At 39.9% G+C, this 71694-nt stretch overlaps 4 protein-coding genes across 7 annotated transcripts; 1 reads left to right on the top strand and 3 right to left on the bottom strand.

Annotated features, from left to right (window-relative positions):
* Positions 1-19005: 19005 nt before the first annotated feature.
* Positions 19006-28312, bottom strand: apbb1 (amyloid beta (A4) precursor protein-binding, family B, member 1 (Fe65)). 2 transcript variants are annotated; one of them, XM_038692993.1, is made up of 15 exons: positions 28156-28312; positions 26845-27503; positions 25550-25755; positions 25406-25465; positions 25043-25122; positions 24879-24945; positions 24459-24605; positions 23990-24117; positions 23446-23451; positions 23136-23250; positions 22931-23015; positions 22753-22833; positions 22485-22600; positions 22056-22232; positions 19006-21831 (listed from the first exon to the last, which is right to left on the bottom strand). In XM_038692993.1, the coding sequence occupies exons 2-15, from the start codon at positions 27476-27478 to the stop codon at positions 21676-21678; spliced, it is 2058 nt and encodes a 685-aa protein (XP_038548921.1). In that variant the 5' UTR covers positions 27479-27503; positions 28156-28312; the 3' UTR covers positions 19006-21675. The 2 variants fall into 2 exon arrangements, with proteins under 2 accessions (XP_038548921.1, XP_038548922.1); XM_038692994.1 differs by lacking the exon at positions 23446-23451 and having other exon boundaries at positions 21676-21831.
* A 1294-nt stretch (positions 28313-29606) lies between these two features.
* Positions 29607-43709, bottom strand: LOC119882724 (integrin-linked protein kinase). The gene is made up of 13 exons (XM_038692926.1): positions 43578-43709; positions 42213-42444; positions 35660-35825; positions 34369-34464; positions 34161-34257; positions 33973-34056; positions 33647-33732; positions 33426-33535; positions 33063-33190; positions 32737-32858; positions 32465-32564; positions 31313-31443; positions 29607-31170 (listed from the first exon to the last, which is right to left on the bottom strand). The coding sequence occupies exons 2-13, from the start codon at positions 42299-42301 to the stop codon at positions 31021-31023; spliced, it is 1359 nt and encodes a 452-aa protein (XP_038548854.1). The 5' UTR covers positions 42302-42444; positions 43578-43709; the 3' UTR covers positions 29607-31020.
* A 1897-nt stretch (positions 43710-45606) lies between these two features.
* Positions 45607-50359, top strand: rrp8 (ribosomal RNA processing 8). Its single transcript, XM_038692921.1, has 8 exons — positions 45607-45798; positions 45908-46030; positions 46664-46922; positions 47072-47960; positions 48946-49075; positions 49158-49264; positions 49348-49444; positions 49902-50359. The coding sequence occupies exons 2-8, from the start codon at positions 45929-45931 to the stop codon at positions 50013-50015; spliced, it is 1698 nt and encodes a 565-aa protein (XP_038548849.1). The 5' UTR covers positions 45607-45798; positions 45908-45928; the 3' UTR covers positions 50016-50359.
* Positions 50360-50903: 544 nt separating this feature from the next.
* si:ch211-149e23.4 lies at positions 50904-66578 on the bottom strand. Of its 3 annotated transcripts, XM_038692923.1 has the most exons (9): positions 55235-55374; positions 54833-55114; positions 54400-54693; positions 54007-54288; positions 53739-53901; positions 52943-53103; positions 52720-52795; positions 51503-51530; positions 50904-51359 (listed from the first exon to the last, which is right to left on the bottom strand). In XM_038692923.1, the coding sequence occupies exons 2-9, from the start codon at positions 55023-55025 to the stop codon at positions 51210-51212; spliced, it is 1347 nt and encodes a 448-aa protein (XP_038548851.1). In that variant the 5' UTR covers positions 55026-55114; positions 55235-55374; the 3' UTR covers positions 50904-51209. The 3 variants fall into 3 exon arrangements, with proteins under 3 accessions (XP_038548851.1, XP_038548850.1, XP_038548853.1); XM_038692922.1 differs by having other exon boundaries at positions 54007-54693; XM_038692925.1 differs by lacking the exons at positions 50904-51359; positions 51503-51530; positions 52720-52795; ... (2 more) ...; positions 54007-54288; positions 54400-54693 and adding exons at positions 56336-56495; positions 56583-56864; positions 63181-63489; positions 63715-64041; positions 66444-66578 and having other exon boundaries at positions 54936-55114; positions 55235-55403.
* Positions 66579-71694: the final 5116 nt, after the last annotated feature.

Raw genomic sequence — 71694 nt, 5'->3', positions numbered from 1 at the left:
CCGTCTGCCAAGTAAACAAAGACTTTTGCAAGCAGGATATTTGAAGCTGCAGCAAGTACCATTCCACCAGTATCTCATTTTGCACCAGAGAATTGTAATTACAGATTCACTGCCATCTGGTATCCATGCTTGTCTCTGCCCATTCTTCCACGGTGCCAAAGCAGGCTCCAGTTTCTTCCATGGTGAATTGCTTTAACCTCATGTCTGCTGTCCCGGTGGACGTGTCACTACACTACACACTCAGAGGCAAAGCACAGTAGGTTTAAGATATGCAAGTGAGGGGAAGGTTGAGGTAGCACGGATCCACTTCCAAAGACGGGCCATAAATCACGTAGATGAATGGTCGGTAATCTCAGTAGATGATGAGACAAAATTCATTTGGGGTGATGCATGGAACGCTTCTTTGAGCAGTATTATTTGAACATACATACAGTATATGTCAGCACCTGACATTTCCATTGTTTGGCATTTCCTTTGTTTCCTTTATAGAGAAAAGCAGAGATCAAGGGATCAACATAATATTGAAACTACATTATTACTATGATATACTTGACATTTTGGGAAATATCCTTACCTGCTTTCTTGCCGAGAGTTATATGAGAAGATCAATACCACTCTCTATTCGTTATATATGAACCTACAGTCAGCAGCTTGTTAGATTAGCCTACCATAAGGACTGGACAGCTAGTCTGGCTCTGTCCAAAGGTAAAAAATACACCTACAGTACAGGCACCTGTAAAACTCACTATTAATAGCAACACAGTCTAAATGCTAAGCCAAGCAGCTGGCTGTAGCCTTATATTAACCAGACAGAGATCGATATCAATCTCATCTAACTCTCAAAAATTAGCATATTTCCAAAAATGTTGTTCCTTTGAAAGGGATACCAGTGTTTCCACAGGGTTTTGTGGGACTATGGTGGGTGGCCCTTGGCATGCCCTCCGGGAAGAAAAATTTGTACATTTTAATCAGGTGCATTTTGACATCAAAATTAAAAGGCTAAATCTAAGAACTTTGAACAATTTTGTGGTCTAGTAAATAATTTGATCAAAACAACACATTACAACATGAGAGGTCTTTAATGTTGTTAAGAGAAGTGTAAAAATATTTTCAGTTCATTTTGAAACTATGGTGGAACAAATTAAGACTATGGTGGGCCACTATAGTCTTTGTAATTAATGGGGAACACACAATGATGACAATCACAGAAAGCTCTTTGGAGCCATAGTGGAAATCTGCTACATCTTTATAAATTTACTTCTGTGCACAGTCTTGGAAAATCACAGCTGCAGCTTCCCAGTTGACCATAAATCATCATCAGCCTCCAATCTTTCCACGCACATATTCACATGCAATTCAGAAAATGAGTGACATCTCCCAGGGAAATAGTCACCCAGCAGAGAGCCTGACTGTACATAATTTCTCACTGCTACCAGTGTAGTTAGATAATAACAGACAGAGGAAGAGAAAACACTGTCCCACACAATATCCCAGCATGAAAAACATCCATTCTGTGTTGACTGGAAGCTGCTATATGAGACAATTAACGTCATCACTGCTGGTTCACCCCTAGTTTGGGCTCAAGACTGATGATAATGTACAATCTCCATGGCCTATCTGTAAGTGAGTACCTACAGGCTGTGTGGATGTGCTTGGGTTAAAACATACTGTAGGGAATCTGCTCCATGTGCCAGAGCTCGGGCCAGCTGCCACAAAAGGCACATATTTAAATAGACACAGTGTGGAGGTGGTATGTATCATTTAGCTGCAGCATTAGGGTGGCACTAGATGGGAAAAGATCATTGCACCCATTCAGCTGCTTTAATAAATAGTCACAGAAGTAAGAATGAAGATATTAAGAAGCATGAAACCAGGTGGTGTTTCATCCTGTTTACCCAAACAGGATAAGCTTGGTCAGCTCATTAAGAGTCCAGAGAGAAGAGGTTTTTAATGTTCCACTTAACCTCCAACTGATTTGAAAACTGTAGCCAACTAGCAGGTATGTCAGTCTATCTGGCTGTCTTCTTCATCTTTGTCTTCGTCTTCTTCAGTTCCTTTGGATGAGGGACGAAACGTCTTCCAGTATCTTCAACCAAGTCCAGTTGCCCTTGACTTTAACCTTCGTTGGATAACTATGACCTGGATGACTGAGAATCTTCATAGACATATGTCACAAAATATTTCATTATGATGTCCTCTTTTCTTTCTTTCATTTATGTGTCCTACTGGATGCTCAGGTCTGTGTGTTTTCTGTGTTTCATCTGACTTTTTCTATTCTCTTGGGAACAATAAAGTTAAGTTGAGAAGTTGAGAGTTTGAAATAGCATTTTTTAAGCAAATATTTGGTGTATTATAATTGCTTGTCTCGATACAATTAACACTTAACATTGGCAGAACATTCGCACTAATGACTTGAGTGATGCATGTTCCAGCATCGCACTTCATTCTGTTATTAAAATGAAATAGTCAGTCTGCACAATTAGAAAATTCTATTTGTCTTTGACATACTTTTTAATAATGCACAATTCAAGCTGCTATATTATGTGAAACCTGGTATTTTGACTAGAATTTAAAATGGAGTTCTGTGGGTGTTTACTGTCAGCCCGTGTAAAGTTATACCTGCCAAAGGCTCAGTGGGGGATTGAAAATGTTTGGATGCACCTTAAAGCAGCTTTTGCTAAATTTCACATATTAGTGAAGGACCGTTTAATATATGCACAGTATAAACACAGTTCAAGTAGTACTAAAAAACTACAAAGTGGCTGAAATTGTACAAAAAAAACCACAACAGAAGGCAACTCTTTTCCAAGGTTGGTATTAATGTCCATCCAACAGGACCAGTTCCAAATAAAGAGTCCAGCTGGAATCACATGTATTTTTAAAGCAGTCCATCAGTTTCCTCTTAGACAGTTCAGTGTTGTTATTCCACTCACGTATGATTCAAAGATTCATGTCCCACAGGCTTTGTGTTGGATACTTTGTGTAGTTTTTAGTTTTGGAGTATTATTCTCAGTATTTATATGAGCCACATACACGCTCACACGCGCGTGCACGCATACTCTCTCTCACACACACACACACCAAAGCTACATGGTAAAACTAGAGATCATGGATATCATGTGCTCAAATGAATCACGGATGTGCACAGACAGACACACGAGCACTTACCCACTGGATTGTTAATATAGTAATTATTAATCAAAATTTCAATGTTTAAAATTGAACCAAACCTTTACTTGCAAATGAAATACTGCATTCATGAATATCAATTAAGGACAGAGCTGATAAAAACACTAATTTGTTTATCTCTCAGTGCACTGCAATATCCTGGGCTTTCACAATAATTCACGAGGGGCTCTGTCTAATCCATTTCGAGCAAAACACCATATGCTGATGAGTGCACACACACACACGGGGCACCAAGGCCTGCAAACCCATGTCCAGACTCGATGGATTTGTGTTGATTTTCTTCTCTGCTCACGGCTCAAGGTCACGGTTCTCTGTGACTCTGCGTGGCCTCGCGATTCCTGCTGCATACTGTGTTCTCACTGAAGGCCGTGCTGTCTCAGCTTTCTGTCCCACAATCTGCAAATGCTGCCCTTGCCCTCTCGACCTCCCAGAGCTCAACCTGTCAACCCGCACACCCCCAGAACCCTGCTGCAGTGCAGCATGGGGGAATGGAGTAGAGGTGGAGAAGATATAAAAATGGAAGAACAGGGAAAGAAAGATTAAGGGGAAAAAATGAGGGAGGCAGGAATGGGCTGTAGAGCAAAAGACAGAAAACAATTTAGAACAGTAAGAATGGAAAAAGCTGAAGCGCTGGAGATTGAAAGGCCTCTTCCTCTAATTTGCACCGTATTCATCACCTCAGAGGGCAGACACTCTCATATCGCTTTCCATTCACTTCCTCACCCTTGGCTGCAGGTCAAAAGAAAAGGCAATTTCCCCTCAGCCCATGTACAAGCAGCTCCATTCCTCATGGATAAACTGTACTTTTGAAACGCGTAGAAGTGAGGGCATTCATCACCAAGCCAGGTCTCTCTCCTCCTCCTCCTCCTCCTGCTCTGCAGGAAAAGCTGGAAGAAGCAAACACATCTGATTAATAACTTTCTCCTTGTGCAGTTAAAGACCGCTCGGCAGGGCCTCTGTCAGTCGAGAGGGGCAGTATTGGGCGTACTGCCCACCTAATTCGCTTACTGAGCACTGGGCAGCGTGCCCACCTACTGAAGACGCAGAGCAGACTGTCTCAGGCTGTCAGACTTTCATCTTGGAGATCCACCATGCTGGGCCTGCCAATGAAGTTACCAGGAGTCTGTTACAAATCCACTCTTAACATTCTCCCACACATCTTCAGCTGTGAAAAGAGAAGAAATAACGGCAAATGAAAGTCAACAGAACCAAGCAAAATACTAGAATTTAAACAGATGTCAGTACAGAAGGATATACTTAGCCAAACAGGAAGACAGCATGTGCCTTTGCTATAGTTAGCTATTAATGCAAAGAAAACTAAAATAAAAATAACTCAATAACATCCCCGTCATGGTGGTGGCCAGTATGCCACAAAAGCAAAAATAAACACTCATGTGCGAACACGGATACAGCCATTCTTCTCTCCTATCGCACCACATTTCCATCTCCTGCTCACACCCTGAATTCCTCTCTATAACATCACTTCTACTTCAGAGGGATGGAGAGTAGAGAGAGAGGATGTAGATGGATGATGATTATTCAGGCACACTCTCTCTTCTCTTTCTCCTCTCTCCATTGATCCTGTCCCATCAGAGAGGTTATAAATATTAATAAGAAGGCTTTGTTTTAGCAACCTGTGTGAAGATCAGAGCCCAGAACAATAGAAGTATCTGGACATGTTTTTTTTTTTTCTGCAAGCAGACAGGCAGGCAACCTGCAGAGTGTCCTTGGGGGAGGGGAGCCTCCTGGGGGAGCCCAGCCCTCAGCCCAGCGCCTCGGGCTCAGTGCGTTCAAGTCAAGGGCAGCTCAAGGGGAACTGTTAGTAGAGGAGACCTGCGTCTAGTTCAGAATTAGTCTTTCACAGGATAACTCGTGGTAGACGAAATCGCAGACAAACATACATTTTAGTGTGTAGAAAACACAAAACATTTATGTATTTGTGTTCGATTTCCCCACAATTACAAATGAAAGAGAAATTAAATTGTTTCTCTCATTCTTCTTCCCAAATATATCTCTAAAGCTTTTGAAAGACAATTTTGAAAAATTTCAGTTAATCAAAATCACAATAAAATTCTCTCTCTTACTTCTAATGATATCAAGCCATGTAGATAGTTTTGATTTAAAGGAATAACTCAGTATATTGGGAAATGTGCCTTTTGACTTTCTGTTGGAGAGATGGATGAGAAGATTGATTCTGTCTGTACTGTATAACGTTCCAGCCAGCAACCTCATAGCTTAGCTTTAAAAAAAAAAATTGAAATGAAAATCAAATGATTTGTTTTCTTGATCTTTAGTTCTTAGTTTCTAATGTCAGACACTGAATATCTGTCTCCATCACAATAAGGTTAGTGGACTGTGTAAACACCAGACATTAATGAAAATATGTTCAGCACTTCACAAGTCTGAATTTATGTGATTTTATAAATGTATTAGAATGTTGTCAATAAACCAAACCAAAAGAAAAGGTTTCAGGGCTGCATAAATCTCAGAGAGCGATACCACAAAACCTCAGCAAATAAAACCAAAACTCTTCATGGCTAGATACCACAAGGGGTAAGTGACAAAAAATGTTTTTATTTGGTTTGTTGAACTGACCTTTTAACTCAATTAAAGGAAAAACACACAGAGATGAAACAGGTCAAATACGATCCAATCCTCTCAGTTTCATTTAGTGTCTTATATGTGTAGAATAATATGTGTTTCTGTGTTATGTGACCTCCATTTTCTCATCCTGACCTGACTGACAGTGTGAGTGTGTGGGGTCATAGTGACCCTCCACTTGGTTAAACGTCTTAATGTTGCACCCGACATCATTGTGTTCTCAAAGCAGAGTCCTCCCTCTGATGGTGGGGACAGTGATGGAGGGTCTGTCCCGCAAAGGTTTGCGAAATAAATTAAAATATGAAACCAAGACCATGCTTTGACTTGAGACAAAGAGAGAGAGAGCTGGTGTCAGAATGGATCCCTCTGGTTAATGGGAGTATATGATTTACAGCAGATGTTGGCCAACTCCTTTTCAATCTAGAAACAATACGTGTGTCATGGGGCCCATTTCTAGAAGGGAACGAATCGATGTTACAGAATGGTGTGGATTTTATGAGAAGTTGGGCTGGCTGGCTTGGCTGTGGGGGTATGACTGATGCAAGCCATCCAAGCTGATCCACAGAGCACAGGGGCTGCCTTTGTGATGTGTCGAGGCTGGGTTAGACACAGTTTGTGCCTCTTATGTATTACCATTACATGGGAGGGTTTTTTTCTTATTGAGAAAACCTTAATAAAAAGATTTGACATAGACAGAGCTGCTAAATACTCTGCAATCCTTTTAACAATCCTTTTGGGATTTTTAACTCGATTCTCAAGTTGTGACTGAAATGATTATGCCCTTGCTCTTTAAAACACAGTCATAATGTTTATTTATCTTTCATTATTTTGTATGAAAATATAAAATATTGGAAAGTAACATCAGAATATACCAATATAAATTATTACAGATTCAGCAAGAAGATGTCATTTCCAGCAACCATCTCTTTTCGATTATGAAAAAAGGTGGTAAGGGGGTTGGAAGAGTGTTTGAGGATTCTGATAAGAAGCCCGTCCCATCAGAACACTGCTAAGTTTTGTTAAAAGGCCCTCTGGGTTTTTCAAAGATTAAATTTTTTTGAAAATCACATGCTTAGCGTGGTTACTCAAATGTTAATGAGAGGCACAAACTGGGGCTTGATTTTGCTGTTAAAAGGGGAGTGTGTGTATGTGTGTGTGTGTGTGTGTGTGTGTGTGTCTGTGTTTGGAGAGGGTTATTCTAATGTTTCTTAATTTTTGTCATAAAAAAGCAGATTATCATCCAGTTGAGGAATGATTGCATTTAGTCATTTTCTTGTTGAAAAGAGAGCTCCAGTAACTCCCCTATCACTTGGAACACATATACAGTAACTTGACGTTTTCTCATCTTGTTCAACTGCAGATTGCATCCAATTAAATGCTGCATTACCACCCTCTACTGTTCATCTATTTTCTTGATTTATTTGTCAAATGTTAAGGGTAGCCCTTGACACATTGCACATGAAGTGGGGTGGTAGAAATTTTGAGTTTGAAAGGAAAGTGTAGGGTATAACTGTCACTTGACAGAGTAAATTAGCAATTTACGATGCAGCTAACTCTCATTTAAATGTGCAATCAGAAGGGTAAGTGCTGACTACAAGTTCAGAAATAAAAAGAAGCGAAGCAACAAGAGTCCTGTGGTGTATTCGAAGAATTCTGGCTCTTATATTCAAAACAAAGTTTGTTTGTAATGTTCATCAGCATGACTTGTTTGATGAAAGACAATTTATTCACACTGTTGAAATGAAATGCACCGCCTTGATTTTAAACCCAGAGTTTGAAAAAACCCAAAGATGTGACAATAGCAGTGGGAGGAAATAATCAGGGCTGATTATAGAGTCCACGTGTTATGATAGAGAAGGAAACTCAAGCCTTAAATCAACAGCTAAAATTAATCGCAGTGGCGTGTGCTGTGGATGGTGAACCTGTCCAATAGTTGAACAAGTAGTTGTGACATAACATGAATCCTGCAGGGGGAGCAACAACAAATGACATCTTGGTAACAAAAATGTAAATTGTAAGAGCTAAACAGAAGAGGAGGAAGGAAAGTATAGCTCGTATTCAAAAGGCAAGAATTAGCTGAGAGCAGAAGATAAAGAAAGAAATAAGGAGCACATGTCCTATTTGTGTAGACTGTCAGGTCACAATAGGAGCCAGCCAACAGGAGACTGACAGTGCATCAAAGTACCATGTATAGGCCTGCACAGTGTTTGAATTACACCATGGCTTCCAAGGAGCCCTATTTGTCAGGGGTGGGGTGGGTCGGTACACATGCATAAGTAAATGCACCCGCCTATGTGCAAAAATATACTATTATTACATGTTACTGCTTACAGAGAATATTTAGCCTGGGATAACAAAGAAACAGAAACAGTTTTTAAATCACTCTCTGCCACGAATCAATAAAGCCGAGCCGAGCACCACGTATTTTGAACCCTGTATATAGGCTTACACTTGACTATGCCTGGTTACGAAGGAACCAGCAAGGTGTGTGCTTGCATTTCATTTTCTGTGAGCCACTTGAGTGTCGCCAGTTTGACCTGTAAACAGTTTCTCTGCATCCCAGCCAGTGTCACCTGTCTGCAACAGTGCCGAGCCAAGCGTTCGCCCATGTCACGCTCCGATAGCTCAATTTAAATGGAAATTGGATGAACTGCTTGGAAGTGATCCAGCCATCCAGAACAATTAACCCATATTACTGGCAGGCCTTGAAGGAGTAATTTGACTTTGAATGAGAATGGGGAGGAAAGCCTGTGGTATTTAATACTACTGGAAACAAAATATCCTCAAGTTTAGAAAAGAGCCTGTTTGCTACTATGGGTACCAGAGATTTAATGTCAAACACTGTCTCTAAATCCTTTTCACATATTTAAAATGATGCTAACAGTAATCTATTGTTAAAGTGAACGTGCTTCACCAAGTAGGATTTATGTGATAATGATTATTTTAACTCCATTTTTTTATTTGAGCAATAATAAAACTTGGATTCAAGTGGATTCTATTTCTGCTACACTGGATAAATGGGAGCTTATTTACAGAAGTCACTAATACGTTGCTGTCTTTAGTAGAAATTTACAACCAGTATTAGAAGCAAACGGTGGCCAAAGGGTAAAGCTCGGCTATATATAGTGAGGCTATATATAGCGATGGTCATATAATCAGTCCAATTCTCATTACTTTCTTTATCTCTACCCTTTCTGTGGCACCCCAAGCACAAACGTTCCTATACTGAAGATGTAATTGTGAAAAACAGGTCACAAATATATATACTTTAATTTTTGAAAGTCGTTTGCTAAAATAGCTGGCCACAGTAGTTTTTAGCAAACATTACTCAAACAGGAGTAAAAAGGAGCATATAGGGTAGTATTTTCAGCCATGGGTAAATACACATTTGGTGATCTAGTGAATTACAGAAGCAGGACGGTGAATGTGGGATTCACTAAAAATAAACTACCGTGCCTGTGTTCATTGTAACAAAATAACATGTGACTAAGTGCAACAGTGTGGCTCATTGTTGTCAAGTCGTGGAGCCGGTGCTCAAGGGTGACTCTCTATTTTTTGTGATTTTAAAAAATAGACACACAAGTATGTGTATTCAAAGAGTCAACCATGACCCGTCATGACCAATCTAGAGATTAAGAGAGTGTCACGACGTTAACCTAGTGTATGTTGAGATGTTTTATAAATGGCAGGAGTGGAACGTAGTATGATTTCCCTATTAAAGAACAATTAAAGGGGTAAGAAAATATGCTTTTTGTAGTTTGGGTGAAGTGATCCTTCAGCTCTACTATGAAGAGAAAATAGAGTTGGTGTTTGGGACAGAAATTGTTCAAGCATTAGATTGTTTTCAGTCCAAATACTGTTGAATTTTACTAAATCCACTGAAGCACTAAAAGCACAACTCGTGCTTTTTAGGTAGCAGTAAATAATTTAAAGTGATTTTTGAGAACTGGTTTACATCATCTCTGTTTGTACTTGAAAACAAATCATTTTGGATCTGATACATTTGTGTGTGAATGACCTTTCACTACTCATCCATCTATCTCTTTACACTGCTTTGTAAAATGTGGCCAGATTGCTTCCAGATTACATACAATTTGACTCAAAATGTAAGCATGACCATCTGCAATCTCGCTTTGAAGACTGGAAAGTACTATAACATAAAAAAATTTAATGTTTGTAACCTTCAGACCCTTTGTCATTGATTGGATAATCAAAGTCACACAAATACTGTAATTACAGTAAGTATAGCCTTGACATCCTGTGATTTAAGATTAAACACACAGTCACAGCAAACAGAAGACTTGGCCAGAATGAGAAACACAATAAGTGAAGCACATACTCATTTTTACACATCACTGTCATACTCAAGAAGAAAAAAAAGTATTCACAGATTTCCGTTGTCCCCCGGGTGTTGACAAGAAAGAGTTAGATGAAAGTCAAAGGAGGGGGAGAAGAATGGCAAAAGCAGTTGAAATCACGGCACTCTGTATGCAGGGGACCCAAGCAGGGTGGACTTTTGAGTCAGTCAGGTAATGGGTGAAATTGTGTCTGCTGTACAGCTTATAAATAGCAGTGCTGGCAGTATTTATCTATGTCTCAGACAATCCTTCTGGGAGATGGGAACGGTGAAATGAGAATCAACAGCCTGCTTCTCCTCCCCTCAACTCCCGTCAGGTCATTTCATCCCCCAACCCTCCGCTCGAAAGGCAGCATGTGAGGAGAAACTGATAAATATAAAGCAAGTTGAGAGCGGCCTGCTTCTGCCCTCGCCACAATTCCTGGGGTCATTTTAATGTTTTTTGCCGAAACCGAAAGGGAACTTGACTAAGCCTCGTCTCTTCCCAAAATTCCTGCAAAGATATGCTCTGATGAAGTATTCATTCCTATTTTAAAGCACTCCCTGTCCTCCACTACTACATTAAAGGCCATCAAGGCTAATCCTCCATCACATTTCCACTCAAACTTTGAATATTTCATCTCCAAAATCAGGGATTTTTACACTCTGGTGATGGCAGGTGTGCTTTGTAATAAAAGATGGGACAGAAGCTATTTCTAGCCTCCCATCCAAGACAATTGGCCTTTGGCTTTGTCTCTAACAGTCACACCTTGTTACCACATCTCCAAAGGATAGAATAGAGGGGACAGATGTGGGCATGAAGAAAAGGGTGGATGGAGAAAGAGGACAGGAACACAGGGAGGTAACAATAGCATGCAATTTCAGGCTTCATTGTAATTCCACTCTCATCTCGGTCCCAAGTGACAAGCGGCGAGCCGCCTTGGATTCTAATCATTCCTGTTGTCAGATTGGTACCCCAAGTGAGATTGAGTTGATTGCTTGAACAAATTTGCAAAGTAACGATGCAATTTGCCGCAGTATGCCTTGGGAGGGTTTGGGCCATCAGATTGGTGGGGTCTGTGTAGAGACTTGCAAGAGACCAGGCTGGGAAGTTGTTGACTTCATAAAGAGACTTGTCTGCAAGTAAATTAATCTCACTGTTACACCATTACATCTGTAAGACTTTAAACTGTTTTATACATGTGTGGGCTCGGCAACACTGCAGCAATGCAGAGTTACAGATAGTTAAAGGAGTTTTTTGACATTTTGGAAAATACACTTATTATTATTAGCTTAGCACAAAGACTGGACACCAGTGTAAATAGCTAGCCCAGCTCTGTACCATGGGGAAAAAAATCTACCTACTAGCACTGCCAAAGCTTCATTTATACTACAGTTAGTTACACCATAACTACAACAGCTACGTGCGTCGGCTCTATAGCTATGACATAGCAAATGTGTGCCTCTCCAAAACTGTAACTACACATCTGCACTAAAGCGGCAAAGACACCACATGAGGACTACAAGAACTGAGATAGCTTAGCTTGGAATGCTCAAGGTTCATCTCTTCCTTTTCAGTAGCACACATCTAGCGAAGCCATTTCCTGTGCAAACCTTCTGCTCACAAAAATCATCACAGCAAATGCAAGAACCTATTGAATTGAAATCTTTATTTCGAACATGCAAGAGAAAGTATAAAAAAATAAAACAATGTATAAAAACATAGGAGAAAAAAACAACAGATGAGCAGCAAACACAGTACCCTTCTTTCCTGTGTTAACATATTTCTATCACATGTGCAAAAAGGAGTAGGAAGAAAGAAGTAAAACTTATGTACTCCTACCCCTTTAATTCTTACATTCCTTAAATTAACCATTTTTACATTATTAATCTTATTATTATGTTTTTATATATATTCATATATATTTTTTCTTTTTTTTATGTACACAATATTAAAGTGACCACTGACAAGTATTTATTTATCTAACCTCAATTATGTACTTATTCAAACAGAAACAAAAAAAACCCATAAATAAAGGAGCACTCCTACTTTTACTACAGTACTTCTCGATACCTCTTGAAAATAATTTCTTTGTACATTTTTTTGAAAAGCATTATGTAATAATAATAATAATAATAACCTAAATATCATGTACCTAAGATACCATGTATCCGTCAAGGCTAATAAGGCTAACCGTTTCTCTGTTTCCAGTCTTTTTGCAAAGATAAAGGAATAAATAGTCTGCTGCTGGGTGTAGCTTCATATTTAGTGTACAGATATGAGACTGGTATCAATCCTCTCATATAACGCTCGGCAAGATAGCAACTGAGCGTATTTCCCAAAACGTGGAAATGCTCCTTTAAGGCTTAGCACATTCATGTGAAATGGTTCATCATTTGCCTATCTGGAAATGAGGAGACATTCAAAAAGTTGTCTGTAACAACCTCAGTAACATTGTTGAGTGTTTCATCCTCATATATAATGAGACATGTCATTTTCCACTAACTCCAATCATTGAACATTACAGCCTGACAAACCCCAATCAACACAGTATGAATATGAATTGTGTGCTGCCTGTCATCTCAAGTTTAATGATCAGAGATTCCAGTGACACGGCAGCGCACCAAATATAAAGACCATCCATTTGCAGTTTGACAATTGCTATTCTTTACAGCAATTAATCTATTATGGATTTTGACAAATTTGAATAGAAATGACTGATTGGAGGTGGGAGAGAGCAGGCCAAGGTGCGCCAGAGAAGTATATTTGTCTTGGAACAAAAGGACTTGTCAGTGAGTCATATCGAGGTGGTGGCGGCAGACTCAAGAGGCATTTCCATCCATGCATGTCTTGGAAACAGGTCCATGACAACCTCTAAAAAGATTAATTAAAAAGGTAGCCAGTGGGAATATCAATGGAACATTTGTCAAACTGGAAATTTTATTCCCACAACGCATCCCTCTTTTCTCTCTCAAGTGGAGTGTTGCAGTGATGGTTGTCCTCCTTCCCATCTCCACACAGGATCTCTGGAGTGGCCATCAGGTTCTTGGACACCTCCATTACCAAGCCCTTATCCCATCAGTTGGGCCGAATGGCCAGCTCGAGGAAGAGTCCTGGTTGTTCCAAACGTCTTCCAGCTAAGAATTATGGGGGCCACTGCACTCTTGGGAACCTTCTACGCAGCAGAAATCTTTTTGTGAAGACTTCCTCTGGAGTGTGCCTCCAGGCTGTGAGCCTTTCTATAGACAGGCCTGTGTGCCTTTCTAAATCACGTCAGAGCAATTGAATTTACCACAAGTGGACTCCAATCATCATCAAGGTGTAGAAACATCTCAAAAAAGTTCAAATTTCAAGTCATAGCAGCAGGGTCTGAATATTTATGTCAATTTGATATTTCAGTTTTTTTTCCTCTTCAATACGTTTGCAAACATTTTTAAAATCGTGTTTTCGCTTTGTCATTATTGGGAACAGAGTGTAGATTTATGAGGGGAAACATTCATTTACACGATTTTAGGCTGAAACATATACACATTATATTTCAATTTAAAATAGACCAGTCATAAAATAAGAGCATGATGTGTTTAGGGGCATATGGGTTAGTTGTATTATGTATGGTTTAGGTTATGGTCTAGTTTAACATTGTTGTGCATCATCACATACTGCAGTATAGCAGTCAGTAAAGACAGTGCTTCCTCGTAGCACTACTACTTAACTGCTGCTGAGATGCTGGAATCGCTGGAGGACCACTGGAGAAACGATTACTCGGATACGAGTGGGCTGCTGGCTGCTCCCACTGGCAAAGCAATCATGGTTATTTGGGAGAGAATGAATTACATTTTGAGATTAGAACGCTTAATCCCCAAATGAATGCCTCAGGGTGTTAATAGAGACTATAACAACATTTGTATCTTGCCTCTGTATTATTTGTATTGTCTGTTTATTCTCATGATATGTTATTTTGGATTTTATTGGACTGTGAAAGCGGGAATTATTTTCTGATAACACTCCCTGCTTATTTTTCTTTGTTGTTGATCCAACTGCCTTCACACACCTCCTGTGGTTGTGTTTACTGAGGTCCTGACCAAAACTCAGCACTCAGTGGTGTCGCCCCCGATTATCAAGAATCTATGCAGTACCCAGAAGTGGGCAAAACAAAACAAAAAGAGCAGCAGAAATCATAATAGGTAAGCACTGTTGAAATAAAGGCTGCAGAGGATATGAGAATCCTTATACAAAGAGGTGTATTCTTTCAATATGAATGAGTCAGAAAAGGGCCTACGGGGATTTCCATCATCTCTCTCAGACCTTGATACCAGTTTGAAGACGGAGCTTGCATCGGCTCCTTTTATCTAGCCTAAGATTGGTGATTAGATTGAAGAGCACAGCAGAGGCGCAAGTCCTCTCCTCCACACCTAGAGGGAAAGCAATGTTCCACAAGACTACACATTCATTATTCCAAATAAATCTCCATTAAACAAATGCCATATGCATAATTAGGCTATAGGAATAATTATAGTTGAGATTAGTTTCTCCATGGGCCGACCTATGTAAATTGTGATTGACACCCGGCAAAAATGGAGGGCATAAATCTGTCTTGAGAGATACACACTGCAGCACAATAGCAAGCATCAGAATACAGAGGCGACAAAGGGATTTAGGTCAAGGGTGGCTGTAAACATGCCACCACCAAGCTATGTACACAAGGCTTTACGCAACTACTGTATGTTTCCTGAATAAGGAATAGACCGTCAAAAAGCACATTACACAGAAAAGAAAGTACACTCAGTTACAGGTTATTAGGTATACCTACTAATAGTGTAATACAACAATTCTGCAATAAATCATACCTTCATGTTGGTTATAATCATTTTTCTGAAGCTGTTTGTCTCCTTCTACTGATATACATTAAATGAGGTGGGAAAAATATCAGAAACAAATCCCGAATATAAAAACACTACAGTTCAATAGCACTATAAACACTAAAGCCCTCAAAATGACCAAAACGTTTAATAAACACCTCTCTGAAACAGTGCACAATACATCAACTGATAGTAAAAACAGATTGTACTGTTAGGATTCAAACAAAACTCAAGCTGTTTCCACTACATACTAAACTAGTGGCTCTCTGAGGCTGTACTTAGGCACAGCAGTGTTCTAAATTAAATGTTACTTTAACATGCTAATGAGTTTTAGCCTCCTCATTACCGCATCTGCCTCCCGTACATGAGGTTACAACCTCACACTAACATGCTCACAATGACAAAACTTACTGTTGTTTAGCATGTAAAATGTCACATTATTACAATTCATTATGCAGGGGACGTGAATGTCTTTTCCAAATTTTATGCCAATCTATCTCATAGCTGTTCATACATTTCAATAAAAAACAGAAATGTCCACTACAGGGATCACCAACGTCAGTAGGCTTCATCCTCTGGGGACCATAAATGTATAATAAAAAAATTCATGGCAGTCCATCTAATAGTTGTTGAGATATTCAAGTCTGGACCAACATTTCCAACCCTAGCATGGCTGACAAAAATAGGCTTATAAATGGATCTTTATTAAAAAATTAATAAAACAGACTAAAATTAGTATAATAATACATACAATAATAATATTGTATACAATACCAACTTGTATACAATACCAATTATTGTATTGTATACCATAATACAATAATATACACAAAAGTGGACAAAGAACACACACACATAAATGGATTGCTACCAAATGCTAGAAAAGACAAGAAAATAGAAAGCAACAAATGACAAAAATGAAGTAGTTTGGCTCCTCAAATAGGCTTTAAAGTAGAAAAATAATTTGCAGATTTGTAGATAGACCGTGTTGCATGATTGGATCCTCTCCGATCCTAAAGAGAATTGACAGAGTTGCTCCAAACCTTGGAATATGCAAATTATATTTAGCGCCCGGTGGCTGGAAGAATGTATCAAAATGTTAAGTAACAAATGAGTTTCAACTAAAACTAAACATTACAACCTTCATAAAGGTAGGATTACTCGCAGAGCTGTTGTATTACATACATTAGTTTTAGCTAGGTGTACCTAATAAACTAGCAACAGAGTGTAAATATGAGGTATAAGATGTGCTATAGATATGTTTGATTTACACAAACTGAAGTCAGTAAGGCACCTAGCACAGAGAAGCGATCATAGCCAGAGCACACTGCTCCGGGATCCCGCTGGCAGGGCAGTCCTGATATTTGTGTGGAGATGGTGAAGCCAGTTATTACCAGTATGCAGCTGCTGCAGATTCCACTTAATGTGCACCTTTCATCTCCAAAAGCCATCTCTTAGGGAAACAATACCCAGCCCTACCCATCGTTTTGAACTCACCAGGTGGGGGGCTGCAGACCTGATATGAACTGAACAGGTGCCTTGACATGGGTGGGGGTGCAATTTTTTTATGCACTGTGAGGCTATCTTTCAATACATATGGTAAAACCAATGTCAGCAGGTTTCAAGCATATGCACAAGGGCCAGACAGGTTGTATGTGTGGCTTCTTTTACATTTTAATGGAAAAGCTGTGAAAGACAGATAAAGCCAATAATAGAAAATGGGAAACGTGGCCAACGTGCAGGAGGCACAGCACACGCTGGCCGATCAGATACTGTGGGCAGAGCGGACATTCCCAGACTCCTTAGTTATTGTTCTTGGTGACTTTAACAAAGGAAACCTCAGCTATGAACTCCCCAAATACAGACAGTTCATAAAGTGACCAACCAGGGAGGGGAACATTTTGGATCACTGCTACACCACAGTAAGCAGTGCCTATCACGCCATCCCTCAAGCTCCGCAGGGACACTCTGACCACGCCATGGTTCACTTGATTCCTGCATACAGACTGAGGACATCAAAGCAGTGGACCAGTGAAGCTGTAGAGAACCTCCAGGCGTGCTTGGACTGCACTGACTGGGATGTTTTCAGGACTGCTACCAACAGTCTGGATAAGTACACAGAGGCTGTGACGTCCTACATCAGCTTCTGTGAAGTCAGCTGCATTCCAACACGGACCAGGGTGAGTTATAACAATGACAAAACCTGATTCACAGCTAAGCTCAGACAGCTGAGGTTGGAAAAGGAAGAGGCGTTTAGGAGTGGGGACCGGGCCAGGTTTAAGGAGTCAAAAGTACAGGTTTAGCAAGGCGGTGCGAGATGCTAAACAGCTTTATGCAGCGAGACTACAATACCAGCTCTCAAATAATGACTCTGCTTCTGTCTGGAGAGGCTTCAGACCACAGTAGTACACAGTAGTTGTTTAGTCCAGTGGTCCTTGGATTTTTGGGGACAGGGATGATGGTGGAGACTTTGAAGCAGGCTGGCACATGGCATGTCTCCAGTGAGGTGTTAAAAATGTCTGAACACCGGAGACAGCTGATTGGTGCAGTGCTTCAGGGTAGATGTACTTCTCCACATCTACCCTTGGTCCTTCACTACATCCTCCAGCACCTGGACTCACCAGGAACCTATACCAGATCCTGTTTGTGGACTTCAGCTCTGCTTTCAACACCATCATACCGGCCCTGCTTCAGGACAAGCTCTCTCAGCTGAACGTGCCTGACTCCACCTGCAGGTGGATCACTGACTTCCTGACGGACAGGAAGCAGCAGGTTAAGCTGGGAAAACATCTCTCTGACTCCGGGACCATCAGCACCGGTTCCCCTCAGGGTTCTTCTTCTTTCCCCCCCTTCTCTTCTCCCTGTACACCAACAGCTGCACCTCCAGTCAACAGTCTGTCAAGCTCCTGAAGTTTGCGGATGACACCACCCTCATTGGGCTCATCTCTGGTGGAAATGAGTCCGCCTACAGGTGGGAGATCGACCATTTGGTGACCTGGTACAGCCAGAACAGTCTGGAGCTCAATGCTCTGAAGACAGTGGAGATGATCGCAGACCTCAGAAAGAGCCCAGCAGCACCCTCCCCCCATCATCCTGTGTGACTCCTTCCACTTCCTGGGCACCATCATCTCCCAGGACCTCAAGTGGGAACTGAACATCACCTCCATCATCAAAAAGGCCCAGCAGAAGATGTACTTCCTGCAGCAGCTAAAGAAGTTCAGCCTGCCAAAGACAATGATGGTGCACTTCTACACCACCATCGTTGAGTCCATCCTCACCCGGTACGCTGCTGCCACCGCCAGGGACAAGGGCAGGCTGCAGTGTATCATTCGCTCTGCAGAGAAGGTGAGTGGCTGCAATCTTCCTTCTCTACAGGACCTGTACGCGGACTCTGAGGCGTGCAGGAAAGATTGCAGCGGACACAAACTGTTTCAGACTCTCCCTTCTGGCAGGAAGCTGTGGTCCATGAGGACCAAAACCTCTTACCACAACAACAGTTTCTTTCCGATGGCAGTGGGCTTCCTCAACAAGGCCCAAGTCCCCACTGTCAGTGTGTCTCATGCCCCCCTCCCCAAACTTGCACACACTCATACACTCTCCTGACCCCACACTTTACAACAATGCTCAACTGTGCTTTATGCTCATGTTGCCAACTTTTGCACATACTTGTCAGCATTGTATTATTGTATCCTTTTATATTTGTATACCTGTAATTTATTTTTTTTATCTCCTTACATTTTATATATTTATATTACTATTTATGTTATGTGTACTGTAAGCACCAATTCATACCAAGGCAAATTCCTCGTATGTGAAAATGTACCTGGCAATAAACCCGATTTGGATTCTGAAAACTGTCTATGCTCCCACAACCAGAAACCAAAAGAGACATTTTTCAGGCTATAATATCTGGACCTGCCCTTTGGAAGACAATCTCTTCAGACCCACATGGCTTCACACAACCCCCCTCAAAAACTGATATTAAAGATAAAGATATTAAAAGACCACAAGATAAACAGTTATGATATGTTCACATTTATTGTGCAGTGACTTTTATATACATACATTTTATACACCTAATTTACATGGACAGAAATAAATTAATCTGCTAATGTTCTTTAACCCATCTGGGCTTTAGTGTTGCCGCTGACTGGACACAGCACACATTCGAGGAAGAAAAGCAAAATAGTTCCATGTGACACATGAGTGACAAGGCAGTACTACGCGTTAATGTTGTCTACTTTTCATTAGTGTTATATCTTACACATACAAAGAAGCAGTTGGTAAGAGTTTTAAATGTTTGATAACTTCTTAAAACATTAAAAACCATCTATAGGAATCTATGAACGAAAGTTTGAGAAAGGCCAGTCATCACAAAGCACTGCTTTTGCTTTCAAAATCGGGTGACAAGGTTGTTCAATAAGGTAAGACAACAGAACAGACTCCATGACAGCTTTAAAGTTGGACAGTCTGTTTAAAAAAAAACGTGTCACCCTTCTCAATACTCACTTTGGACTCATTCCCAATCCATATGTTTCAGACATGGATTATATATTTTGTTGCTATACATTTTACAAGCACCAAATTTCTTTTAGCATTTTTTTGAGGACACTTCTGATTTCTACTTTTTGCAATGTAGAAACAATATCAAGTATACATTTTTTGGTAAAACAAAACAAATAGAAAGTTAAAATTTGTGAACAATTCAATGCTGACAGCAGGTAAAGGAGACTTAAAGTTATTAATCATTTAAAACCACTTTATTTTAGACGGATCATTATGCACCAGTTAGACTCAACATTTAACACAAAGCCTCACTTTTTTATACCAGCATGATATAGAGGGCATAATGTTATCCATTAAGGAATAACTGTTTCATTGATGTATTTTTTTATTTTAAATACAAAGTTCTATTTGTTATGCAATACATTATCAATATATTGCTTTTCATAATATTTTGTTGTAATTTAATGTCTAAAATAATGTTTGTAAGATGACATATTCTGATGTGGTTTGGTCTTTATTTGTAGTCTTATTTTTATACCTATGTAGCTGAGTCAATTAGCCTGAGGATACTTAGTAAGTAGCTACCAATGTCTCAGACAACGTGGCCAAACAAATGCCCTGCAGAGGTTAAAATTACCAAAGGATCTTACAAACTGCATCTTTAATATTAGAGATGACTATTACTATTGTGCTACATACAGTATTGATCACTGACAGACACATAAAAGATAAAATACAACTTGGCTAATTAGTGTGTTCTTTATAAAAAAGTAAATCGCACGAGCTAATGTGAAAACCATCTTAACCAGTGTAAATTGTAGTGTGTGTTAACGATACAAAATACATTAACTTGAGCGGCTGGAGCCCACACGTCAAAAATGTGGGCAAGAAAAAAATAAAAATGTAAACCACTGGAGAAATCATCTCTAGGTTTCCCATATACACAAACATTAACCTGCTCTCATATTTTCAGTCTGAAGGAACTGACAGGTAGTCTAATGCTCTACTGCTAGCGTATGATACACTGACACTAACTAGAGTGACATGCCAATGAAACACGAAACAACACATCAACTCCAGCCTCCTCTTACCATACAGAAACACAGAGAAGGAATTTACAGGATACATTGATGGGTCTTAAGCACTAAACTGCTGCAAGCAGCAAGAACTCTAAGCTATCAAAACATGCAGCTTGTGGCAAGTTTCTACAGTACTATTCAGTAGTTGTTGGTGGTAAATGGCTGTGTGAAAACCCAGAGTTTCTATTTTTTATTACTATTTTTTCTATTACAAGATAATGATTTTCAACATGGCTCTGTTGTTCCATTAGCCTCGCACGCAATCTGGACAGACGCTCTCATTAAAAGGTGAACAAATAGTCACATTGCAGCCATCTTATCACCACACCACACAGGAACATCTGATTATTGCACACTAGCACTGAACTTGCAAACGTTCATGCAGGATGTATGAGAAACACACTACACTCAAATCAGTGGTTGCTCACTATGTGACAGACGACCATACAGTTCTTTGGAAGACTAAAATACATTTTTTTCAGAGGGTCGGAGACATAACTACATGGCACACTACTGAGACGCTTGTATTACAACCTACGGTGGCAGAAGGAGAGGTGCAATGATGTTTTAGGAAATTAATATTAACACGAACCCAACTGACGACGATTGCGTTACAGTACTTTCTTTAAAAGTAGAAAAAGAGGAGCGTTTAAGATGATAATTGCACCAAGGGGGAAAAGAGGAACGAGACCATTTCTGTGAGGGAATTTAGCAATCTCTTGTTCAAGCAAATTCTAGCGTCTGCATGTAAAATATATTACATCCATATCCAACATTCATAGCATTGTTTCTGTTAAAACACAAAAATAGTTAAGACTCACAGAAAGAATCCCAGCAAACAAAAAAAATAGATGCCAGGGGTTCATCTGCTTAGAGATAAGAGTTTAAAATTATTGTATAAAGTAACGGCCAAACAAGGACATAAATGCAATCTTTCAGACACGCTTTTCCTCACAAACTATTCCACACATTAGACTAGTGACAAGTGAAACGGTCGTAAGGCGAAACTGTGGTAGAAGGATAAGAGGAGGAGAAGTGAGATTTAGAAGGTGGTGTGGTGATGGACCTTGTGTTTAATGGACTGTGGATCATCTTCACTGCAGCTCAAGGGGATTGAGAGCCAGACCTGTAGCTCTTAAAGCTGCCCAGCAGACTCTGCACCCCCTTCTTGACCCGTCGAGCCACAGAGTCAGCGGGAGGAGTAGGCAGGCAAGAGCCTAGGCTGGGCGGACGTGCATCCAAACATTTCTGATAGCGAAGCTATAATAAGAAAACACACACAGCATAAATTATGTATTACAGACAGTAGACTAAACTCAAAGACTGGCTTGTGCATGTAAACAACATTTGCGCCAAATAAGTTCCCAACTTTGGGACCCAATAAAGTTAAGTCTTCAAAAAACAATTAAAATACAAATAACGCACTTCTCAAGTGTCTTCCAATGAATCATTTATATATCCTGTATGGTTTTCCTCTGACTCACCATGCAAGCAGCCTGTACAGCCTCGCTCAGACTGGCAGCGTTGGGTTCACACCAAAACATGTGACAGGTGAAATCTCGGGGACCCTCCGCCATGATATAAGCAAAGGTGTGGACGTCCTTTCCCACACCCATGAAAGACAGGAAGCGCACCCTGCACTCTGACAGCACCTCCTCGTTCTGGGGTTAAACATAGAAAATTACAGCAAAATTAATCATAATGTTATTTAAATACTTTGTTAAATAAAGTCACGACATGATATGTTATTTAAATCTTCCTCAACTGGTGCATGCTGAAAGTAATGCATTAACATTTTACACTTAAATATATTGCCAACATCACTGTAAAGGCACATCCTGATGAAATTTAGCCCCTTAATTAAAATCACCATATCAACCTCTCTGAGTCCATGCCATCAGTTTGATGTTTACCTGCTTTGAAAGTATTGTGAGGGTGGCTGGTGCGACATTCACAGAGACGGGAGTCCAATCACTTTTATCTTTACTATTCACTGCTACCTCGAGCGCATCATTGATAATGTCCATACCTGAGAAATGCGTACAAGAGCACACAATACATTACATTAACTTAACATAGAAAACCATAATCCTGATCAGGACACAGAAAGTATAGTTAACATTTCAAGGCACAAACAGCTGAAGCGTATAACTCATTGTATATTTGATGGTGTTTTCTTACCAACTGGCTTAGCCACAGCTTCACAACCAAGGTAATAAACATGGAAGTGCTGGAAGTGTTCATTTTTCGGAGCAGGAAATTCTGTTAAGAAAAGAGAAAACATTAAGTGATCTGTTTCCACACTTTGAATTGTGAGAATATTCAATTTGTGTAAGGCCTTGAAGGTACTTTTCTTTACCTTCAACGGGGATGACCACAGGGTTACTCGGGTCAGAGCTGAGCCTGCTCACCCCTGGCTTGGTCGCCTTCCTCTCCATCATTATCTAAAGTCAAATTACAGGGAGGAAATATGTCAAAAACATCAACTAAGAAATCCATAGTTTATCATGAACAAAGAAATGGCATTGAATTCATAATGAAAGTTAAATCCAACTGTGGCTGACCTTTGAACACATTTCGTGTAAGCTGGTGGCTATGTTCTTAGCAGGTGAATCACAGCGGAAAACATGACACTTCAGAACTTGGGTCAAATTGTCTCGAGCCACATAAGCAAAATCCCTACAGGTGAAATCAAACGGAAAAGGTCACATTAACATACTGAATCATTAATATAGCATAATAATGTGTGAACCAGTTTGAACAAATATATGCACTTAAAGCAAGCACACACACATACACACACACGCTATTGCCAGTAACAAGATCACAAAACAATTTAATTAAACTTTTAAGCTAGTAAACATTGATGTATACCTTTCCCTGCTCATGATGGAAAATGCAGCATGAAAGAAAAAAAAAATACAATTGTCAAAATATAGTAGACAAAGCAGGCAAAAACAGTCAGGGTTATCTTTGTTTGCAATGTTCTTAGCAATCCAGCAGAGGGCAGCAGCATGCAATAAAAAAAGTACACACAAGAGTACATTGTGCCCACCATGACCAGTTTCTTCAAGAATGCCCATGATTCATGAATGACTCATGGCTACAGGAAGCTGTACATTATCTTAAAGGGGAATCACCCACTTAATGCAGACTCAATCGGATAATGGCACAACATTCAAACAAGTTAGAAAAGGCCGTCTCTCCTCACAAGTCGTAAATTTACCATAATGCACCTACTGTAAATTCAGTTAAGTGTAAGCAAAAGTTAGAAATTTTTTTCAAATGGAATACAATTGGCCAATGATCAAGCTAAGTCTTTTGGAAGCATGGTTTATTTAAAGCAAATTTTAAATAGTTTGATAAATCATGTGTAGTTCTGCCATCTTGATTTTGGACTTGTACTGTGGCCACTGACCTGCCGTTGTCTCTGCCAACACCCCAAACACGGATGCTGCCTATAGGCTGAGCATGAAGCAGAGTCTGGCCCAGTGGGTCGATCAAGTTCATAGTGTCATTCTCCAGGACCATCAGCATGTCCTTACCCTGTCACAACACACACACTGTTAATATGAGCATCCTGGCATATAGACATTTCATCTATCAGAGTCATTTGTCAAGAAATCTATGCAAGCATTAGTACATTACGATTACGACTTAACGATTTGAGGTATTTTGCTTTAATCCGAAATTTAATTCCGAAAATTCTGAATTTTAAAAATTTGTTAATGAACTATGCTATGAACTATTATAAAACTGTCTGAAATTATCAGTGTGACCTTAAAACTTCTGACAAGTAAACAGCATATTCAAATGTATCTATATTAAAGCAGACATTAGATGAATGGTCAGTGAAGTGTCTATGCAACTCAGTAAAATCCCCTCACCTCTCCCCAGATACCGGCAGTGTCGTGCAGGTTGTGTTTGTGATAAGAGAGCTGTCTGATGCAGTTGTTGACAGCAACACTACTCTTGCCGGGTGCCATGTCCTCCTCAGACATCTCTACCCAGCCGAGGGAACGCACAGCAAAACACTGTCAATACAAATATGCAGCACATTAGCACAAAACTGAACAGCACAGAGAAGATGAAGAAAAATTAAGTAAGCAAAGGGTGGACATTTTGCATTTGACCCATCCTAAATATTTCAGAGTGGTTTTCAGCCACAACGAAGGGCCCACAGACCGGTTCTGAGGAGAGTCTTTTGTGTTAAGAGCAATGACACTATTCATCAAACTCTATCTGGATTTGATACCCTACTTTACTCTCAACATATTTGGGAAATACAACATGAAACACTGATTTACCTTAGTTTCTATATCTGTGCAGAGTGGAGCAAGCTTCTCTTCTTCCTCAGACTGAGAGCAATTGTAACTGCAATGACAGAGAGAAAGAGATAAGGATAAGAAACAAGAAGACAGGGGGCAATAAACTATCTACAAACTAATCAAAAAGCTTTATCAGGACATACTTCAGGTTGATGGATGCATAGCGTAGAGTTGCTCCTTCAAACTCCTTCAGACTTTGATCAGATGTAACCTCTACCTCCTCCTGAAGACACAGACACGTAGAAAAACAACAGTTTTTAAAAAAGAAACTTTCAATTTAATCCAGCTACAAGATTTTCAGCCTTGAGAGAGACGGAGACAATTCACCACTTAGTGAACATGAACTGTGAAGTAACCTGTTTTATCAGTTGCCATTTTATGTAGACTTGACCATGAGCTGCGTGAATATGCTCAAAATACAATCCCAAACTATTTGTTGTCACCAAAATGTGAATATGTACAAACTCGTCTCCACTGCACTTCATTACATTCGTGCCACGACTTACCTTCCACAGTTCCCCCTCACCAGCTCCTTCATCTGTGCTGGAAAGCTGAGCCCAGGATTCCTGGCAAATGTAACACAGGATATTAGTGTCTACAGACTCACATGACATTGCCTCTATCCAAGCAAAATGTGTGTTCAAAGTCACCTCATGCTCCTCACAAGGTGTAGTCTCCAGCGACATAGTTGAGGACATCATGGAGTCGGCGACTTTACCCAGGGGTGAAGGAGGCTCCCACTGTGTGGTACCCGTGGGGATGTGCCAGTAGTATGTGCCGGATGTATCTCGCACCCTCATCCATCCTGAAGGCAGGTCAGTGTCTGTCTCAAAAGCACTGGAATCCCAAAAGGACTCTGAAAGACAGGAAGCAAAGGAGAAGCACAGAAAAGATAAAGTGTTGGTTGGAAAAAGAAGAAAAAAACAAAACAAAAACACACTTATCATGTAGGAAGAGAGAAGAACAAACAAGGACTAAACACAGATTCTGAGACTGAGAAATTATATTGCTGAAGATAAACTTTATAACATTGTTCAAACTACAGGTGACAAAGCATCTAGTGTTACATTTGTTATGAAGTTATTTCACCTAATTGTTGTTGGTACAAAGGGTCATGAAAAGATTACTACTATGCACTATACTTTGGTATTTTCAACTGCTATACCTTACTATAATATTACTGAAGACTGATAAAATGAGACTGCAATGGCATGACCAACCAAAGTGTTCAACCTGACTCACCAAATCAACATTGTACAAAAGCAGAGCATGGAAACTGTCTCCAGTGATTTTATATATATATATATATATATATATATACATACATACATACACACACATACATACATACATACATATACACACACACACACACACACACACACAGAGATTTCACCCCACTCTAGCATACAGTTCAATATAAAAAAAAACATCCATTGGTTAGAAAACATTATAGATTTTGTTTAATGAAGGTTGTTGGAATGAAAAAGAGGGCCTTGGCCTCTTACCATTATCAGTTTTCAGTAAATGATTAGAAAAACATAATATGCATACTACAGGCCTTTGCACATCAAGTCCAAAGCCAATTGAAAATCTTCCATTTGAAAGAAATGAACAAACCTGAAAGATAAGACTTGCAGCAGAAAACAGTGAAAGGGGGAATTAAAGTAAAGTGGTGCCCTTTTATCCAATCTGCAATTCATCTATTCAATGCTAATCTACTCAATAATTTCTTTTATGAAAGCATATACAGATGTTTACATCATGTCTTCTCCATCTGTAATACTATGTTTTTTTTCTCTTTTGAATGCATGTTTTCGTCTGTGCAAGCTGTGACATCCAACTGCTCTTCCAGGCATGTCTAATGTTGTATTATACTAAAATACGATCCAATAATATAATACCGTGCAGTGAAAAAGGGGCTTTAAATGTGTGGCCTATTTACCTCTGTTGCCATTTGGAGAGCTGTCAGCTGTGTTGTCCTGAGACAGTGCAGGCCAGCTGGACTCTTCATCATTTGGTGTCCCATTCATGTTGGAGAACAGGAGGCAGGCATTTCTCCCCACAACACTGCCCTCTCTCTGAGACTCCACATTATCCTGTTCTCCTGTCACTCCTGTGGCATGCCCTGATGTCTCTTCATCTTCCTCTGATTTGTTTTCCTTCTCTTTGCCATCTTCTCTCTCTTTCTCTTTCTCTTCTGTGGACTCCAGAGTGTCGATGAGAAGCGGCTCATTAAGGATGTTCTTGGACTCCTCCTGACTGAGACCAGGGGTCATTGCTATTTTGGGAGACTTGGTCTGCTCCTCGTTTCCCTGTTGATCTTCCTGAGTGGTGGTCTGATGAGGGAAGTCTTCCTTGTTCCCATTCTGGCTGATATTGCAGTTGTGGTCCTGGTCCTGCTGGTTCTCGGCTACTTTCCGCAGCTGGTTCCGGCCTTCCTTCACCCACTTTGCATTGTTGCCAGTGGATTCCTGGTCGCACCAGTGGCTGCTGTCATTCAGCTTGTTTTTTAGCTCTTCTTCTTGTTTTTGTTTATTCACGACATATGGCATATCTTCATCATCATGGCCGCCCATGGTAACTTTCCATGTAACAGTTGCTCTGACGGAGAAAGAGGTTGAGATTTATTAGCATTCTGTAACATGCTAGCTAGCAAGCTAGCGATAGAGAGAGACTCAATCAAGAGGTTCTCTTCAGAGTTTGAGAAAATATACTGCGGCTGCTGGCTTCGAATATATTCAGAAGAGTTACCTACGCTACCAAAACTCCTTAAATAAACTATAAAGCAACTAACGTTAGCAACAATTCAATCTGAAGACTGAAGTCGGTTTCCTTTTCGTCTATTCCGGGTTGGCAATTTCTGCGGTTACTTTCACCGTTTGCTTTTTCCGACGAATATGAACCGTACTTCAGCAGCTTCACCTTCCGTTTGCCAACACGACTTTTTTCTCTCTTGATATTAAGCTCAATAAAGTGCAAATCAGGAACTCGGCCCATAATTTTACATTCAATCAGCTGGCTGTTAAATAAAATCCAGCATTAAAAGCACACAGTGCACTAAAATACTACGATATTCTTGGGATGCCATCGCCGCAGCTGGATATAACGGGCTCCATCCGCCATCATTACCGTCGTGATCTTGGCTAGGCTAATTTTAGCTCCTCGGCAAGCTAGCTAACGTTTCCAAACAGGGAAATCAAAGCGAGCTCGGTGACAGTAATTTATCAAGCTTATGGTAAGAATTTTGACTTACCAGCTACGCCAAACCTCCTGTTGTCGAAATATGCTGAACGGTGCGATCTTACTACATATTTCCACGACTCGTCAGGACTCGTTTCGAGGTGGTGTTTTCTGTCAGTGGGCTCGACTAGTGATGGAGGACGAATCTGCGTCACGGATTGACGTCACAGCCAGAGCCCACTGCTGCCCCTCAGGCAAAGAGCATGACAGGAACTTGCTTATAAAAAAACACTTTCAGACTGTTTCTGGATATATAGATCCGATGATGCATGTTTTCAGATCATCAGAACCAAAGTCATACAAAGCATAATGGATAGCTTCAGTACAAACAGCTAGATCTACAAGATCTGATACTGGCATAGGTACCTCTACACCAAATGGCAACATCTGGGTAACCCCTTTTTAGTAACTGACCCTTTATAAAGTGTTTACAAGTTGTAGTTTAACTAACAGTTTTAATCATGGTCATTAATTCATTTACTAATGATTTGGGGTTGCAAAGTTGTGGGGAAATCCCTTTATCTCCTCTTATCCCCTCTTTCCAGTGGGACACTTGCTTTGTGTTGGCCATGGTGGTCTTATCTTTTGAAACCATAAAACTCCAAAAGACTATGACCTCTGACTATCTGGAAAACAGCTGTAGTACATCTGAACCATCCCTTTAACTATTCATTTACATTAAAAACTGCAGACTTGATTAATAATTTTATAAGCACTTTTAACAGTGACTTACATTGACTAACAGCAGATGATTTAGAAAGTCAGAAATCTGTGACACGTATTTAATAACTTTACTAAAATGTATAAGACTTAACAGCTTATTATAAAGTAAGAATCTATTAGACTCACCAGCTGTTGGTTTCAACTTATAGGCCTTTATAAAGGGTGATTTATCAAACACTAGAACCAAAATATTAAATCAATTAAAATTTCTCTCCGATTGATTTTGAAAAGTAACTTAAACTCCTTTTAAATATATATAAAAAAGGATTAAATACACACAGACAGTGTAGGAATTATTAAGCCAAGATAATAAAACTAACCAAACTGGGACAAAACATTTAAAATATTGCACGTTCTACTGTTTCAGTATTTGAACTACAAACAATACACTGCTTGTGGATTGATTCAAATCTAAATGATGAAAGGGATCATTTTCATTGTCTATGAAGATTCTCAGTCATCCAGGTTATAGTTATCCCTTAAAATCAAGGGCAACTGGACTTTGTTGTCCAATTGCCCTTGATTTTAACCTTCGTTGGATCATTTTCATTCACTTTTTTTGAAATGCCCTTTGCTTTAGGGGTAATGACAGACAGAAAGATATTTACATCTTAATTAAACAGATGTTACTGGAGACTTTACAGAACATTAAACTTTATTATATGGAAATAAGCTACTGGAAAATCTTTATGCTCTAGTTTATGCTTCCAAATTACCCAATTCTCACCATAAATTCACACATTCAAGATGCCAATATTTTTCCTTTTTAATATACTTATATAAATACATACATTTGTATAAGTCATTCTTGATTTTGGTTTCAACCTGTGATTCAGCAAAAACAAGCAAGCTGGTGGAGACACAGAAGCAATGCATGCAGAAGAAACAACCCATGAAATTGATGTAAAGTCAGAAGTCATCTAAAGAACAAAAATAATAGAAAATATAATCAGTTGCTGTTAAGGTCCCAGGCAACTTCTGTTGGCAGCTGCTTCTGATGTAGCCATAAAATCTGGAGGAAAGGCAGTCCCCATGCTCGACAATAAAACAACTAATAATGACTGTACCTATGATATCCATGAATAAATTACAGTCTGGGTTGCAGTATTCAGTCCTGACACTACAAGGAAAACAAGGTATTACATGTTGGATCACATAGATTGTCAGCATTAAACATGAAAATAACGCTTGAGTGAAGCGCAAACCATTTTTAGAAATCTTGAAACAGAAATAATGAGAATAAACTAGATTACAGTAATACATCTGAGTAATCTAGTTAATTACACTACATTATTGCAATTAACAAGAGAAAATTAGCAATCTTGCAGTGCATTTTGAAAATAATGTCCCAAAAATTGCAATGATCAACAGACATTTTTGTTGCAGGAAAAAAGGTTTTGTGGCCATTTTTTTTTAGAGGACAATAGAATACAAATCACAGATCATCAGGGACCAATGCTCAAGAAAGGTCAAGCTCTACACATCACTACACAGCTGTGCTGAATGGTACAACATTGCAAAGTACTGTCATGGTCACCATTCACTCATATACAGTTTCCTAATCTTGCTTGGTTTCAGACATTTGTCATGCTTGCCTAGCTGCATACAGTTTTTTGACAATACAACAAACAAACTTTCCCCCACAAGACAAGCGTTGTGTTAATATTTTAATTGTTTTATTAACAGCCACCTTTAAAGAGGAGCAGTTTCCTTATAGGGTGGCTTTTTTATTTTAATAGTGAGCTGACTCCTGATACATAATAAGTAAATTCACTGAAGCAATGCAGCAGACTGTTATGCTGACTTCCACAGGCTATTCAGCCAGAAAGATTGTATTCAGTCCAAGTGATTACAGTTTAGAAGATGAACAGTTATTATTATGCTCCTGCAGAGACAGCATCAGCGGATCAGTGACAAAGATGAAGACACTAAAAAAAAACAATAAAAACATGTAAAACCCCCCCAAAAAAACAATGTAAAAAGAAGTGACTGCTGTTGAGTTCATCTCAGAAGCAGAAGCTACAGTGGCGTTGAATGCAGCGGTAGAATAAAGTTTAAGGCAATACTGGTAAGCACCACACCACCATATCAGAGATATTTGGGGTACGATTTCTGGTAATTCAACGGTTCAGTACAGGAGGGCAGAGGAGGTTTTTCACTTGTCTTGCATTTTTTCCAGAATTGGCACAATCATGTCAAATTTAGGTCTCTTTGCTGGGTCTTCATTCATGCATATCTTCATGAGCTTGCAAATGTGGGGTGAAATGCCAGGAGGGATAGTGGGCCTCAAACCCTCCAAGGAAACCTGAAAGCCAAAACAGACAGAGGTTTGGTACTATAGAAGAGATATTCCTGAATACATTAAAGCTATGAGTAATAGTTTATTTTGCCAGCACGTGTTTGCTACTCAATTTGTAATCTGATGAATCAAAGACAGCTCTGCTAACCTTCATGCCAATTTCCATGTTGGACAGGTCAGCATACGGCACCTCTCTGGTCACCAACTCCCACAGCAGGATAGCAAAGCTCCACATGTCTGCTGACCGTCGGTTGATCTCTTCTGGCTTCTTCTGCAGGGCTGAAAACACAATGATGAAAAAATATTCTGTTACATAGTGATAAAAGCTTGGCAAAAAAAAAAACAATGACCAGAAAACCTGCTGATATTGATATATCCTGCATCATGCTATCTGTTTAGGTCGAAAACACTGGACTGCATAATGCATGATAGTGTGAAGTGGAAAAAGAGCTGTCATTTTTAGCTGGCATAAACAAAAAAAAAAAAACTTTTGTAAGAAATCTGATCTGAGGTTTTGTGAGCTTACTTTATAGAACTGCATTTCATGGTTTACGGATTTTTAAAAAATCCCATCATACACTCAGAATCATTGTCTATAAAACATAAATATCATTACATTGCCCCAGCAGTACCAGTGATTAACAGACCTCAGTGTCTTTGTATCCAAATTAAATCTTTAAGCTCCTTTTCCGCGTATCTTTCATTTCCATGTTGCTCTAAAGGCGTGCAACCTCTGACATATATATCTATTGTAAATTGCTTTGGATAAAAGCATCAGCTAAATGAATAAATGTACATGTCTTACTTAAATGTGACAGGCAAAAGTTAATCTATCCTGCCAGTTAAACATAATCAGGTTTTCCATCGGTTATGTTACAGGGTTGAAATGTTACAAAGAAGTCCTTGCTGAAGATTTGAAGGCCTACTGAAATTCTTCACTGTAGCCAGTTCTGTACATTTGAGCCTTATCAATAGCAAAGCTTTCTGTGCTCTCAATTTCATGGCTCATTACCCACTCTAAGTATGCTATATGGAAGGTGTACACTGTTCTGTAAACTCAAAACCCATGGATTGCTGTTACTGTTTGAATGACTGCTGTCAAAGTTCCCTGGTTACGGTCACATTTTGTAATCAGTTTGTTTTCGAACTTGCTCCAATTTCACTGTATTTCAAGGGGAAATCAGCTGTGGATTAAATTTAGTTCTGAGCCAGTCTAGAGTACCCCGCATCCATCATTCACGCTCAAGCTTGAGTGGCCTCAGCTGTCAGTTTGGATCTGTGCTGTATGAGTGATGCCTACCCTCGGGTGCTACCCATGCAGGCGAGTACATCCTGCCAGGACACTGGAAAGAGAACTTGACGTCTGCCATGCTGATCCTGGCTGTCATGTCTTCATCTATCTGTGGAAACAAGGAACACTGACTGAGATGTCACTTGAAAAGTGTAACGGACATCTCTACCATCTGCAGTTTTTTCTTAGCAACACTACTTCCTTTGATAGGTCACACATCATACGACAATATATCCATTTATGATTCTGAAAGCTCTGCTGAAACCACAACTTCTTCTTACCATAACACTCTTGCTGTTGAGATAGTGGCGAGGGATCATGGGTTCAAGTGTGTGTAAGAAGGCCATTCCACAAGCAATGTCCAGAGCAAACTTCACCGCCTGTGTCTGGTCCACCACAAAGTCTGACAGCAGGATAAGTGACAAATAACACCAGGTTTCAGCCACCCTTACTATCACCACATAACAGGATGACAGTGAAATTGCTATTGTACAAAAAGTGATGGCAACACCATGACAAACGCGTAAGTGCAATAAATCACACATCCCTGCAAACCACCAAAAACGGTGACAAGTACGGACTTTGTGACCGGAGTAGAAGTACTCACTGGTGCCTTCATGCAGCACGTTGTAGAGGGAGCCATAAGGCATCCAGTGTGTGATGATGATGGGGTGAGGGGCGGGAGGAGACTGACATGCTCCCAACATGGGTAGAACATTCGGGTGGGAAAATATCCTGTGATGGAGCCCAAGGGGAAGGGACAGGGAAGAGAGACAGACAGACAGACAGACAAACAAAAAGAGGCAAACCCACAGAGGATTTGACATGAACAGTCAGCACATGTGAGATGCAACACCGCCCAAAAGAAATAATACATAAAGTTTGGTTCAACACATTACAAACAGACAAATGAGTGACCACAACAGCACAGAACACAGAGGCCGTAGAAAAGTCTGGATTAAATAATAACCTGAGTTTTGGATATTCCTCGTTAAAGTCTCTGCTTTTCCTTGTGGTCCAGTCACGAATTTTTAGCACCTTCACAACAATTTCATTTCCTTGCCAGCGCCCTTGCCACAGCTACCAATGAGAAACAAACACAGGAAAGGTGAAGTGAATGACGTGTACCTTAAACTGATCATCTGCAGTTCTACAATAATATAAAAGAGTGGAAACAAGAAAGTAAAGTACCTCTCCAGACTGGTTCTCATTTAATTTAGCCAAGAGAGCGAGCTGTTTATAGTCAATGCCTGCATGTTTGTTCAAAGTGCCATTCCCTAAAAACACAAGATCGAGACAAACTTTGGTGACAGGTTAAAGCTCAGACAAAGGCTCCATTATTCATGTGAAATTTAGCACAACACTATGCAGTCGGGAAAAAAAGCGGTGGAAAAACATTACATTAAGACTGGTCGGGAGGCCAGAATGGAACATTTTTCCTTTCATGCAGCGCTTAGACCAAACCCACTGATGGAAACTGGTCAGCTAATAAAATGGTTTGTGTATGTGGCACTTACGGGGTCGAGTTCTAGTGGTGCCTTTCCAGAACGTGTCCTTGAAGGGAATTTTAGTCAAGTTCTGTCCCATTTTCTCAGCTTTGTCTGTGTGGTGGAGGGATGGATTGAAATGACAACACACACAAAGACAATCAAAAATGCACTGAACCTGTTGGAATGAGATAAGTGGTAATGGGGAGACAGAATACCTCTGAGGAGTTCACGCAAGTGAGGTTTGGCTTTGTCCAGGGGAATTTCCCCATATTTGTTACAGATGCTCACCAGAGCCCCATTAGTCACGAGGTCCTGAGTAAAAGGACAAATTTGTGTCAGAAACATTTTAATATTGTTTGTTATGATAGGAATGCATAAAAACAGAGAAGTCTCAGTTTTAACACCACCAGGGGGCGCACTAACCTCAGCCACTTGGTCTTGGCCCCAGAAGCAGGCATAATGCAGTGGTGTGTTCCCGTGTTCATTGGCTGCATTAGTGTCTGCTTTGCACTGTATCAGCTAAAAGAGAAGGAGAAACAGAGGATTATATGCAAAACAAGGCTGGTCAGATCTTGTTTGGGCTGTATACAGGGATGAGTGTTAATGCTGCCAACAAAAGTCATGGAGGTTCATCTCGCCTGTGGACACATACCAGAGGTATTGAGACATGCCTAACATTAAACTCAGACAAATCAGACAACCTGGCGCAGAAGCCTCACATTATGGCATACGGTACACTTCGATACAAGACATCATTGTATTTTGTTAGAGACAAATAGCAAAATCTAACAGTTGACTTTGTGTTTTTCTAATTTTACCAACCAGAACAGCATTTTTACAAAACCTTATACAATAAGAGACCACATGCAGCTCCACATACCGCACTGCCTGTTGCATCTTCAAACATAAACCAGTCTATTACAGGACATAACATTATACCCATGTGATGCATCTTAAACAGCCAAGAAGTAATCCTGAGTTTTTTATATTGTATAGGAGATTGTGCAGACACGCACTGTCAGTGCATTAATGCATTTCAGCTACTGACTGTGATTTTTGGAATTTGATCCCATAAACACTCAATAAATAAGCCACCTGAGTCTCCCCGGACACTGTTTGGACACTTTTAAAACCTCTGGTCTCTTTGAACAATTAGCAATTGGGCTAATTGACTGATCCTGAATAAATAAAGAATTAATAAATATATTTTGAGGAAACTTCTATCTCATCAAACGTTGCTTAACAAATGTATTAGTAGTCAGGCTTTATAATTATACTTGCAGCCATTGAAACATTGACAAATTGCTAAGCACTCCCTCCAGTTTAAAACTGCTGATTGTGGAACTGCAAGAACAGACAAGACCCATGCCTTTATTATTGCTTTTTAGATTACATCATTTTAGGTTTCATAACATCTTGTGTTTATGAAGCAAACTTAAAAGAGATACATCTTCATTCACAGGTGTGTTATCAGTTTGCTGACTTGGTATCTAGGAAGGACATGTTTAAATTTTGGCACAATACATGATTTATTCTGAAATATAGATCAGAGAGAGTCAGTCAGTCAGTCAGTCATGTTTAAATGACAGGGAGGTATCTTATAATCTGATAATCACCAGAAACTTTTTACTACTGTGGAGTTACAGGATGACCAAAGGACCCAGCAAGGAACCTTTTCCAGCACCACTGTGTGCAATATTTGCACAAACCCTACCTTTCCCACAATGTCGCGATGTCCGTGGCTGGCGGCCAGGTGCAAAGGCGTGTCGTCTCCACGGTTCAGGACGTTAATGCGAGCCCCTCTCATGATGAGCATGTCGACCACATTGGAGCGGCCCTCCCTGCATGCCCAGTGGAGGGGGCTGAAGCCGTGGTCATCTCTGCAGTGAGAGAGAGGAGCATTCACATTCAGCACAGGTTTCACTCAAACCTTCAGCGCAGCAAGGACACAGAATAATTACAGGACAAGCAAGAAAAGTGTATGACTTGAGGGAGAAAAAGTATACCAGTTTCACCTCCTTGGTTATCCATAATAAGATTTTCATTGCAAAATGCTCTGTGGCATACTTGGCGCAAGGCCAAGTAATACAAACTGGAACTGTTTTCTGGAGCTTATGTGTTTTGCTTTGACAATCAAAATATCACTTTTAAAAAAAGACAGAGTGCATTCCAGAAAAAAAATAGGGTGGTCAACATAAAAAACACATTTAAGTTTGTTTATCTTTATTATGATCCAATTTATTGTATACAGAGTGGCTTTAAGAATTCACATAAGACACTGTTAGTTGTACCTGCCAACAATAAACTGCCAACTGAGTGTATTTATCTGAAATGACAGCATTATGTTGTTTTAGGCTCTTCAGCTTTGACAGTACATAATGAGGAATTTGTTAATTTGCACTTCTGTCATCTTCCTCTAAAAACAGGAAGTTGATGCAACTAAGTCTTTGACAACAGCTAATAGGTCTCTGGCGCTCATCAATCCTCTTTGTCTCAGTGACACTGGCAGTGACACATGTAAGACAGTGGCCCCGATTACATGGCACTGTGACTGATGACCTACCTCCTGAAGAGAAAAGAGAGATAAAGGCTGACAGATTCAGATACAGGAAGAGCTGAGTGACAGAGAGTCAATCAGGAAAAGGCTGAAGAAAAAACAGTAAGCCGAGCATTCGCTGCAGTCCTTATAAGGTCCAGTGACACTTCCTTCAGCAGCACTGCTCGCGTATTCACTCCAGCTGCTGTGTGCGAGTGTGTCATTCTTCATTTCTGCTCTCTTTGCCTGCCGTGGTCTCCTCCTAGTCTCCTAAAAGTTTCCTCCCTCATCCGAGTCTTTCCACTTCCTCGTCCTCTCATTCAAATCCATCCTCTCCCCCTCAGTTCCACAAAAACACGATATATTCCACTTTCCGTACGCTTTCCTTTACAATGTGGGCTTTATTGTTTGTGCCAGGACACAGCACAGTCCTCCAGATAATAAAGTTATACAGTTGTTCTGAAATTATGAGTAGGCAGACAGCATAATAATGTGATCTGAGGGAGTATTATGAATCAACAGGAATCTGAACCCTCTACCCCCTCCACCATCACTTCACTGGCCTGTATTCACACATCCTGCAAAGCTCTGCTCAAACCAGCATCAAGAGTCCCCATAGAGACCCTTAGTCCCACTACACACATCTATCTGTGTGACCCGCAGCAGTCACAGCAGATGCAATTTCCTGTCAGACCAAAAGGCCAAATCCTAAAAACTAATTAGCCTAAGTTTATGAGAGAAAAACTCCCCATAGACTCACCTCCATGATTTTATTAGTACTCTGTGTTACACTTCGGTGGGTTTTTTTTTCAAGGCAAGAGTGGACACATAAACAAATTTACCATCCTTATCCGTATGATCTTAGATTCACTATTTGCAAATAATGGTCACGCAGACGGCATGAACTGTGATTGGACGGCTTGCCAGCATCGCATTTATGGCTTGTCCTTCTTCTGCTTCAACCAGTTCAAGGGTTGTACACACCATCTCCTCCAATGCCTTCTTTTATTTCTGCATTTTAGTAATTTCACTAAAAGTAACTGCTGTTCATCACCGATCCTTATTTCCATTGTTAGTAGTAGCCTCCACCAACCGAAGAATAAGAAACTCAAAATAGAAAGTGGAACACAGAAACCCCACCGACAATTAGGTTATTTGGTGGTCTAACTGCAGAACGATGCAGGCACCAACGGACATGTATAAATGCTTTAGAAGGCATGTAGCCGAAGCAGAAATATAAATTTGCCTTATCTTTCAGGATCCTTTCCATAATATTGTCATGTTGCACTTAGTAGACGTATGGGCACATTTGTCCCTAAGAATTATGTTGCAGCCATTGTAGCCCATTTTGTGTCCACTGGGTGAGGCTTAGAGCCAAAATACTTTGGTGAATTAAGAGTTTATTTTGACCAAATCAAAGGTGGTAACTGTTGGAACAGTGGAAAGAAAGAAATGTTTTTTGTGAGTTTATTTTGTTTCTGTTCAGTTTGAATGAAGTGTGTTTAACAATGATGTGTGAGGTAAAATTATTGTTGTTCTTAACGGGGTCTGTTGGGCTATAGCTCTGAGATTGGTGCTATACTGGCAATTAGTGGCAGTGAATGTCACTTAAACCTCCTTTAAAAAAAGATATGGAGCAAAAACACACCAGGTACTCCCTTTCTCTTCATGTTTAAATCTTAGAAGTTATGTGACCTTTTTTAATATCACAATATGATGTGTATGTGAATGTGTATAAGTACAATGTTATTTTCTCAAATTCAGCCACAATTGTTAATGATCACTTATGATCAAGTGCCTCCGGTTTCTGTGTGTGTGTGTTTCTATTCGGCGGCCCCTTTTTATAGGATAGACTTTCCCTTTAATTAGGCTTCATCCCCACAACCCAAAGGCACTTGAGTGCCAGAGTCTTCTCCTGCTCACCCCCTCCACACTGGCTGCGGTAATTTATTTCAGGCACTTCCACCTGCCAACAGTACTCAGTTTGGCAGACGGAAAAGTCAGAGGAAGAGCCCCTGTCTGCACCCTGTATGTCTCTGCCCTGACATCTCTGCCAGGTCATATAACAAGCTTCAGAAGAAGGAAACAAGTGGGGGAAAAAAAACACCCACTGAAGCAGAAAAAACAAGTTTCTAAAACAGAGAAATTTTTGTAGGAGTTCTTTTCTTTATTCTCTCCTCATCAAAAGTGAATGCAACATTTTATTCTGCTAATGCTGAACATATATTACATGAGAAGAGCAGAATTTATGGCACTGAGGGCTAGACATGTTTGGTGTAATGTACGTTCTTTGTTTGTCAGTTATCATTGTGAAATTCCTTACTTATTTCTAAGGGTGTGACGATATACAATATTGGGGTCACGAGAATGAGACGATTTTAACACTATTTTTAAGAAATCTTCAATGATGAAATATATTACTGGAACAATAGTCTTTGATTTGACTGAAAGCCACAAAATGCAAAACAGTGCAGGTGTATTTTGTAATATTGCTTACATTGTTCATGTCTCGTCTGTCACTCTGTTGCTGTTTTCACCGCATATCCGAAATCCTGCCACATAAACGATTTAAAAGTGGCGGGGGCATCTTCTGTGCTAATTTTACCTCCGTCATGCTGATATCGTAGGGCTGGGCAATATGGCCAAAAATGTTCACGGTCTAAAAAAATTATATAATTCAATATCGATAATTATCACGATAATTGTGGTTCGTTATGGTCAGAACATGACAAACTCTTACCAAACAGTAGCTCACTTCTGAGGTAGAACATTCAAAACAATTATGATAAAATTTTTTCAACATACTGTAAATGCATGAGTAAAATTGCGTAAAAAAATGTTTCATTCACTTTTCCTCAAGAAAATAATTAACTGATATTTAATTCATTATTCAAATGAATGAAATCAAACATTTATTGAACATTTGTTATATTGTTATTAAGGAAAATATATTGCGATAATTATTGTTTTGTTTTATTGCCCAGCCCTGTGATATTGTGAGACAGCTTTTCACCTCGACGAGAAATATCTTGACATTTGTAGCCAAGCAGTGTCTGACCCGTGTTAGACCTGATAACCTTTGATGGCTCATTCACAAAGACGGCACTGCTGAAACCATTACTATCTGCTTCAGCAAGCCTCCAGACCACTGGCTGTTTACAACAGTAACCATTGCATAGCAACAGATTCATTCTGCTGCACCCAGAGAGGTTATATATAAAATCAGTATTCACACTTACCAAACAAGGAACCTCCGCCTTAACAATATGCTGAAAGTGTTGTCCATAACAATCATGAGTGAAAATGAAACTGTTCTGCTCAAACTGTTATTTACACATGTACAGGGTTTTTTTCGATGTACATTTTGACGAGGCTAAATACAGATCAAAGCCACGATAACACACTGGTACGCTGAAGAAAACACAAGAGCACTGAACTCAGTTTGAGAACAAAAACACAAATGGGGTACTGCAAGGAATAGAGGTTGGAAGCAGGGCCTCATAACCCTTTGTTAAACACTATAATAAACAATAAACACTATTTTCATACAAGTAGGGCTGTGACAAATAATTATTTTCATCATCTATTAATATGACAACTATCTTCTCAATTAATAATTTGTTCTATAAACATTGAGAATAGTAAAAAACTGCCATCACAATTTCCCAGAGCCCAAGAGGATGTTGTTTGTTTTGGACTTTTATGTGAACTATAGTCCAAAACCCAGAGATACAGTTTTATTACTTTTTTTATGTAAGACAAGGAAAAGCAAAAGTTGCCAAATAACTAATTTAGAGCTGAAACGATTAATCGATCTGATATTTCACAGACAAAATGATCTGCAGATTAATTTTTCATGAACTGTCTAATTGTAGCCCTAGACTAATCGATTAATCAACTACTTGTTTCAGCTCATATATATAAAACTTGGCCAAATGGCCCTTAACTTTTTCAAAACCACAGATTAGCCTCCGTGCTAATTTTCAACACAAAACCATAAGTCGTACTAACAGTATGCACCAACTAGTAAAGTGCCAGTGTAAAACCTCTTCAGAGAAGACCAGAGATGATGTAAACATTTCAAACTTCGCAATTACTTCTTCCAAAGTTTGAGGAAATGTTGAGGGGAAATGAGTTGAGCTATCTAATACCACTGGGAGACAAATACCGGAAACACATAAGTGGAGGCGGGGAAGGTAATTTGCTCTGCTATAGCTTACTGTGCATTTCTCTTTTGAATATTTCACTATTTGGCCACACACACACACACAAAGATTCTCTGTCTCCTCACACATAACTCTTCTAGTCCTGCCCACTACAATAATCTCCTCCCCCTCTCTCTCGTTTTGTTTGGTGGTAGATGGTTCCCTCGAGGCCTGTGTGTTATTCCTTGTAAGGAGATTCAGCATTCCACTACTACTTTTGTCTGGGTGTTACATCAGTGTAAACACACCACCGATATTTCAGTGAGGAAAAACTGAGCAAACACAAAGTCGATGCAGCCATTAAACACAAAATCTCACTCAATTGCTTAAGCTTTAAAAGGAAAAAACACAAATCTGCGACAAAAAAACACTATTTGGTATCTTGGGTTTACTGACTTAGCCTACATGTATAGTTTCATTATTATTAGTATTATACTTTAAAAATTGTTTTTGAGAATTATAATTTGTAATAAAAAGGTATGAATCCCTTTTTATCTTTACAGCAGAAATGCCAGCAAGAAAAACAACACTGACCAAATGGCAACAATATACTTTTTTCAGCTCTGTGCTTCAGAAGGCAACAGAACATCTGTTTTCACATCCCGTCTCATCATTAATCATATTATTACTACGTTTTACTAACTACTTTGTTTCTGGATTGTATCTTTTAAACAATGAAATTAATCTCTTAAACAAAAACTCAACTGATTTTCACCATTATTATATTATTGAAATTCAAAGGTTGGCACATGAGTTTGCAACAGTAATCAAAGAAAATTAAAAAAGGCTTTTAGACAACTACTGGTTTAAAAAAATTCTGTAAGGCCTACATTTAATTACAGCAGCAACTGCAAACGTGATTAACTCTACCATCAGTGCAGGTTTCCATCCAACATCACACTCTTGAATTATTCCATTGGCATTCTGGACATAAACATGCGCCCACAAGGAAATGGGTTCAATCACAGGCCACCATCTCACTGGGGACTGAAATGGCGGGCTCTCAGCCTGCACCAGAAACTGGGCTTGCAACTTTTAAAGTAAATAATGACACTGCAATGTATTGGATTCTTTACTTTATCTAGCATCACAAATTCATGTTGAGGCCAGTCTCCTGCAGATGTAAGTACAATTGTGCAAAAAGGAATCATTGGCAGAAAAATGAAGATACATGAGAGAGGACCCCTATGAGATAATCTCAAAACAGCAAGATAGTGTCAGGGTCAATTTCTGATGATTCTTCAGTCTGAATAGATATTTTGCTTTAAAAAAAAGCTAACTAGGCAGCGGTTACTGCGATATAATTATTGAAAAATGAATTATTTCGTGCATGTTTACCAGGGCAAGTTAAGACACATCATGCTGGATGTGAGTTACAATTCCTGCTTAAGGGTGTATTCTACTTTGATATTGCAGTCTATAGTTGGACTATATTCAATAGTTTATAGTAGTTTTTAATTTCATTTAATTAGCCATGGATTTGTGAGTTAGACAAAAAACACACCAATAAATAAACCTTGGCTCACCCTTGATTGAGGTCATTCTCTGTGTTGTCCAACCATAAGCGAACTGCCACTGCATTGCCTTCCCGGCACTGGGTGAAGATATCATCCATTTTGACTGGTGTCTTCTTCTTCTCTCAAGGTACACCCGTAGGAGTAGATGCAAAACAAAACTGGGACAGCAGGGTCCTGGCCAGCATCAGTCCCTCATTTGGGACAAAGGGGGGGGGGGCACAATCAGCAGCACACACAACGCCTGAATAAATGGGACAGAAAAGCGAGAGTTTCTACATTAACACATTTTTAGACAATCAGTCCGACCTCTATTCCCTCTCTTATGATCCTGTTATACAAACCTAAGAAGAAGAAAGCCAAGCAACCAAGAAACCTAGTGTTAAGTAATCTTATCGACCTTAGTAATACTGGGTGGGTATGCAGTTTACAACACTGTGACTCACAACACTTGGCTTATCCAGTGTCATGCGAAATTATGTACTTCCTTAAAATTAGCTAATTGGCAGACAATAAAATGTTTAAATCATGTACCAAGCAAAAATGGCAACACAGATTCTCAATTCTGAGTATGATTTTCCTGTCTTGTGGGATACTAAACTGAAGTCTTTGGATCATTGATCAGACAAAAAAAAAGCAATTTCAAAATGTCACCAAATAATAAACTGATTGATTGTTCAAGAAAACAGTAACAGCAAATAATGGGCATTTGCATAATTGCAAGTCATTACTGAAGACAACAGCTTGTGAAAGGGTTACAGGTGTGACAAGAACTTTGACCAAAACTTTGGTCTTTTAATTACAATCACCATCAATGAAGACATACAAATGTCTGAGTAAGTGAAGCACTAAAATGGAAAAGAGTGTGATCAATGACATATCTGCAGTTCAGCTTAACATAACTTTAATACGCACTTGAAATAAAATCGGGCTTTGGGGTTGACTTTGTGATTTAGTCATGTACGTTAGTTAACATAAACACTGACACGAGCTGGTGTCACAGTAATGAGTCCACCGTTAACAATCCACTGTCTTCAACGTTACAGCAGTCTGACTAGCTGCATTGCTATATTGCTAACACAGGGGAATAGCTCATGCTGGTTATCACTTTCGCTCGTGGCAGTACCACCGTGTGCTTTCATTACACTCTATTAACTACAAGTGACTCGATTAGCTCCAACACACATTAGTTAGTATCCTCTGGTTGATAAAATGAGACACACGCAGGTTTGGCTAACAAGCTAACCTACTACTACCCTGACACCGCGGACTGTCTCTTTTTCTTTCATTTAACACTGACTTGACTGAGATGAACCCAACAAAACATTTAAACACTTCAAATTGGCAATACATTTGCCTCCGTGGCGATAAACTTACCGGGTCTAATCGCCTGTTGCTGTGTAATATGGTTAGACAGAGCAGAAGTTGTTAGCAGCGTTATGTTGTCTCCAATAGATTGAATGCTGTGTGGGACGTCCACACCCTCACCGCTGCTGCCGTACGTACGTGGTAACGTTGAGTGGTGGTATAGAGCGCCCCGCCTACTTCAGGCGGCAGCGGGAACTGCAGGAAGTCAAAATATTCGCCGCCTCAGGTCATAGTATTTTTAACATCCATCAACCGAAGTTACAGTACGTGGTGCAGTGATGTAAAAAATAAAATAAAATAAAAAAGCTAAACCACACTGTAGAAATACTGTTGTTACAAGTAAAAGTCTGCATTCAAACTTTTACTGCTAGAAGTAGTTTAGCATCATAATAAAGGTAGGCTACCGAAAGAAAAAGTGCACATTTTGCAGAAAGTCCCATTTACATTTAGAATAATGTAGCCTATTAGTCAGTTATAATTATTGATGCATTGATATGTATATGACTTTAATATTCGCCTGGTAAAGGTGTGATGACACACTAAAATATCCACTTACCTACACATTATAAATTATATATTTACAATTGTATACACTGTTTTTAACATGTAGCTACAAATCATCCATCACTGTCACATCTAAATCCTGCAGCTTTTGTATATGCATACATACTGTGTATACTGCATACAGTATACACATATACTCATAACCAACCATCTCAATTTGTACTTCTTTGCACTATTTCTATTGTTTACTATTTACAGAAACAGGCCATTTTGTGTTTTTGGTCAGAGTTGCTTCTAATGTACATTTTTATATACCCATTTTTCACCTACTTTTATTTGTATATTATGTATGTGTATAGTTCTATGTTTAATTTGTCTGTCTTTGTTCAGCTTTATTGTTCATTATGTCTATCTTTAATTCTATTGGAACTGTTCATAGCACCCTAAAAACTGAAGTAAAACTCCTTGTATGTGTACGCATAAACTAAATTTCCCCTCTGCGATCAATAAAGTATTTTTTAAATCTGTGATGAAGGATACATCATAATTCATTTGATTATTTGTATCATTGCTTTGAATCTGGAAATTAAATGTATCTATATATTATAATGTAGTGGAGTAAAATGTGCAATATTTCCAATATTGTTGTGGTAGAGTATAAAGTAGCAAGTACCTCAAAATTGTTCTTAAATACAGTACTTTAGTAAATATACTTAGTTACTTTCCACAACTGCTTATGTGCATGTCCCAAGGGGAAAATCTACCCTAAAACAACACCATTTATTTTGTATAATAGTGTTAAGTTATATGACATAATGCTTATAAATTTCACCATAAAGTGAATATATAGCCTTTAGCCTACATAAAAACTCTCTCTAGGCTGGAAGTCCTCTTTTCTCCAAGTTTCTATTTTAAACTTAAGGTTTACTTGTTATTGCAAAGATTTTTTTAAAGAACTGAAATAAAATATTGTTTCTTTAACAGTTTAAAAATTGACAAAAGGTTAGATAAAACACTGCACATATTCATCAAACTATGAACAATTGCACAATCTTTAGTCAACATTTTGCATTTTCCATTATCTTTATTTTGAACATCGCTTTTCATTTTAAAACACATGTATTTTAAAATGTTTCCATTGTAAATTTCAATTATTTCTATTCTTAGTTTATTTTCTCTTAACACGTTTACTGTTGTGTACTAAAATACCAAGGTTTGTGTGTGTGTTTATTGTATGTTTGTTTTAATTGGGTTAGTATTTCTGAATTGGTTTAATTTAATGCTAGACATCCAGCCAATAAGCTGAGACTATCCCAATAAAAACACAGATATGTTTTTTGGATTATGAAAAATACTGCTTTGGAAATGTTATTATTGTTGTTGTTGTTATTATTATAGATACAAATGGTTGAATGTTTTACTCTACAAGTAAAGAATAACAACAGATGCATCTATATTTGTGGTTTCTAACGCCATTACTACTAAAAACCTCATGTCCCATAAATCTCTGGTGTGCCTACGTCATCCACATGCGCTTGTAGTTCTGTTTTGCCTCCTTCACGCACATGAGTGGAACCAACGTGGCTTTTCCTTTTGACAAGATATTTCGGCGACTGTTAAATGTAGCTACATGTTCATGAAAGTAAACTTGTTATAGAAACACCGTCATCAACGAAGCGAGGCGTTTGACAGATTTTCAACGCGCTGCTGCTTCGTGGACAAACCTGTGAGTATCTGAGTTAGCAGAGTTAGCGCGGTGATAGAGAAGAAGTGACACTGGCAGGGGTTTCCTCATCCCCAGCAGTGTTTTACATATGTTTGCTTGTTCCTTACAGTCCTCGGGGAAAACGCTGAAAATGTTTAATGAGGATGAAGACTGGAATGACGAACAAGCCGCTCAAGTCCTGAGCAACACTGTCCTCAGAAACACCCAGAAGGCGAACAGCACAAATGTCAAGGTAAATACAGATTCTGTTTAGTTACTTGCTGCAAGTAAGGTGTACTGACATCAGAGCTAGCCAGTATTCCCATACCACCTATAATAGTATATGATATACATATTTATTTAGGCCCCTGTGTTGTGTAAATACAAAATACAAAAGCAGTTAGTGAGACTGATTACTGTTAGATGGATGGAAATGGCCAGAGGATAGTCAGCAATTAAACAAATTAATTTTCATAGTTTGTTTTGTTTATTTATTTTGTGTGAGTGTTTGTTATTTGTTTTAATGATTCAAGTTCTGGGGGACAGTCAAATATGGAATAGAAAAAGGAAAAAATAGATAAATGCACAAAAAACAACAACACATACAGTACACATTTGAAAATGTATTTAATTCAGGTTAAAAAACCCTTGAGATCAACATATGCACACCACACACACATACGATAAAAACAGTTTTCCTTTCCTGAGCAAAGTCATCAACAAATGTTATATTAAAGTTTTTCCTTATTAAAATATGATTTCCCACAGTAATGCTGCAAAAGTGATACTGCTTATCTTGATACAGTATGTATTATCTTGTCCATCATTAGGGTGCACATGTCATTTAAAAGACAAATTACATTAACTGCATTCATGCCCTTGTCAGTCTAAGGTTGTTGGAAAGAAGAGCCTGCTGCGGACCCTCCAGACACTGGGATCAGTACCAGAGTGGAAGAGTGATGACCATCAGCAGGACAGTGACAGCGATACAGACGTGGCCCCATCACATAGCAAGAAAAAGAAGTACAGAAGGAAAAGGCGAAAGCAAGCAGAGACAACAGGAGAGCAGCAAGGGAACGACAGCTTAGATCAGACTGTTAATGAGGAGAAGCCTGTAATAACAAAGAGGAAGAAAGACACATTTGGTGAGTAATTAACTGGTTAAAGGCTTTAGATTTTATTTACATTGCACAGTGTTAATATGTATTTAATGGATTCATACAACAGAACAAAGTTGGTGTTTTACACAATTTAAACATGAGATAATATTTAAATGTTTTCTTTCTTTTTAAAGGCACTCAAAAGGTAAAAACCACATCTGTGGGCGAGACCAAGAATAAAGGAATTACAAAATTTGCAAAGGCAAACATAAACGATCCAGAGAACACAGAGAAACTGAGCAGACAACAGTGGAAAAACAAAATGAAGAACAAGAGGAAATGTAAAAATAAATACAGCCAGAATAAACTCGAGAAGGAAGAAAATAAACTCGAATCTGCAGAGAAACAGAAGCCAATGGAACAAGTCAAAACAGATTCATATAGCAACAACAACAGTGAAACAATCAGTCAGACACCAGCTGAGAAAAAGGAACGTAAACCACAGAAAAGGAAAAATAAAGAAGAGGGCACTGGCACATCCTGTGCAACAGAAACACAGACGCTCAGAAAAGAAAAGCAGCGGCTTGACAATGAGAAAAAAACAAAGGGTGGCAAAGTTGAAAAAGGTGCAACTGAATCTTCTGCAGGTGGATCAAAACAGAAAGCAGATGAACCTGAAGTGGAGATCCCAGAGGGCCAACACCAGTTACCCACGAAAAAACTGAAACCTGAGCTGAGCAAAGAACAGAGTCTGAAAAGAGAGAAGCTACGGAAAATGCTGCACACCCAGGAAAGAGTCGGGCGGGAGAGTCCTGCAGAGACAAAGGATGAGCCGGCGGTACCAGAAGAAGAGGTGATACAGGACCGCTCTGCCTCCCTCAGGTCCCGCATGGAGCAGCGTTTGGATTCGGCTCGTTTCCGCTACATTAACGAAGTTTTGTACAGCACGTCCAGCGGTGAGGCAAGGCGCATGTTCAAACAGGATCCGCAGGCCTTCGGGATCTACCACAGAGGATACACGGCTCAGGTTCAGAGGTGGCCCGCCAATCCAGTGGATGAGATCATCTCTTACATTCGACTAAAGTGAGATATTATAGTCAAGTAATATTATAATAGTGAAATTTAACACTTCTGAAGAAGGCTATATGGTAGAAATCAGTGTCTCAGTCCATAACATCAAACTAAGGTTTATAATTTGGGCCTGATAATTCATTCTTGACCTTTTTTTAGAGCAGAAAAAGTCCTCTTACTAGCTTTTTGTCAGAATTGCTGAACACACCTAGCAAAGGTTCAACACACATATTTCTGATAGTGATTTCTGAACTTTTCCATTAAGGTTTGATGGACAAACAAACACCAAATTACAAGGAATATTATAAGTCACAGTAGAGTTCAATGTGTGATGATGGTCATGAATGAATTTTCAATTGTCCATTAATTTCCTGAATTAGATTCTTTCTGAGCTGCATACAGAAAAAGAAAAGCAGCACTTAACAGCCCAGTTGTGACAGAGACATGAGATTCTGGATCATTTCAGCTCATCATCTGCACGATTCAACACATTTTTAACAGAAAATGTTTGATTCATTGTACTAAAGTTACATCCTTTCAGTGATCAATACAGTATCATAAGATGCATCGTTTCACCCCTATTAGTTAGACACACTCGTTTAGCGTCAGCCTTCTCCCAAGCCATTAACAGGGCCATCACCCCGAAAGGACAAAATATCCTTCATGTTTCTTCTTCAGGCAGGTTGTTTGTGCTGTGGCTCCTAAACTCCCATTATCCACCTCAGCTGTATACTGTAAATACCTTACATTACTCTGCTGAGGACTTATTGTCTGTGAGGTGTAATGCAGGAGATAATGCTTCACTGTGGGTGTTTAATTGATGCTTCATTTGGCCGCTGTGAGATGATGGCCTTGTTAATGTCAGCACTTTGAGAATGGATGATCAATTCTGGCCGACACTCGCTGTTTCTTTTCTGTGCATATGCTATTATTTCATATGAGCTGTTCCTTTCAGTTTAATATACTGTGCAAACACAAAGTGTGTTATTTATTTCAGACCTTCCTCTCTGGTGGTTGCAGACTTTGGTTGTGGTGACTGTAAAATAGCACGCAGTGTGAAGAACAAAGTGCACAGCTTCGACCTGGCAGCTGCCTGTGAGCTTGTCACAGTCTGTGACATGGCCAGCGTGAGTGTGTGGCTTTAGTTTGCTAATTCAGGTAGAGTCTCTGTGATGGCTGGAAAATAAAACACACATTCTCTCTGAGCAGGTCCCGCTTCATGGTGGTTCTGTGGACATTGCTGTGTTCTGCCTTTCTCTGATGGGAACCAACCTGGCAGATTTTCTAGCAGAGGCCAATCGTGTCTTAAAGATGGGGTAAAAAATGTAATATTGATTCAGTATACACATGGCATTTAAATATTATATATTCTCTGTATAACTTTGCACAATTATTGCAGGGGTGTCCTTAAAATAGCAGAGGTGGCGAGTAGGTTTGAGAACGTGCGGAGCTTCGTCACTGCCCTGGCAAGTCTGGGTTTCAAGTTGGTGTCCAAGGTGAGGCAACAAACAAGATGACATCAGTCAACATGTTTACAGATGAAGAGAAACACACATTATTAATCTACCTTCCCTAATGCACCATTTTTAAAATCTTAACCAAGTTAGCACATGCATTGTCACACTTGTTTTTAAATGAAATGGAAAGCTCATACTCCAGTTACGTGAAGCCTGTTTAAGATGAAGCAAATGGTTAGTTGAGTATGTAAACATCTTCCTTTTACACTTTTGTTTTCAGCTGTACAATCTTAAACATATAATATACAACATTTATTGTTAGTAGAGATATCATATTTTTCCTTTTTAAGAAGGTGGTTGGCTCAAAGGGCAAGTAAGTAGCTGGCAGCTACATCTTTCATGTGGCTGTGGTGCTGAGGGCAGGAAACATGTAGAAAAGAACATTTGGTAAACTGGTTTATTGTATGTTAATGTTTTGTTCTGTTTTTGTCTTTAGGACACAGAGAACACTCATTTCTACTCATTTGAATTTATGAAGACGGGAGATTCTCCAGAAAATGTAAAGAAATTTGGGCTTCAGTTGAAGCCCTGTGTCTACAAGAAAAGATGAATTTATTTGACAGGACTCAAAAGAATGTCTGTGTCTCTGACATTTTCCTCACTTTTTTTGCATCTTGGATCTGCTGTTTTTCAAAGCTCAGTTGTACAATTTTATCTAAATGTATTGTTTTTGGTTACTACATATTGAAGCTTCTGTAATCTGTTCTAGAGAATTTAATTATCTGCATTATTTGTACATGATTTTTATGTAATACAGAGTGATGTGATGATGTGCCAATCTATATGTGTGTCAATATCCAGTGCATGCAGGTCTGTCTTTTGTTAAAATGAAAACAAAGATACATATATACAGGCCACCAATTACAATTAAAATACATATTACAAGAAACCAAGTTATGTAAATGTTAAGATTTTCCTATTGAAAAAATACTGAAAAAGCAAAAAACAATTTAAATACACAATATTCTTAAGAGCACCTATACTCATGATTATTGAATTCATTAATTTGTTGGAAAGTACAGCAGTTGTGTGGCATATAACCTCCTATACACTGAAAAATTACAATTTTAATTATGTAATATTTTTATTACTCCACGGAACTCTTCACAAACCTAAATGGTCGTGACTAAAACCCTATTCTCTCAGCTGTGTGTGCGGCCATTTGCCACAAGAGGGTGTTAGAACACTGCAACCTGATGTGGGCGGATAAGCTGAGGATGAGTCTGTCTGCAGCTGGATCATATACTGTACAGGAATTTATTTATAGAATTACTCCTGTTGTCACAGCAGATGGTCCTTCACTAATTTAGTCAACCAAAGATATCACAAGGGCAGCTGGTGTGTAGCTAAAGTCACAGCCAATCTGTCAGCCATGTCTACTAAATCTGGAAATATGTTTGTTGTAGTACAGTCATGGTAACAAATTAAACAATATGGGAAAAGATTATATTTGGATGATTTTATTGACAAATACTGGAAAATACAATGTGCATAAAACAGTACAAAATTCAAGTCAGGTTTTTAAAAAAGTGCAAAAGTAATAGGCTACATTTAAAATCATTAATGCCAATCAATCAAAACTAAAAACTTAAAAAAGAACTGGTATTTCAGTACATAAACAGAGGATCCTTTCACATATCACACTGAGCTCATAATACACTGGTATCATAAACAATGCTGCAGTTCCAGTAAGCCTTCGTGCACAGTGTAAAGCTAAATGTCTAATCCAAAGCATCTTCTGTCTTCACACTGTACTCTTGACGTCAATGACTATGGAGTAACTGACCATCTTAGCAGATTCCTCACTGTGTTTCCCGTCCACTGATGGCTTCTTCACCTCAGGAGAACCGGGCTCTTGCATCAGAGCCGTCAAGGGTGAGAGAGACTCCTTCTTCTGTATCATAGAGAGAGTGTGCAGCAACAAGAGAGAACGAAAACAGGTTGAATTTGGTTTCAAATTCAGAACAATTACAAATTTTAAACAAAAAGTAGGATTTATGAGCAAGAAACATGCATGTTAACTGATTGTAGTCTTACCTTATATTGCGTCTTGCTATTTATGTTGCTGTAAAACAAAAAAAGAAAGTTGAATAATCGTGAATGAACCTGCTGTTGAGGAACTTGTAGGGCTGAACAACACCACTAGGTGGCACTGTGACTTAACCTGAGACACTGAGTCAGTTCAAACGGGTAAAGTGCAGGTGTGAATGCATTGTACGTCAGGAATATCAATGGAGACAAGTGACGACCCCACTCCTCATCACTGATCTCTGATGTCAGATGCTGCATCTCACTTTGTTCATTATGACCTCAGTGACATCAACTCAGTGAAGACCTGCTGCTGTCAAAAAGTGTTCCCAGTATTGGAGGGGGAGGGAGGGTTAGTCCCAAAATAGTTTTTCTCCTGGGGAGTCATGTTTTCTTATGTACCCTGTGTGATTGACCTTCCCAAATTAGCCTGACAGGACCCTCCCTCTGGAGTAAGGGATAATGGGACCAAGGCTCTGTCAACCAATGGCACCTTGACCAAATGTTCTGACCAGTGCCGAAGGCCTATTGAAACCCATTCTAAACCACAGTTGTGCTGCACAGTGCAGCTTTCTTCACAGCGAGGCCTGATCTGATCGTGACAACATTCTTGAGAGAAGTTATGTTTGGCAGTGAACATGGAAATGTGCAAACTTCTGCAGGCAGAAACCATAAACACAGGATCATGACAGATATCCCACACTAGTCGTAAAAGACAAGTGATTCACTGATTTTTTCCAAAAGCAAAAAGATTAAGAGATGGATTTGTGGAGGTTTTTTTTCATTGATGAATGGCAGCTCGAATTTCATTATACTAATAACTTCCGAAGATGTGGACTTTTTGAACCTTTTACCTTCGCTCTTGCAATGTGACATAGATGATAATGAGCCAAACTAACAGCAGTCTACTGCTGAAAGTGCCAGACGTAACACTGCAAAAAGCCAGAGCAGGAAACTGGAAAATAAATCTGTTGTTGTCTCTGATAGAGGGAACATTTTCTACCTGTCTACAAGCAGGGCTGCGGTGGCAGAGGCACCTGTCTGCTTTAGCCACATTACTTCCTGTTTATGAATAACTGCATGATACTGAGGGTTTTGGTGAGTTGGGTTAACGATCTTACATCCTGTTTGTCTCGTATTGTGTTTCACCAGCAGCATTGCCCTCATTTGCCCGTCAAGACATCACCTGCCAAGCTGCAACATGGCACTTGAGGCATTTAACTCACCAGCACAACCAGAACATGACCACTGTGATGCAGATGATGGCCAAAGCTGAACCGATGCAGATCATGGTCACCAGTGCTGAAACACATACACACACTTGTCAGAGCCAAATACTAGACCTAAGTCTGATAAAATACCATATACAATATGTTGACATGATTAGAAGTAAACATGTCACTCTGTTTTCTCAATGTAGATGGAAAATAGAACAGGGTAAGTTCTCACTAAGCTGTTCTTCTTTGTTCATGATCTCCACTTCAATGTTGACTGTGGCTGTGTGGTGATAGAAGGACGCCTGGCAGGTGTAGAGGCCTTCATCCAGCATTGTGAGCTCTGACTGGAAGACCATCGCAACTCCATCCATAAGAACATATGAGCCGTCACTCCTGAAACACAAGTGACTTTTAACTGAATTTGTTTTTAAATTACTCTTTTTTTTATCTTACCCTTCTTGTGAACAAATCACTTGAAAAGACCAAAATAAAAAATGTGTTATTTTCTAACTTCCCTACTCTGATCATGTGGCACTTGATTCCAAGTCAATGTGCTCCTACTAAAGACACAAATCTTTAAAATTGCACCACAAATACAAAGTTTCATTTGATTTTAAAAAGGAGTGGTAATTTTCTATAACAGCTTGGCACTTTAGTTTTAATCAAATGTTACTCAAAAATACATAACAGGAGTAAATACACAATTTAATACACATTTGTTTCTCTAATGACTATTTACAGCAGCAGGATGTGTGTGTGGGATTTACTCAAAAGGAGTGCCCATGTTTAAATATTTTTTGGAAGATGAAGGACTAAGGTACAGAGCCATAAGATGTATCAGGCTTTGGCTACGATAGTATGATCAATTCATTCTTGGTTTAGGTTTTGGGATATCTCAACACATAATAATAATAATAATATAATGTCAAGAATATGCTGGATAACATCCATTTCGCAGCACATTGCGTTTCATCCAGTACATTACCTATACAGTACACTCTGTGTGGATGTGATAGAGGATATGCTACCTTTTACAAGTGAGGTTGTACTCTGGCACGTTGCTTTCAACTCGGAGCAGAACTCTCTGATTGTGATGATTTTCCTGGAGAGTCAGTCGGTGTATGATGGGTTTACCACCGTAGCGGCTTTGCAGAGGAGTTGTGTGGTTTAGGACTCTCACAGAAGAGATATCTGCAGAAAAATCATTTGAACCTTGAAGATGAACCGAATCTCTGAAATGCATTTATGTGAATTTCTACATTTGAAATAACAGGGGTGTGTTTCTGTTAAACTCACAGTATCTGGGGATATGAATGGTCCTCTTCTCTGTGGCTCCATGTTCAAAATGATAAACACAGGTCAGGTCCTGCCCCTCATGAAGAGCAAGAGGAAACTGATAAGTCAGCCTGGCTTTCAGGACATGGCCCTCATACTGTGACTGGAGGGATGTTTTGCCTTTGGTGTTTTCAGGAAGGACCCAGGCAAGGTTCGCCCCAACGCTCTCCCCTCTGCACTCACACACTGCCAGCAAGATAGGAGAGTTCTGCTGTCTCACCAGAGACACACTCAGATGGGTTTCTGAAAAGAAAACAAGGGGTGAGGATGAGTAGCTGTATGTGTGTGTGTGTGTGTGTGTGTGTGTGTGTGTGAACCACAGGGAGAAATATCTCAACAAAAGAAATAACATACTGTGCACAAGATTGTGTATTGTTCTTTTTTCTGGTGCGTCCAGGCTTGGATGCTCCACCATGCAGGTCAAATCCTGACCAGAATACAAAGACGACCTCAAATGCACAGAGCTACGGGTTGATACAAAATCATTGACCAGGACTTTAGTCTCTGACATAGAAGTGATGTCACTCTTTCCAACATGCCAGGTTATGTTTGGTTCAGGGGCAACACTGTCCACAGAGCAGTCCACCTTTGTGTACTCATAACCGTCTTTCCACTCAGTGCAGGAGCTGATGGTGATGTTAGGTCGAGCTGCATGGGAAAGAGAAGTTAATCTACAAGAAGTGAGGGGTTTCTCTTGAGAAAAAGCTCAAATCTATGGTGCGATTGCATGGCCAAATGTGTCCACTACTCAGACAAAATTAACTATTGCTCAATTTGTTGAACATACCGCAAAGAGGGAGTATTATGCTTCTGTTCTGTGGCTCCTCAAACGCAGGGTGATTTATCACGCACTCTGCAGTGAGCTCCCAAGGCAAGCAGGCAGGGAGGAGTAAAACTCCCCTGACAGAGTGGCTTCCATTATGAGAAGTGAAATTGAACCAAGAGACTCCAGACACACCCACCGGTAGAAGCCAGGACATGTTGGCTGCAGGAACAGAATCAGCAGCTGAACACTCAATCACCCTGTGTCCATCTTCAGTCCTCAAAGCAACTCGTATAGTGGGGGGAACTGAGAGGAAGGGCGCGGAGAGAAAGTTCCACATCAATATTTCATAGTCACACAATGCAGAAAATTCAAACTGTGATCATGAAAGTCTTTTCAGAAACACACGGAAAGAGTTTCACTCACCAAGCTGCGCAACTTGAGTTTAACTGTGATATTAAACTTAAGCGTTGCTTGATGATGGTGATAGGAGAGGAAACATTCGTAAAGACCAGCATGCTGATGCCCCACAGGACCCAGAACTGTGAGGTTGCTACCAACCAGCTCCACTCCCTCAGGCAAGGGCCAATCATCTCTATAAGGAAACACAAGCACATATACAAAGAGGAATTCATGCTTCAGTTTACCAATATCAACATATTACAGTTAAATCTTAAATAAATTATTATTTTAAGCAGGAAACATCTAAATCTGGTTCCTGCCGTCTGTCACTTGTGGTTTGGTGCCACTGAACATGTTACCACATCCTCAACAGGATACGTAGGTTGTTTCTCTCTCGATGTACATTGGTCCTGATGTTACCTGTTATTGGATGTTTTTCTTCATTTCTTTCCATGTGAAACATAAAAAAGACACTTGTAACAAAACAAAAAGAAAATTTGATTATTTTATTTTTGTTTTGTTACAAGCGAAAAAGAAAATATACAATTATAGGCTAGAAGTTGCCAGATTTTACATCAGGCTCAATTCTACAGTCAACCATGTATGGAGTGACTAAAATAATGATTCTAATGATTAATATCTAATGATTATATTAATTAATAAAAGTTGATCATGTTTCATTTATCAGCATACTGGAATAAAGACATGTCTTTAAGTGCTTCTCTGGAGATTTAATGTTGCACCTTCATAAAGTTAGGGGACTCATAAAAGACCAATTAAAAAATAATGATCAAAATCAATGATCTAATTCCAAAATATCTGAAATTTATTCCCTATCATGGGTCAAACTACAAAAATACTGGACCCTACACTTCCCATAATGCAGCTCAATAGCATCTTTTCTCAATTTTCCCCTGCCTGGTAAAAGCCCATGTTTTTCAAACTTCACGCAGGCTTTCTGTTAAAAATTGTAAGACTACAAACAAAAATAACAATGACACTTTTCATACTTAAGAAAGCTCCTTTAAAGCAACAGAAGGGTTACTGTTTTCACAGGTTGAGTAGTGCTCTCCATGATGAATAAACTAAATGTTATGTGCTCCTTTAACACCAAATATTTCTTACTTTTTGCAGGTAACATTGTAACGTGGCAGATTCCCAGTGACCTGCAGGCTGATGACAGTGTCACTCTGTCCTTCCTGCAGCTCTAAAAATTCTTGGAAGTCTTTGAAGTCATCACTCTTGCTTCCCAGCTCTGAGTACAACATCTGAACTCCTGACAAATCTGCAGAATAGAAAGCACATGACCGTTTTCTGTAACTTCTACCTCATGAGCATAGGTTTTGGCATATAAAACACTGATAATACTCACAGAAAGATGGCAGTGTTATGACTTTTGACACTTTGTGTGTAAATTTGGGGTGGTCAAACACACAGGTGACATTGCGCCCCTCATACACGGTTGCAGGGAGGAGGACAGAGCTTGTCTGGATTTCTGAGTCTGTTTTGTTCTCTCTCTGCAGCTCTTCATCGGCGTTCAAAGCCAAGTAGATGTCAGTGTCAGGCCTCCCTCCAGATGAAATGCAAGAGACCACCCAGAACTCACTTCCTCCTCGTTGTACCATCTCTGCTTTAATGGTCACGTTTGGCCTCGCTGCAGAGCAGGAAGAAAGGCGAGAAGAGTTATTCTATCACAAGGACTAATGTTTTTTCCAGCAAATTAAAAAGTCAGATAGCAAGTTGAGGCTTAGGGTGTTTTTGTTAAATAGGAAGCCGTGGCCGGATGGGCCGAATGTTAGCTAAACACAGACCATAAGGGGCTTCTGCTTGAGTTTTGGAAAGTGCTGACTTAAGCTTATCACCTGTCCCATCTGTTGGCTGGGCTGCAGCTGAGAGCAGATGTCTGGCCCAGCTGCTTTCCAACCAAAGCTGAGAGAACCGCAGGCTTTAATACAGGGAATCAGCAGAGATCAGTTTATTATCAAATACATAAAAGTCGTGGTGTCATATGATAGCCAGCCATGGCCTAATGAGTAAGACAAGTGAGCTAACACCTCATAATAGCCCGGGTGTTGGGGAAGGGTATGTCCGATTAAAGTGAGTTAAAGCACTTTGGCCATTTATTAACACCTACGCTTATGTGTGGATTTAACCACAGTTAAATCCACTGCAGTCAGAAAATTACCATAGCTGCAGTACTTCAGTGAAGAGTGGGTGTATATCAGACAAATGAGCTGGCTGACTTGGCTCATGCTAAAGAGACTGTTACCATACAGTGTGCCGTATGAACATTAACTGGATCCATGCAGGGATCTGGACAATCTGCACTGTCTATGATGCAAAGGCCATTTCAAAAACATGGCCAAACAAATTAAACATTGAAACTAATTAATTAACAACAAAAAAGCTTAACTGGTGTGAACTGCTTCAAACCAAGGCCAATATGAATTTGACCAACCAATATGAAACTCACCGTAGGAGAGGAAAACCAGAGTTTGTTTAGTTTATTCTTAGTATGGTGGCATAAACAGAGCAGTTATGTTGATGACCAAAATGAAATGGTCCTAATGATCGGCATTATGCTGCACCACACAGAATTTACTTGGTGGGAACATGAATATAGCTGGGTCACTTCCTGAGAAAATGATAATTATTTACCAGATGTTTCATTCCAGCCTGGAATGTATACCTAAAGAGTTGCTTTATAAAGACCTTACAGAATGAACTGTTATGTTTTTATTACCTTAGAATGAGCCATTTCTATCTACATAACCGCGGACACCCCCTTCTATGGAGGTCGCTATATTTGGTCATCATGTTTCTACCACAGTCGACAACGAACAAACAGCGCTACAGAACGCATTTCGTCATCATGGCGTTCTTCTTCTGCTTGTTTAATTCCGGCAGTAGACACCGGTCACTACATTAAATACATACATAGAAGAAGAGGGAATAATTATAATAATAATACTATACAGTCTCTGAGTAGTTTTCTGGTTTATTAGAAGTAAGAAGAGAAGTGACATTTGGAAAAATTAAGGAGCACACATGTTATTTTACAGGAGAGCCAACAGCCTGTGGATCTTCATACCATTTAGCCAGAGGAGTACAGACAGTTATAAACAGCTGACGGCAGAAATCACAAACAGCTGATGGCAGAAATCACAGATGATGTGGATTTTCCCAGATGGAAAGCTATAATGTGGGACAGATGTTTTCAAAGCGGTGCTGAAGTTGTCTGTTTTCTGCTGGACAGGTAACGTTAATTAACTTAAGTTTGTCAGATTTTAGCAATGCAAATGAAAGCTGTTGTTTGATAGCTTTAGCTTGTAGCAGGCCATAATCACAGAGAGCCGTGAGGTGTTTCCCCTGTCAGTGGTGAAAAATATGTATTTGCAGTAATTTCATGTGGCCTACTTATTCTCCAGCCTGTGTGTGCTTTGCCAGTTACATTAGCGAGACAATCAGCTGATCAGCAACATTAATTGGTAATAAAACCATAACGTTAGCTTAGAGCATGGAAGCATCAGCCAGCTAAACCTTTACTGCCCCGGTAGTAGAAAAATCATGTTGTATTGGATTATTCTCCAGCGCTGGCTTTAGCTTGTGGTGTAAAATATGTAGGCTAAACAATCAACTGATCACTAATTGGCAATAAAAGGTAGCTTACAGATGGAAGCTCAGATCAGACAGCTAAACCTTTACTGCACTGGTAAAAAAAAATATGTTGTTGGATTAGTTTTATGTTTGTTACCTCAGCTGATCAGTAATTGGCGATAAAACAGCAGCTTCCCGCATCAAATCTCAGATCAGCCAGCTAACCCTTTACTGCGCTGGTAGAAAAAATATGTAGTTGGTTTGTAATTTCATGTAGTTATTCTCCAGCGCTCTGTTGTGGTTTTGTACGTGGACAGCTGATGAATATTATTGGCAATAAAACCGTAACAGCAAGACTGTGTGCCTATCAAGTGACCAATAATAAATAATCAGAATTTGCATTAAAAACAATTGTTTTTTTGGATCTTGCTTCGCGCACACAAATGGATAATTTGTACTTTCCCATGCTAAATGCCCATTAAAGACGTTGTTTTACCACAAGCTGAAATTATGGTCAGTACAACTTTGTGTTTCTGTTGTATTTTAAAAAATTAAATGGATTCCTCACTACAACTGACTCTTTTTTATATACATGTGGTCATGTAAAAATATTGATTATATTAGTATAGCAAATTTGTCTGATGAAAGTCTGTGGAACAAAATGTGACTAAATAAAGTGATGATGATGATGATTAACACTTTATGGTGTACAAGAACCTTGTTGATGTTTTTTACCACTCAACAGGAATGCATTCACTAAACTAGACAGTGCAATTTCTGGAGAAATTGCGATGTGAAGGCTGGCTGTTGAAGGCTGACGCTAAACTGGATTGCTAACCTTAAACTTTGTATAATTTTGAATGATTCAAAGTTTTCAAAAATAAATTTCTGGGTTACAGCCCCAGAATGCAAGCTCTCATCTCAGCCTCTGTTTGAAACGAGCTGTAGATGCGCTTGTCTCTTTAAGACCCCCCACCCCTCCAAAAGCCCACTTTGTTCTGATTTGCCAAGATCCTGAAGCTGGATGATTATGCTGCCGAGTGGTACAGACAGACTGAGTGTAGGAGTTGCCAGGCTGAGAACGGTTCGGCTGCAGACAGTAGCTCAGGGGGGGTGGTGTGAGCGAGGGACGTGGTTTGAGAGGTGCTACAGTTCGCAGCTGGACAATATTGAGGTTGTAGGCAAATTACCATATATGGAAAACGGCTCTGTATGACATCAATAAGTAAGTGAGATGGACTGTGAAACAGAGAGACAGGTGCACTATAAGACTGAGACTGTGAGACAGAGAGACAGGTGCACTATAAGACTGAGACTGTGAGACAGAGAGACAGGTGGACTATAAGACTGTGAGATGGACTGTGAGACAGAGACACCGGTGGACAATAAGACTGTGAGACTGTGAGACTGTGAGACGGAATATGAGACAGAGAGACAGGTGCACTATGAGACTGTGAGATGGACTGTGAGACAGAGACAGGTGGACTATAAGACTGAGAGATGGACTGTGAGACAGAGAAACAGGTAGACTATAAGACTGTGAGGCCGTGAGACTGTGAGACGGACTGTGAGACAGAGACACTGGTGGACTATGAGACTCTGAGACTGTAAGACGGACTGTGAGACAGAGAGACAGGTGGACTATAAGACTGTGAGACGGACTGTGAGACAGAGAGGCAGGTGGACTGTAAGACTGTGACGGACTGTGAGACAGAGAGACAGGTGCACTATAAGACTGTGAGACGGACTGTGAGACAGAGAGACAGGTGGACTATAAGACTGTGAGACGGACTGTGAGACAGAGAGACAGGTGGACCACAAGACTGTGAGACGGACTGTGAGACAGAGAGACAGGTGCACTATAAGACTGAGACAGACTGTGAGACAGAGAGACATGTGGACTATAAGACTGTGAGACGGACTGTGAGACAGAGAGACAGATGGACTATAAGACTGTGACGGACTGTGAGACAGAGAGACAGGTGCACTATAAGACTCTGAGACGGACTGTGAGACAGAGACACAGGTGGACTATAAGACTGTGAGACTGTGAGATGGACTGTGAGACAGAGAAACAGGTAGACTATAAGACTGTGAGACCGTGAGAGGGACTGTGAGACAGAGAGACAGGTGCACTATAAGACTGAGACAGACTGTGAGACAGAGAGACAGGTGCACTATAAGACTGTGAGACAGACTGTGAGACAGAGAGACAGGTGCACTATAAGACTGTGAGACTGTTGACGGACTGTGAGACAGAGAGACATGTGGACTATAAGACTGTGAGACTGTGAGACAGAGAAACAGGTAGACTATAAGACTGTGAGACAGAGAGACATGTGGACTATAAGACTGTGAGACAGACTGTGAGACAGAGAGACAGGTGGACTATAAGACTGTGAGACCGTGAGAGGGACTGTGAGACAGAGAGACAGGTGCACTGTAAGACTGTGAGACGGACTGTGAGACAGAGAGACAGGTGCACTATAAGACTGAGACAGACTGTGAGACAGAGAGACAGGTGCACTATAAGACTGTGAGAAAGACTGTGAGACAGACTGTGAGACAGAGAGACAGGTGCACTATAAGACTGTGAGACGGACTGTGAGACAGAGAGACATGTGGACTATAAGACTGAGACAGACTGTGAGACCCAACTTCCCAATGAAGAGAACACTGTGTGTGTGTGTGTGTGTGTGTGTGTGTCTGTTTGTCTCTCTCTGTGTCTGTTAGTAGTAGTACCAGGTAGTACTACTAGTAATTAGTGCAGCAGTAGTGGTTGTAGTAGCAGATGCAGTAATCTGGATGCAGTACACTTAACTTCATTCAAGAAATAGCTCAACGTCCGTCCACCAATTGGAACACAAGACCAAGTGAGTGAGTGAGTGAGTGAGAGCTGCTACACTGTAGTGATGATGTCACCCACTCTAACTCACGCAATACACACCCATTATAAACTCAGAAAAGAGCTCAAAAAAGCATAAAACTTCGACAGCGACCGTGAACAAACCATAAAGTATATCAAAAAAGCTGAATACTGTTGTGGTGGCAGCCCGGTGAGCTGACGATGTGTGTCCTGGTTTTTTCTCCTTTTTATCAGTTTTTCTGCTTTTTTCCTTGGTTTTCTGTTCCCTGCCTGCCTCCCTGTGTTTTCTCCCCTATGTGTGCTCTCTCTCTCCCTCTGCTCCTGAGCCCAGCCAACTACCAGCACCTGCACCTCATCAGCCTGCCACACCTGCCAGTAATCAACCTCATCCCAGCCTGTATTTCAACCCCGGTTCTCCACACCATCCTCGCTTGATCGTCGTTGCTCCATACCCGGTGCCACCCCCACGTTCAGGCTTTCACGTTTCTTGTTTTTTCACATTTACCCTGTGCCTTGTCGCTGTCTTCCCTAACCTTGTCTCTCTGTCTGTTTCCCTCCCAGGTACACTCACCCTCGTCCTCCGTTCGGCTGGGCTCATCCACTGGCCCACTCCTCCTCGGACTTCCCTCACGGCGTCCTCTCTGTTCCCCCGCCTCGCCTCGCTTCCTCGGCCCCAGTGTTCCCCGACTCCCTGGCCCCCAGTCTCCTTGGTTCCCCGTGCCTGTGCTTCCCCGACGTCCTCCTCTCCCTCCACTCCAGTCCCTCTCACCCTTTTTCCCTCAATAAACCTCCTTCCCTCAGAGTGCTGCATTTGGGTCCTCTCTGTCCCCACACCACGCAATCCCATAACAGAATACATCATTAATAGATTAACTTCTTGTGACCAATTTACAGTTTAAATCAAGTCTGTAGCTGAAAGTATGCTGAACTGGTGAGCTTTCAAAGTGGAGTAGGTATGAGGAGGATTTCGATCGGGTCTCTCCATTCAGTTACAATGGGAGAATTTTCCTGGAAAACCTTGAATATTTTGAAAATTATTAATTATGACAAAAGTAATAGCACCCCATTCCTCACTGAGCCGGACAACTTGGCGTTTGAACAGAGTTTGGTTTCTACGTCAAAAGCTGTGACGGAAGAATAATTAAGGTTAGCAATAACATAGGATGCAATTACATGCTGCACTGTGGTATGATATTGTTTTTAATTAGTTATTGGGTTGATGCTGCAGTTTTCCCCATGCTGGATGCCAGTGAAAGAGTGCATTCCCACATGAATGCTTTGTGCTGTGCAATGTGATTTATGGTCTGTCACTGTATTTGGAGCAGAGTGAGAAGGAAAGGCCAGTGTGAAAAATCTGCAGGAGAAAGTTATTGTGTTGTGAGGTGCTGAGTCATGATGCATGATTACAAAACTCTGACTGGTGATGCAAGAGAATATGTCACCACCTGGCAACACAGATGTACAAACACAACAACACTGACATACTTATTTGTGAGTGTGAGCTTACTGAATGTCTCCACCCTCACTGTGGTGAGTTTGGGGGTTGGGAGGGTTGGGTGTTGGACCACACAGGTCACGCTGTCCTCGTCTAGCAGGTGAGTGGGGAAGCGGAGGATGCTGCTCAGGGTGGAGGTGCCATTTGAGTGAACAGTTTTGCTGACGTTCACAGTAAAAGGGTAATCTGAGGGAGGAAGGCTGTCGACCAACCAGCTGATCTGAGGCATAGGCCTGCCACTGACAGCAGAGCATGACACCGACTGATAGTGAAGGCCGTTTATAGTCTCTGCATTCACCAGGATCTGGATATCAGGTCGAGCTGTGAATGAATGAACAAGTAAACATGTCCCTAAATGATGTAGGCATGTCTTAGGTCAAAGATGCATTGCCTCTACAAGTTTAATTTCAATCAGACAGGTGGTGCAGCAGTTATGACCTTTTAGATTTAGAAATGTTTAACTTAAATTGTAGCAATCGCACCAGGCTGATTTTTTCACATAGTGGTGAATAATAGAATAGTATATACATTATTGGCTTGACTTACCTAGAACAGTGAGGAATACGATGTCTGAATAATACACTCCAACTGTTTCAAATTCACAGATGTATTCTCCCTCTGCTTCCACAGTGGACACAATCATCTTAGCTGTGAGGTTGGTGATAGAGTCTGGCTTTTCGAAGTCATTGAAGCTATATGGCACACCATTAGATGCAAATCCTGCCAGTTTTTTAACATTTGAGTTAATCTGGCGTTTCCACTGGGCTCCTATGATTTCATCCTTGCCCTGATATCTGCACCTCAGGTACACAGCCTCTCCCAAGAACCCTGTGATGTTCTTAATGATGTCAATATGTTGCTCTTCATCCAGACCTGAGACACAGAACAACACAATGTTCAATAACAATGAGAGGTCATAAGTTAACCTGAATAGCCCTAAAATTGCAAACACAAGCAAAGCAGAAATGTCATCAGGGGGTAAAATGTGATTGTTCCTCTTCCTGAGAGGACGGACAGCAGGCTGATAGATGTCCATTGTTGTGCCTGTGAAAGGGGTTTCTGCACATCCTATTGTCCTTCACTAGTTACGCGAAATTGTGATGGATGAGGCAGATTAAGCGGGTCATTGGTTATGAGGTTCTCAGCCATTTCATCATAATTAGAATGCGCCAATGACTAATCAATGTAAATAAGACTACAGCCATGCTAGCAATGCTTTGAGCTAAATGTTAATGTCAGCATGCCAACACACATTGACAATGTTAACCCGCTGATGTTCAGCAGGTATATCTTTACCATGTTCACTATCTTAGTTTAGAGCGTTAGCATGCTAACATTAGCTAATCAGGTACAGCTGAGGCTACTGGGAATGCCATAAACCTAAGGATGACCATTTTAACCAGAAAGATATGTTCATCCATTAGCTACACCCGTTAATCCTTACAGGGTCACATGGGTCTGGAGGTGATCCCAGCTGACACTGGGCGAGACTTCAAAATACAAAGGAAAATGAAAAAAAATCATTATTATTTTATGATAATTAGGCCACAATTAAATGTTAAAAGGGAAACAGGAAATTGGATTTTAAAATTACAAAGTGATATTGTGAAATGACATTATGAAAATGAAAAATCCTGAAATGGAGAGCATAAATGCAAAAGCTTAGGTTGAACTGTGTTATTGAAAATGAAACGATGATTCCTTTTTATTATTTGTTATTTTCCATTTGGCATATAAACCAAAGTACTCTACTAGACAAATAGAAATTCTGACCTGTTGGTGGCGCTAGATAAAAAGTCAGGGCATTGACCAGAGTTATTAAAATTCAGTAGTCAGTAGGATACATCTTCTTGGCACCATGAATGTCTCTGAAATTTGCACCAATCAAATTTTTGTTTGGACCAAAGTGGTGGAATGATCTGCCTACTGACCAACAGCTGCCATCTCCAACCCATCTTATAGCCTACTCAAAGGGCTGAAGACAGGATTTGGACTCTGTGCAGACAATGACACTTGACAAATGTGGCCATGTCCCCTAAGTGTATATTGTGTAATAGAGGACTCCATTAATGAAATGAAAACAGTCCAAAAGTTACACCCTGATCCATACCCAGACACCAACAACCTCTTCCCTTCACACTTTACAGAGAAAAGGACATTTAATAGAAGCTGACAGGTTTTAGCACTCACAGAAAGGACAGTGTGTAGACCCTAATGCATACCAAGTCCCTTTCATCCTGCTTCCTCTGTTTACTTTATCAAAGTGCACATGAGGACACAGTTCAGCCAGCTGAAATCAAGAACTTCTATTCAGCTTTAGATACATGATGAGTAAAACAATGACAGCTTGCTGCTGCTGCTTCAAGGAAAACCATTGAACATACAGACAACTGCTGCAGTCAAAACCAAACTGTTTGCATCAAACACTGTTAAAGCTGAAATACTAGTCTTACTATACATCACAGCAAATGGAAACAATGTGGAGAGCCTTTAAAGAGGGAAGGACACAGGGGGGGGGGAATAAATATGCTGTACGGGTTCAATTATTCCTTTTGGGTTTATAATTCATTTGCCCTTGCAGGTTATTGCCAAAATAAATGTCAGCCAAGCATGGAAAAGGCACACCTTAAGGATACAAACTAAGTAATAACTGAGAAAAAAATCAGGTATTCATGCACTGCATCATATTTCCTGAGCCCCATGGGCTTCTTTTTCTCACCAAACAGCAGCCATTCACCCGTGGCACACAGCAACACTGCCAATGCAGACTGGGGATGTGGTAAACAAATAAGACTTTCGACTTTAAAAAACAGAGCTTCTTCAAACTTTCATCTCCAGCTGGAAGTCCCAGTGACTCTACAGAATCAAAGACTTCATACTGAACCTAAAACCGTACAGTAGTGGGTAGTAGAGGGTTTTCCCCTTACTCAAAGAAATAAATCTTAACGACCCTCATATATTACATTATATGCTATAAAGAAACTAATGTGGTTTTAAGTTTCACCACTGATCAATAATAATGATCTGACTGCCAGAGTGACAATACCAGCATGCCATCAGCAATGTATTGCAGAAATAGTTATCATTTAGTGCGTTCAAGATGCATCTAGCATGTGGCTTTATTGCCTGTGTGCATTTATAATTGGACTAATCAGGAAAACCATAGCAGCACTGCTTAGGGTAAATGCCACACGTTAAACAAGACCTTAAAGGCCAGTAAAATAAACCCATAAACAGCTGACAGTCACAGATGGATTGTAACCCTGCAGACTTACCCGGATTTTCCAAGCAGTGAGCAACATTTAGGACAAGACCCAAAATGAACAGCCCTGAGCATCCCATGATGGTGTCATTGAGTGAAATAGGGTTGGATCAACTGACTGTATGTAAGGCATAAGGGTATTTAAAGTGTGTGTGAATGTGTGTTCTGTGGTTTATGGTTAGAGGCACACACCCTCCTCTACAGCTGACACTGATGTTGTGTATTTGTCTCTGTGCATGCATGTTTGCTGCCACTCATACACCCACAGACTGGCTGTGTACATGCTCACACACGTACACACACACACACACACACACACACACACACACACACACACACACACACACACACACACACACACACACACATATCCTCGTGCCACTGTGGGGACCAGTCATTGACATAATACATTCCCTAGCCCTTGATCATATCCATACCATCACAACTGAGTGCCAAACACCTAACCCTAACCAAGTCTAAACTCTCAAACTGCCCTTTAAACTGGTATAGTATAGTGGGCTCCCAAAACATAAATATAGCAAAACAAGCTACCCTCATCTCCATCTCACACACACACACACACACACACACACACACACACTGTGTGTAAAATTGCTTCTCCCATATGCTTTCTGAAATAAAAAGTGGGCTTCTGTTGATCAGAATCGCTGCAGATTTGCATTTCTGTAACAGTTTTCTGAATCTGTTTTCTCAGAGTCTATGTGCACCAATGTGTCTGTTCAGTTACTCAGCCACCTCATATAGCGTAGCGCCTTGGGATGTGGTAAAGCCATGCATCATTTATACCATCCTGTCCCTACCGGGACACTCAGAGACGGCCTGTCTGCGAGACAGCTCACTATACTGCTCATGCCCTACCGTTTGGGAAATCACTCACCTCTGGGTATTGTTTTATGGGTTAATGCTTCTCTAATTCATTTTGAGGCAATGTGTGTTTTTTTTCAGTCAGACTTATTTGGCACAATTTGTCACCCTGCAAACAGAAACAAATGTGGGTGAGAAAAGTAAACACATTGTGCAGGGGGCCCAGCTTTGCATAGCATTTCAGGCTGATCTGTGTGAGGGAGTCATCTTTAGTTTCCTGTTAAAGTTGATCAACTTTAGTGTTGAGTCATCAAGACCACAGGAGGATGACAGTGAATGAAATGACCTGACAAAAAAACAATAAAAAATTTCTGCCAACACATTTTCATTGCGTGTGGTTTGTAACGGTTTTTTAAATCATCTGGTATGAAACCAGTGAACGTAGTGAGGCATTTTGTAGCCTGTGAAAGTGGTTTTACAACAAAGAAAATAGTTGTGTCATCCTATTTCTCTCTCTACTTCACAGACACACTTCAGCTGGAGGGCCCAATACTACACAAACATCCATTAAAAAGACTAAAATGCCGTTTCACACAACTTCTGTAAAATGCTAAATTTGTTGTATCTTTCTTTGTATGGAAAGAGGCCAAGGCCCTTGAATACACTTTAAATCTAGGAGATAGACGCCTGAATCATTTATGTAACATCAGAGGAAGGAGCATATTAAGCAAAGTTCAGGGTCTTTTGTCTGCTCAGTATTAAATTCAGATGTTTAATCCCTTAGAGGTACTCATTTCATGTACATGTCACCTTAACCTCCATTTGGAAGCCCTTCAGAGGGTTTTAATAAATTTGTATTCAAGTGTTAATCAAGCCAAATTATCATATCTTGGTTTCTTGTTAATTTTCTTGAGTTATTTTGTCTTAGATGACAGATTGAAAAGCAGATGAAGGGAAGCAAGATATTTTGTATCTGCATTTAGAAATCATAGAAATCAGCTTCTGAACCTCGCAGATAGATTAAAGGTTTTGTCGGCATGATCCAAGCAAGATTAAAGCTCTTATTACTTCCAGTCTTGTTCTCCAACTTGATTCTGACTGCGGATGATCATATCTCCGGAAGGTAAAATTTAGTTCAGTCTATTACCGAAATGACATGCAACATTTGATTTTGAGGGCAAACACTTGACACGGCGTGGATTGCATCTCTTAAAACTTGGTGTAATCACATGGACATGGCGCTGGTGGTCATTTCCAGCTAATTAAATTACCTGAAGTGGTTATTCCCTGAAGGTAGGTGGAGGTGGAGTTTGGAGAAGGAGTCTGGAAACCTTCAGTCTTTTCCTGATGTGCCCTACTATCTGCGACTTAATGTATTTTACTGACAGTGAATTGTTAACATTTCACAGACAAGGTACTTATAGATTAGACAGATGTACAGCTGGCATCCTTTTAACCTTGCTGGCTTTCTCTTCATCACTTTCTCTATGGAGACGCATGCTGAAATTCAGCTGGAAAAAGGTGGTTGGTGATCAGCCAGGAAGAATGCGTCCGCAGTAAAACACCAGCGAACCTGCCTGTGTGTTAACATACTTAACTCTGTGGAACCTTATCATCACTTTCTTCAGAGGAGGAAAATCAATAATCATCTGCACCATCTCCTCCTGCTGTTATTCATTTACAGCTGAATTATCACCAAACCCTCCAGCCCTCCCACATGCACACAGTAAGGCACACACAAAGTGGCTCGAACAGATTCCACACTGTCACAACACTTGATTGATATGCTACTATCAATCTGAGTCACATAGTGTACAAAGAGAAATTTTTTAAAAAATGGATGCATCAGCATGTACTTCTCCCTGGGCTACATATCTTAAAGTACAATCTAATACCACTCACGTTTGAAAAAGATATGTGTGGTCTGCATCCCAGAGAAAGGACAAAGAGTCTAGTTGGAATGGTTTCTTACTTCAGAGAACATGTTCATTCCCCTGGTGTGGAAAACAAATAGGAATTAAATTTAAAAGAAAGGTTTAATTTTAGATTATGTTTCTTTTACCTGGAGAAGTAGCTTTTGGCTTTACTGATTTAAAAACATTGGAACAGCCTGCCCAAGGAGACATCTTTAAACGTAAGGAGGGGGGAGGGGAAAAACATAAAAACAAACCAGGCCTGCTTGGCATGTAACAACTGGAAAAGGGTCAACATACATTTTACCTCTCCAAAGGTAACAAAATACACCTACCAACACCTCTAAAGCTCACTAATGAACATGATACATCTCATTTGTTTAATGTGTGCAAAAACTGAAGTGTAACAACAATAAGTCTTCAACAGAGCCAGGCTAGATATCTCTCTCTGCTTCCAGTCTTTATGCTAAGCTAACCATCTGCTGGCAGTAACTTCATATTTACTAAACAAACGTCAGAGTATTAATCTTCTCATCTAACTCTCAGCAAGTAGGTGAATAATTTCCACAATATCAAACTATTTCTTTAAAACGTACCTTTTCTTAGAGTTTTTAAGCAGTAGCAGAAGTAGTGCTGAGATTCTTATCTTAAGTAAAAGTACCAATACAACAATGTAAAAATAGTCAAGCATAAATAGGGGTTAGCTGATTGAGCTCAGAATAGGAGGGGCAGAGCTATATTATCACTGCTTGAGGTACAAAATGGGATTACAAGACAGTAGATATCTCTGCAACACAATACATCTTTGACATAATGTCAATTTCTTCACATTCAGTTGATAATGTTAGTTTACTTTTTGAATTAAACAAAAATTCTGGCCAGCAGTATGCTCAACCAAATGTGTAACCCATTTCAAAAGTATATAAAACATTACTGGATTATTGTTATTGATGCATTAACAGAAAAGCAGCATTTGAATGTAGTGTGTGGAGGTAGCTTTAAGTTGGGCTGTTTAATCTTTAAAAATGCACAATATTTTCAATATTTCAGTTTGAATCTATTTTATTTAATCTTCATCATCTATTGCCTTATTATTTGCATTAGTTTGTTACTCACCTAATGTATGTGAAGGGTGGTTTACAAAGATTTGATTGATTGACTGACTGACTGACTGACTGATAATACTTTCTGCAGACAAACAAGTGCTGTGAAGTGCACACCAGTGATGAGCAGGTGCTCACCACAGAATAGCTGCTGCACACTCGTAACTGAAAAAATCAACACCTGTAATGCAGCCCAAGAGCCAACATTCATATGCAGCCTTCATAAGACTACTAGATTCTAAATATCATCTCAATAATGCATATAAGGACTACCACTCAACTTGAATTCATTCACAAAACATCCTGACCTTGTTTTTAAGAGCACATAATGGTTACTGATGCGTTTTATCAGGTCCTATAAAACATTGTACGAACATCCATAATGAATCATAATCATCTCATGAATGTTTATGACTTGTTGTCTGACAACCTTCTAAAGTCCCATTACTTTTAATGCTTTTCAAATGCATCACTTGACTGTATGACATTAGCTAAAGAGAAAAGTGGAAACTTGAAATTTCATAAGTTGTGATTCTTGATCATAATGTTTTATAAGCACTTTGTTGACTCATACTGAAGTACTGCTTCTTATAATTTGTTACAACTGTCAAGAAACGTCTGAAAGGTCATTAAACACATTCATGCTTGCACTTCTTGTGATGCAGTGTAGTATAGAAGATTTTATGCAACTGCAAGTATATTGAGTGAGTAAAAATTGTAGATGCTTATTTTTTCAGGATAGAAAGCTTTCATATGACAGAAAAAAACTGCTGCAGCTTCTTGTTTCTCTATGAGTCATAACTTCTCTGATCAATCGCTTTTTCTTCTTTTATGCCCCAGTGTGTTTTAACGGTTAAGGAGGCTGGGACACTGAGTGCTTAATGGTTATATAGTTTGTGGAAATTACTCAAGCAGTAATGCTTGAGCCTTGAAGATGGTGCATCTGATGTTCAGGTCATGAGCCATTTATGTACTTCAACAGTTGAGGCTGGACTGCTGAGTGCTTAATGGTTATTTAGTTGATGGAAATTACTCAAACACACTCAAGAAGAGTGGAGAGGCAAATCTGGTCATTACTGTAAATAGAGGATGGAGCTGGGAAGAGGGTTTGTGATAAATGCTTTGAAATACGTTTGAGAGAAGCTCTTTGTTTTCTCAGGCACAAATCAGAAGAGTAACCATGGTGTCCGGCCAGCTGAACCTGAAGCTTTGGTGGCTTGTGTGAGGAGGGGAGGATTAGCCTCCTTCCAGGGGTGAAAAAGCAAGCTGCTGGCAGAGCATCAAGTGAGAATGTAAGTGAAATGGACAGCAGATGGCTCGGGTTCGTGCGCCGGTTGTTCTGGGACGTGCTGAGCATGGCTGGGCCTGTGCACCCCTCCAACCTGGCACCCGTCTTCAACCTGTCTGAGTCAGAGCTAATGCA

This window comes from Micropterus salmoides, unplaced genomic scaffold (genome assembly GCF_014851395.1).
Source record: "Micropterus salmoides isolate LMB-PRFRI ecotype aquatic unplaced genomic scaffold, ASM1485139v1 Ms_hic_scaffold_3, whole genome shotgun sequence".
Lineage (NCBI taxonomy): Eukaryota > Metazoa > Chordata > Actinopteri > Centrarchiformes > Centrarchidae > Micropterus > Micropterus salmoides.
The sequence above is the reverse complement of the archived record's forward strand: the minus strand, read 5'-3'. Positions and strand labels throughout refer to the sequence as shown.

Bases quoted from the DNA above. Each gene is read 5' to 3' on its own strand.
- apbb1 (XM_038692993.1), bottom strand. From the start codon at position 27,478: ATGGGCGGCCATGATGATGAAGATATGCCATATGTCGTGAATAAACAA. The intron at 25,466-25,549 runs GTGACTTTGAAC...TACATTTGCCAG, and splicing joins CACCTTGTGAGGAGCATGAG to GAATCCTGGGCTCAGCTTTC. The intron at 24,606-24,878 runs GTAAATCAGTGT...TTGTATTGACAG, and splicing joins GCACAGATATAGAAACTAAG to TGTTTTGCTGTGCGTTCCCT.
- si:ch211-149e23.4 (XM_038692922.1), bottom strand. From the start codon at position 55,025: ATGTCCTGGCTTCTACCGGTGGGTGTGTCTGGAGTCTCTTGGTTCAAT. The intron at 53,902-54,006 runs GTGAGTTTAACA...ATTTTTCTGCAG, and splicing joins CATTCATATCCCCAGATACT to ATATCTCTTCTGTGAGAGTC. The intron at 52,796-52,942 runs GTGAGAACTTAC...TATGTGTTTCAG, and splicing joins GAACAAAGAAGAACAGCTTA to CACTGGTGACCATGATCTGC.
- LOC119882724 (XM_038692926.1), bottom strand. From the start codon at position 42,301: ATGGATGATATCTTCACCCAGTGCCGGGAAGGCAATGCAGTGGCAGTT. The intron at 32,859-33,062 runs GTGAGTACTTCT...TCCTGCTGTCAG, and splicing joins CGTGCTGCATGAAGGCACCA to ACTTTGTGGTGGACCAGACA. The intron at 31,444-32,464 runs GTAGGCATCACT...TTGTGTTTTCAG, and splicing joins TGCATGGGTAGCACCCGAGG to CCCTGCAGAAGAAGCCAGAA.
- rrp8 (XM_038692921.1), top strand. From the start codon at position 45,929: ATGTTTAATGAGGATGAAGACTGGAATGACGAACAAGCCGCTCAAGTC. The intron at 46,031-46,663 runs GTAAATACAGAT...TGCCCTTGTCAG, and splicing joins CGAACAGCACAAATGTCAAG to TCTAAGGTTGTTGGAAAGAA. The intron at 47,961-48,945 runs GTGAGATATTAT...TATTTATTTCAG, and splicing joins ATCTCTTACATTCGACTAAA to ACCTTCCTCTCTGGTGGTTG.